The 68069-nt window shown below is 39.7% G+C and overlaps 2 protein-coding genes and 1 long non-coding RNA gene across 7 annotated transcripts; 2 read left to right on the top strand and 1 right to left on the bottom strand.

The window, feature by feature from the left end:
* Positions 1 to 1187: 1187 nt before the first annotated feature.
* cetn3 (centrin 3) lies at positions 1188 to 6249 on the top strand. 2 transcript variants are annotated; one of them, XM_086301820.1, is made up of 5 exons: positions 1188 to 1346; positions 2508 to 2643; positions 2849 to 2963; positions 3084 to 3275; positions 5601 to 6249. In XM_086301820.1, the coding sequence occupies exons 1-5, from the start codon at positions 1330 to 1332 to the stop codon at positions 5642 to 5644; spliced, it is 504 nt and encodes a 167-aa protein (XP_086157946.1). In that variant the 5' UTR covers positions 1188 to 1329; the 3' UTR covers positions 5645 to 6249. The 2 variants fall into 2 exon arrangements, with proteins under 2 accessions (XP_086157946.1, XP_086157945.1); XM_086301819.1 differs by lacking the exon at positions 1188 to 1346 and having other exon boundaries at positions 2470 to 2643.
* Positions 6250 to 7960: 1711 nt separating this feature from the next.
* On the bottom strand, positions 7961 to 9113 carry LOC147326546 (uncharacterized). Its single transcript, XR_015130615.1, has 2 exons — positions 8974 to 9113; positions 7961 to 8372 (listed from the first exon to the last, which is right to left on the bottom strand). It is a non-coding gene; the product is annotated as an uncharacterized LOC147326546 (long non-coding RNA).
* A 14622-nt stretch (positions 9114 to 23735) lies between these two features.
* LOC147326547 (myocyte-specific enhancer factor 2C-like) lies at positions 23736 to 59050 on the top strand. 4 transcript variants are annotated; one of them, XM_086301822.1, is made up of 13 exons: positions 23736 to 23931; positions 27120 to 27230; positions 37268 to 37315; positions 39515 to 39683; positions 41753 to 41956; positions 50954 to 51097; positions 51195 to 51375; positions 52181 to 52225; positions 53250 to 53413; positions 53515 to 53538; positions 53973 to 54102; positions 54186 to 54306; positions 54718 to 59050. In XM_086301822.1, the coding sequence occupies exons 4-13, from the start codon at positions 39630 to 39632 to the stop codon at positions 55055 to 55057; spliced, it is 1407 nt and encodes a 468-aa protein (XP_086157948.1). In that variant the 5' UTR covers positions 23736 to 23931; positions 27120 to 27230; positions 37268 to 37315; positions 39515 to 39629; the 3' UTR covers positions 55058 to 59050. The 4 variants fall into 4 exon arrangements, with proteins under 4 accessions (XP_086157948.1, XP_086157947.1, XP_086157951.1 ...); XM_086301821.1 differs by lacking the exon at positions 37268 to 37315; XM_086301825.1 differs by lacking the exons at positions 37268 to 37315; positions 53515 to 53538.
* The last annotated feature ends 9019 nt before the right edge of the window (positions 59051 to 68069 follow it).

The raw sequence follows: 68069 nt of genomic DNA on the forward strand, positions 1-68069 counted from the left end.
TCACACTATGATATCTGCAGAAAAATAAAGATTCAGATTGAAGATTGTTATTAGTGTATGTATAAAATACATACACCTGACGTGATCTTCTCAAACAATAATCCATACTTTGCATTTCAGAGAGAAACAGATTTTTCATTGCACAGCATTCATCTTATATGAAGGTAATTGTGTACAAAACACCTTAAAATGTGATAATTTAAAAAATTGTTATAGATTTAAAAGACTCCTGCAGGGTTTCTGTTTGAAGTTGAGAGTTCTTGTTAAAAAGTCAATAAAATCTGAAAAGATTACAAAGAGACACAAATGAAAAAAACAACTGATTGCTGAACAAATAAATAAAATGAAAATGTATTTTTTTTATTCAGGTGGAGGAGGTCTAGAGTAGGAAGATGGAGACATAAAATACACATATGTGAACACATATGTTCATTGTTCGACATTTTCTTTTTGCATTGACTGCAAAGGTCCAGCATCATCATGCTTAAAAAAACAATCAATCAACTTACCAAGAAAATATCAGCACAACAATATTAAAAATACTTTATTTATCCTACATAGGATATTCAGCAGTTGAAATACTACTACTACTACTACGACTGCTAAAAAAATAAAAAGAAATAATAATAATAATAATAATAATAATAATAATAATAATAATAATAATAATAATAATAATAATAATAATGCTGATGATGATGATGTCAAGTACATTTTAAACATTAATTTAAATAATAATTAGTCGCAGCCTCGTATAAAATAGCTTTTAAACATAGCTGGCACACAATAAAATGCGGTAAAAACAAAACAAAACAAAACAAAACACTCACAGGATCTTGTTCTATGGTGAATACTGTTCAGAATTATACTTAAATACTTACTACATTTTAGGGACCTTTACGTGTTATAATCGTCGTAGTTTAGATGATATGTATTGATTTGCCATACACATCTGCACGTCTACTGCGTCTACAGTGCAGCACACGTGGAGCTGGCGGCGATACTGCTCCGATCCGCTGCGATTGCACTAGAGGAAATATTAAAATGAATAAGCAGCAGAATAAGCAGCAGCAGAATAAGCAGCAGCAGAATAAGCAGCAGCAGCAGCAGCAGCAGAAGCAGAAGAAGAAGAAGAAGAAGAAGAAGAAGAAGAAGAAGAAGACTCTAAGCCAATCAGAAAGCAATTTGCTGCTGCCTGGTGACCAGCTACCAATAGGAAGCGTGAATGTGAGCGCGGATAAACGGAATTGTTGTGTGTCGGCCTCGGTGATATTGTGTTTGGTGACAGTAATAAGAGTAATTGTTTCAGGGCCGTTAAATCCCCTCACAATGAGCCTGTCTCTGAGGTAAGCCGGTTTGTCGCAGTTATTCCAACATTCCTCAAACCAGCGCACAGAGCTATTCGCTAGCTCTTTCACATAAGAGGCGCTAGCATGTTAACTTTGCAACGCGTTTGCTGTGTTTGTTCGGGAGCGATAGTGCATAGGAATTAGCTGCAGCTACTAATCAGTGTAGAGTCGACGTTAGCTGCTTACTGTTTTTTTGTTTTTCGTTTCTTTGAATGTGACTTGGACGACTACAATGTACTGTACTATAGACCACATTTAGTTGCAAAACTACTGTTCAGATGCCACCCCTGTACGACTGCATAGCCACAGCACAAGGTCATCAGTAACAGTACAAAGGAGCGTTTTTTCTCATTTATTTTTTAAACAAATCAGCATTCTTGACCAACATAGTTGCTGATTCCGTTTTATTCAGTGCACATACACTTTTGTGTACGTGTAGTGGAATTGTAAGGGGAAAATCCTATATTAAATATTATAAATGGATAATCTTGTGTTGAATTGGCACAGAAAGGGGAAAAAGGACCAAAAACTAAGAAAATCTAACCGAGGAAAGTAGCTGTATCAGCGGTCAGCCAAACACTTCCGTGTTATGTGTATCTGACAATTAATGTTATAATGATACTACAGTCAATTTGTTTTGTTATGTTATTTTGTTATGTTGTTGATATTTAGATAAACAGGTGTCAGAGTATTACTCTATCATGTTGTTAAGTTGCTGATAAATCAGATATTATTGAATAAGTATTTGGTCGTAGATACTTCGTTAGATTGCTAACGATATATGCACTGCACTCTGCTTGTGTTGCAAACACAGAGCGTAGATACCTGTAAACTTCAGTCTGTAAATAGTTACAGATTTTAAGTTTGTTTTCTCAGGCTGGGTAAAACTGATCACAAGGCTGTGTACGTTGTCTAAACACTGAGTGCACTGCCTGCATATTTGTCTATTGTGTGTTTTGTCAGCCCTTTGCTTTTTAGCTAACCTTCTTCTGTAAAGCTGTGGTGTTCTGCCATACGCTGTACAACATACTCTGTATTGAAACTTTAATTTGGGGTAAAAGCAGATAAGTGTGTCACTTAAGTTAAAGAAAAATGTTTGCAATATGATGTGATGTGCAATACATTTGTGTATCACATGCTGCATCTGTCTCTCTCCAGAACGGAGCTCATGGCAGACAAAACCAAGCGTAAGAAGAGGAGAGAGCTCACTGAGGATCAGAAACATGAAATCAAAGAAGCATTTGAGTTGTTTGACACAGACAAAGACAAAGAAATTGACTACCACGAGCTGAAGGTGAGCACTGGATGATGAGAGGAAAACAAGTTTGACAGCTAAGAACAGTCCGGTGACGCAGTATTTAATCTGCTGTGTTTAGTATGTTAAAATGTGCAATATGTCTGTCATAATGAACTCAAAAAACAGTTTTTCCTCACATGTTTACATCTGCTGTACTGCTGTTGGAATACAGAAACATCTCACTGTCACAAACTGTCAACAGGTGGCAATGCGTGCACTCGGCTTTGAAGTGAAGAAAGTGGATGTTCTCAAGATCCTTAAGGATTATGACAGAGAGGGAAATGGGAAAATAACATTCGAGGACTTCAGCGAAGTTGGTAAGTTTGCTTTCCCTGTATGTGCCCCTGTGCAGACAGGGGCCGAGGGGAAGAAAATCTCTGACATCTTTAACTGAAGTGTTTCAGTAACTCTGATGCATGTTATGTATGGTTCTGCAGTGACTGATCGCATCCTAGAGCGAGATCCGAAAGAGGAGATCATGAAAGCCTTTAAGCTGTTTGATGATGACGAATCAGGAAAGATCAGTTTGAGGAACCTGAGACGTGTGGCGCGGGAACTTGGGGAGAATATCAGCGATGAAGAGCTCCGCAGCATGATCGAGGAGTTTGATACTGACGGAGATGGTGAAAGTAAGTCAGCACTTGCTCTTTTCTTCGACATTGATAATTATTGCTATACATTTAATCCCTAGAAGGGAAATGCGTTCAGTTTGTTTAAGTGAACAGGAGTGGATGAGCGGGACTTTTGTTTGTTTTGGTGTACGTACAAAAGAGGCGTATGAACACCATTTATAAGGTGCTCGTATGGAGACATATTTATCGTCAAGTAGTTTGGGAAAAATACATATCTTAATAGTTTTTTATCTTTACCGTTTACGACTCTGGCTACTGGCGCTCCTCTGAAAAAGAAAGCCTCAAATCTCAAAAAATTGTTTGTGGTTCTGTTAAGCGCTATTGAGTCTCTAAACTTACTTAATAATGCCTTCATGAGATTTTAACCATTAGAGCAAAATTACTCATAACCATCTCACAGACGTACCATTATGTTCAGCTACTTTCAGGACCATTGATAATTACGTAGACTCTTTTTCTCCTATTAATCTTTGAGTTAAATGATGCAATTACTTCCTCCAAACTGTCAATGTATCCATTTTTTTCTACCCTGATTTTATGTTTTTTTTTCTGATTTTAAATATGAAATATACTCAAATTTTAGAGCCAGTTAGGGGTTACAGTGGGATTCAGCTGGTGGGGGGGAACCCTTAAATTGGTTGTAATGGCTTAATGTGGGGAAAAGACTCATAACTCACAATAATTTCTACTGAGACCTTCAGTAGATTTTCTTATTGTAAAGGCTGTGATCAGCTGATCAGATGTACACAACTGAATTCAACCAGATGTTAGCAGATGTTTTATGAGTTGTCCTAGCTGATTTCCATCTTCTATGCTGATAGTAAACTATTTAAGCTGTCTTTTTCCTATACGGTATGAAGGTAGAATTAAGTCAGTGGATTTCAGCATCATCAGTGAAAATTCATGTGAATTTCTGCTACACTGAATGTAACCTCACACTGACCATGGACCCACAGCCAGTGTGCGCTAGTCACACACTGTTCTTTACTTTAAATCCATCACAGTACAGCAAACTAACTTGTTTACCTGCACTAACCTGCAGAGGATTTTCATGCAGCTTTTAAATAACACAACAGTTAGTCTATCTCAGTTTGATTTGCAGCATGTTTCACAATATGAAAAAACATAATGTCACATGTACAGACCTGATATCTGATTTAAAAACATGAGGACTGACATGTAAGCTTTTAAATATGCATAATCTGCATTTAAATCAAATACCACTGAGCAGTCCTTACCTTTAAATCTAAGCTCTCTTCTTCCTCTCCTGTCCTGTCTTTCTTGGCTTTCTAAACTTTTCCATCTTTCAGTGAAGTTAGCGCTCTTTCTTTTCTCTTCCCTGTGAAACCCAGCAGCTGGACCTGTAGGTAGCAACACACTGTGAGACAAACTGTACACAGTTTGTGTGTTTGTTGACCTGATAGAAACCTTGCATTTGAAATTACCTGACACAAATGGCTTGACCCAAATACATTAAAGCAAAAGTAATGAACCTGTTTTGAGTAAAAGTAAAAAGAAGTTGGAAAGATAAATACTGAAGTAGAGTAAAGATACCTGAAAATTGTACTTAAGCACAGTAACAAAGTATTTTTTACTTTGTTACTACTTCCTACTTTTGGAAGCTAGGTTGCACAGAGAGATGGGGGTGCTGGATTTAAATGCCTGCGTGTCAGGAAAATGTGAAGAAACAAGCGAAAAAGTAAATTAAGCAGCATCTGGCTGCATTTCAGTGATTTTGTAGACTGCAAAGCTTAGTGCAGAATTGATTAAATGGCTGAAGTGATACCCTTTCCATTTTCATTGTAGGGGGACAGAAGGTTTCAAACTGAATGGCAGAGATGTAGAAATGTCTGCATGTACCACTTTTTTTTTTTTTTTTTTTAAACCACTACAGTTTAAAACAAACCAACAAACAAAATACCCTTTGGGCAATTGGCTACCAGAACCTTTTCTGTAGTTTTATTCTTACAATTTAAGTCCAAAGAGTCCTGTTGACAGATTTCTTTCTTTGTCACGGCAGCTTTTTTTTTGTCATGTAAAAGAACAGTAAATTATGTAACATGTTTACACTGACAGAAAAAGGAGTTTCACAGCTCCAGCCCACTTAAGGTCAAAGTGGGCTGAACAGAGAAACTGTAGTCAAAATAAAAGAATTTAAATAAATGAGATAAAAAGATTACAAGAAATTCATATATACACATACATGCAAAAACGAAAGGTTTTTTTGTATTTTAGAGAACTGAAACTGACATTTTTAAAACTTTTTTTCTTTTGTGTTTGGTGCTCTCATTGACTGACTGGACTTGTTTACCCCCTTTCCAGTAAACCAGGAGGAGTTCCTTACAATTATGGGCGGGGAGTCCTGATGAGGGATTTCTCTGTTGCTGAGGACTTCTTGGTTGGATTGGTTGTCCAATTTGTGAGCAGTTAAGCGACTTGACTGTCAACAAGGACGCACAGCTTCCTCTGAAGCATCGCAGGTGGACAGAAGTTGTTTCATTGACCCTGAGGGTTGTACTTGAGTCATTCCATAAAAGCACTGAACTGTGTGACAGATTCAATGTCAGCCAAACTCATTTCTTATTGAAGGTGAAAGTTAAAGTATCAATATCATGCTAGTCTTTAAAATTAGCTAATTGTTGTTGAGTTTTTTTGTTGGGTTTTCCCCCCCATGTTTTAACATCTTTGTTAAATATTTACGGTAATGTGTTTTGCAACCATTTCACACCTTTCTGTAATTAGATCCTGTAAAAAGATCTTTTCACTCTTTTATAAACACATTAATTTACTGTTGGGGAAAATATAGACAAATAGCAGTAAAATGTTGTTGCTTTTATCAGAAGTGTCTGTATATTGTAAAGGACACCTATTTCATACATGGCTATTTTGAATGGTTGTATTTCCAGTTTACATGTGCATGTTCAAGTGTTCTATTTATTTTTGACACAATAAACTGGTTTCCCAGCAAGTCGCACCATTTTTACCATTTTACTTTCTCTGAGTGCTGGTAAGTGTGTCTCTGTTGTGCGACCTAGTTTGTAGTGATGGCCAAATGAAGCCTTGTGAAGTATTGAAGCTTTTATTGAAAAATGGTTCATTACTCGAACCTTTTCAACACAGTCATCTTTAGTGACATCTGGTGGCCTAAAATATGATGAACACCTTAAATCTACAACTTACAATGAACTGTATGGGCAGAAATCTGTGCCATCAGAAACTGAATTTGAATAAGTTCAATTTGAATTTGAATTGCTCAGATTGAATCTGAATTGTAACTTGAATAAATGCTTTTGAAAACTGAATTTGAATTAGTCTAATTTGAAATTGAATTTATGGTTTGAAAATGATCATCACTAAATTGAAATTGCATTTTATATTTTGAAAATGAATTGATTTGCTTTGAAACTGCATTTTATCCTTTAAAAATTCAGCTCTCGAATAATTTCAGTTTCACTTCTCACCATTCAATTTCAGTTCCAAAAGTCAGTTTTTTGGAACTTACATCCGGTTCCGGTTCAAGCGCAGATTAATAGAACTACGTTTTACCAGCGGACCGAAAGTGTTACTGACAGGAATCTACAGCATCTTGAGCTGAATTAAGACTTCAGAAGTCATTCGACATGACGAATGACCAGCGGATAAACTCTCAGGTTGGTAATAAATGAATTACATGTATAAGAACAAGCGTCATGTTAACAAATGATAGCCGTAAGGTAACTTTTATGCTTATTGTAGCTGTTAGCTAAAAACGCTAATTTAGCGTAGTTTGCCCTGAATTCAGCTTTGACAAACAAATATGATCGACTGTTTCTAGTAGAATTCCAAAGTTGTCATCTTGTACCCTCTCAGAGTACCCCCTCTGTATGCTTGCAGAGACCCCTACTGTAGGGAAACATGCAAAACAGTGCCCAAACCTTTGTGTTTTAGCTTTATTTATGTCTTACACAGCATCCCAACTCTTTAGCTAACTTAATAACTTTAGCTAAAGTGAATAGTTAGTCTAATTCATTAGTGCAGCATTACTGGATCATCTCTGTTTGAAGTGATATAATATGATATACAACTATCACTGTGTTTAACTACCATAATAATTCTTAGGGTACTGAGTGCATGCTTAATTAGATTTTTTTTTTTTTTTAAAGCATACTGCTCCATTAATGTGTTTGACAGGCTGAAGTTGTCGGGTCACCTCCTAAATCGACCATCTTTTACAGGTGTTTTGTGCCAGAAATGGAGTGTCCACTGAAGACTGAAGATACTGAATCTCTACGCCTTGCCATTGATCCCTCTTGTGCCTTCATCTAGACAAGAGACATTAACTTAACCACTCTCATATGCTCTGTACCTACATCACCTTCCCTGACAGTTGTAGCTTGGCTCATCTGAGGGTGAAATTATAAGAATGTGTTATTTTGCAAAGTGCTCTCTAGGGTTCCTAAATAAAATATGGCATTGAGGTCATTTCTTTTGAATTAAGCCCTTCTTCTGAAATATAAGAACCTCTCCTGGTTTTAATGGCACTTTGGATTTCCTTACTTTCTGTTCCACTCCCAACCCCAAATAGATGCTGACAAGCTGCCACAGTAACATGGAAGAGGGAAAGAAGTTGGAAAGGACTACTACAAATAAACCTAATGCCTAACAATGTAAAATAATAATAATAATAAAGATGAAGTAACAAGTTTTTAGTATTTTGTTTATTCCAAATGATCATCCAGATGTCTGTGACATGTGATGACAAACACCATAATGGAAGGCCTTAGTCATCACATGCTTAAACTCATATTTTTGCATATGCTGAACAGGCAGTCAGACATGCTGTAACTGTGGGGTAGAAAACAGCATGAACACCATACGGCAGGGGTCTCAAACTCCAGTCCTCGAGGGCATGGAAAAGTTGCATGACACTGGCCCTTGAGGACTGGAGTTTGAGACCCCTGCCGTATGGAATATGACAGGTGTGGTTGAACTGCATGAAGACTCTGAAGTTAATCTTCTCTTCTGGCAGGACAGGAATGTGGCCTTGTCCTGTGAGCCACTGTAAGGATGTACTTAGAGTAGAACTGGACTGTCACCGGCCTCAGGCTCTTCACCCTTTTCAAAGACAAAGCAGTCATTTAGATAAAATATTAGATATTGTTTACCTGTAAATGCACAAAGTAAATTTTGAAATGTAATTATTGTCAAGAGTGAACAAGCACTGATAGTGTAATCTACAGCTGTGGCCAAACGTTTAGAGAATGAGAAGTGTTGTTTGCTTATTTACAAAGTTTGCTGTTTCAGTGATAGTTGTATATCATATTATATCACTTCAAACAGAGGTGACCCAGTAATGCTGCACTAATGAATTAGACTAACTTTAGCTAAAGTTATTAAGTTAGCTAAAGAGTTGGGATGCTGTGTAAGACATAAATAAAGCTAAAATACAAAAGTTTGGGCACTGTTTTGCATGTTTCCCTACTGTAGGGGTCTCTGCAAGCATACAGAGGGGGTACTCTGAGAGGGTACAAGATGACAACTCTGGAATTCTACTAGAAACAGTCGATCATATTTGTTTGTCAAAGCTGAATTCAGGGCAAACTACGCTAAATTAGCGTTTTTAGCTAACAGCTACAATAAGCATAAAAGTTACCTTACGGCTATCATTTGTTAACATGACGCTTGTTCTTATACATGTAATACATTTAATACCAACCTGAGAGTTTATCCGCTGGTCATTCGACATGACGAATGACTTCTGAAGTCTTACTTCAGCTCAAGATGCTGTAGATTCCTGTCAGTAACACTTTCGGTCCGCTGGTAAAACGTAGTTCTATTAATCTGCGCTTGAACCGGAACCGGATGTAAGTTCCAAAAAACTGACTTTTGGAACTGAAATTGAATGGTGAGAAGTGAAACTGAAATTATTCGAGAGCTGAATTTTTAAAGGATAAAATGCAGTTTCAAAGCAAATCAATTCATTTTCAAAATATAAAATGCAATTTCAATTTAGTGATGATCATTTTCAAACCATAAATTCAATTTCAAATTAAACTAATTCAAATTCAGTTTTCAAAAGCATTTATTCAAGTTACAATTCAGATTCAATCTGAGCAATTCAAATTCAAATTGAACTTATTCAAATTCAGTTTCTGATGGCACAGGCTTATATTATAACTTATACTATAACTTCTATAATTATAGCTATAGTATGTGTACTTCTTATGTACATTTTAGACCTGGGAGCAGAACTGCTGATAAACTGTTTTTATTTAGGAATAGGCAGAGCGTCCACTCTTCCTGGCTTTATGTCTGTAATTATGTCACACACTGGTTTGCTGTCACACAAAATCACCACCAAAACAGCATAAATCCCACCAATGATTCAATTCCTTAAAAGCCACTAAATCAAGTACTGAAGCAGTCGCATGGCAATTGAAGCTTTGATCACGTCATTGATCATGTGACTCTTTCAGACAAACAAAGCCTCGACACAGTGTTTCTGAAGCAGTGTGTTGATTTATTTATTTTTGACACATGAGCTTCAGCTTCAAACGCGCCATCACTTCTAGTTTGCGTTCGTATTCTCTGCCATTTCCTCGTTATAAAAACCTTTTCTTCTGTTTTGTGGCCAGGCACAGGCATAGTACTTTTTCTTTGGTCTTAACCTAGAATTTAGTGTGTTCTTCTTTTTCCCGGAGGAGTGGGGTTTTTGTTTCTTGTTTTGGCCTTGGAGACCCTGAAAATTAATATGCTTCCTTTTCCCCTCCTAATTAAGTTAACAGTGTAAAGAATTTGTAAATTGTTTTTTTGGAAATTGTAAAATCTTTGACACTGTTTGTAGTCTGAGCTTATATAGCTCGTGCTGTTGCCCTTGTTGTGTTGCACCCCTCATGAACCCTAGACTTTGCTTCATAGTTGAGTGATGCCTTACTCAATAAGGGGGGACATAAGGGTATCGGCCCTCTGCCGGGGTCTCTCTAAACATGTTTTAGATTATCCTGTGGGCTCGGTTGTTCAGTTCAGGTCATACGGTACAGAAAGTGGACTCCATTTTCTTAATTTTGGTTGTTTTGCAACTATTTTTGATCTTCTCACTGGGTACCAATTTATGGTTGACAAGCCATTAGCCAATGAGCATGCAGTTTCAGTCAGAGCTGACCCTGTTCATCGCATCTGGTTTCGAAACACCAAAATGATGTCCTGCCAGCTATATCCATACTATATACTGTAATGTGACTGTGATGAGCTTTGAACTCTTCTTCACTGATCCAACATGAATGACTGATATGAGGTGTGCATGACTGCACAACCAGTGAGACTGTGGGTCTTGATTAAAAGGAAGCAGTGGATATTTAACGTGTGTGAGCAGGGAGCAGGATGTTACATGCTTCAGCTGTGCCCTCCTCTGGAGGGTGGGTGTTGTTCAGCTGCTTAGGGCTGCCAGTAACAGTGAGGGGATTGGTTGTTCCTAAATTAAGAGTGGAGGCTTGTTGCATCACTCGACTTCCAACCAGGGCCACCTAACTTCATAGTTGAGTGATGCCTTACTCAATTATGTAGAGACTTGCTGTGGGATTTAGGAGGGATTTCACTGTGTTCAACTGAAAAAAAGCATTTTCCCTGCATTTTCTGTGGTTGTTTTAATCACCAGTTATTGCAATACTGTTATTGCTCACGAAAGATGACTAATAAAAACAAATTTCTATGTAGCAAAAATAAAGGGCATGTCTACTTATTTTTTATGTAGTTAAATATGGGCTAAAAAGGCGAGGCTTGTGGAGTGGGTCCTGAAGACTGTTTCACTCTGGAAATTAAGCATGACATTTTGAGCATCGATTGTTAATCTCTTAACAGTTTATTTCTTTTTTAACCTCTCAGCCTTAAAATGCTCAGGGGGCAGGCGTGGACACCCAAATAAGTGGTTTTTAAAATTTAAGTTTTCTGACATTTAGTGGGAAGTCCTCCTTTATTAGCAGCATATGTGATAGCATGGGATATCAAATATCTCCTGTGTCTGTGCTCATGGGAGTGGAGCTGAAAAAGATGGCACAGTCCCTTGTGGAGCTCCTGTATGCACATCAGACATTTACTTGCATACTGTGCAGCTTATCTCTTTAGCAGCGGGATGGTGTGGGGTGTACTTAGGTTTTCACAGGACTCTGTAGTCCTGTGAAAACTTTCCAAATGGCTGCATAGTAATATTCAAGGTCATGTTAGTTACACTAAATTAGGGAACGCCTTTGCCTCGTGTACATTGCCTCGTAGTGGAAAAAAATGACATTCAAAATTAATGGTACACAATATAATTGATACACACTAGTATAGCAAAACCACAAATTACTACAAAAAACAGAGTATTTGATACCAGTTACTTAAAATAATATGTAAATCCAATCGGTCTCCTGGCTCGGCAGTTATGAATAAAGCAAACAAAGTGTTTGCTGTATGTTAATGTCTCCACCTGCGGACAGAATGCACACTTGCATGCAGTAGTTTTGAACCAAGCTTGTACAGCCTTCCTGCTTTACTTCGACTGCCCACAAGATGGAGTGATGTGTGACAGCACATTATGCACCTGATCACTGCATGCACTCTGTGTCCTTCAGGTCTTTGTGAGCACTACTTCTGGTAAAGTTTACATTTTAATTTTATTATTTTATGTTAAAATTGAAATAAAAAAAAGAGGACCGTGGATAAAAGTACAGTAAAATTTTAGTTGAGTGTGATTTACAAACTGCAAATGATGTCACAGCATAAAGCCACTAAGCTCATGTTTAAAACAATAAAGGACACCTTCCATACAGACTATAAAAAATAGATACTGCTAAGAAATCTCATCTCATAATGTGATGTATGTGATGAAATAATAACGCCAGTTAGTCAAGGCCTTTGTCACACACTGCACTTGTGATGCAGAATACTGCCCACAGAGCTTTTCGGCGAATCCTCATGAACTCCGTCACTTGACGCCCCACAGGCTTCTACATATTGGTTTGGATGAAGGCATCTGGATCGCATTGCTTTACACTTCATCTGTCCCAGCCCCCATCAAGTACTCAGATGTTTAAGATGATTGGGGTTGAATAACCCAGTTTGCTTTGGTACTACCCTGTGCCAATGAGTAAATGAGTCTGTGGTTTTTCTCTTGAGCAGTAGAGTTGAATTCTGTAAATGGGATAAATGTTAGTGATGCTGTAAAAGGCTGAGAAACAAAGTATTGTATGTATGTACATGACTAGGCTGAAAGTCATCACTAATGTTGATTATATGAACGTGCATGTGGTTATTACAGTGAGGCCCTGAGCTTAGCCTTCCTCTGGTACATGCTCAGCTGTCACGTCCTGGACTGGAGCAGCACATGCTCTAGAAATAACCCAACCCAGTTCCTTCCTAGTTACAACCTCAAAGTCGCCCCCTGTGGTTTCCACTACATGACTTTCCACACTCACTCTCTTGTATTACTAGTAGTAATCTGTGCTGATGAGAATTCTACAAATGCATCAGATGGCAGACCAAGATCTTATTGCTCTGTGATTGGGGGTAAAAACATAGGTTACCTGTGGTTCCACATGTAGATGGGCTAATTGGCTTGGTTAAAAGGCTTTCTGGTTTCTATGAACAGTCCTTTTGCAGTTGATGGTTTAATCATGTCTTCCTTGAATTCATCTAAATAATCTGTGAAGTGAGAAAACCATCTGCTAAAATGTAATCTTGAAATAATTTGATGGGATCAAATAATTTAGGTCTTTATTCAGGTATTAACTGCATTTGTACAAAGAAAAAAAAGTCTTAGACAATAATGGTGGGCCATACAATATTATTACCAAGGAATAAACAAATGGGCCTCTTGCACAGAATTCTGTGGTTTTATCTTATCTACTTTGTCATAATGGTTAAAAACAGATGATTTGTATGGGACACATCAGTGAGACTAACATGCTAGGATTGTTTTGAGGACTCAAAAAAGGTCCTTCGCCAGATGCTCCTCCATTATTGTCTAGTATTTGGTTGTACGGAAATAAACTGTGTGGCTGTTCAGTTCAGTTGCTTCAGGTGCTCTGCTGGGCTCTTCTTCCCTTGGTTCCATCAAGATCGCCAGAGGTCTCTGTTATACAACAGCCACAGAAATCTGATGTTCATCTGGGTGTCATGAGATACCATCAAAAGAGTAAGCAACTGGACTGAAACACTGGAAAATCAGTGGCTTACTGCAAAAACATGAAACATGTCTGCAATGGATGATATTCTTCTGAGCTAATACTTTATGAATCTTTCTTGTTCCTGTGATGGATTTCAATGGTTGCACGAGTATAGTGTCATAAGATATAATGATAATCTAGTGTAAGTGTCTGCCATCCACAATGTCCTCACCTCTCAGCACAACGGGGTCTGCACATCTCTTCACTGTCGCCCCAGTGCCATCTGGGGCACCCTTGCCATGGGATGTAGGGAATTCCATGTTGCATTCTTGAATCTCAGTTGGAGGAAGGACAGCAAAACTGTTTGCTTTGACCATTATATCTTTCAGGACATGATCCATGTCAGTCCATATGGCTGCTGCATCCTGGTGCTTGGACTGAAGTTGTGAAGAATCCTACCTTTTCATGTTTGGTGTAAAACATGCCCGTGTGAAGTGTTATCTGTAGGTTTTGTCCATAATGGCATAGTTGTATTTCTGAGCTGAATTTGCATTTCCAGGCCTCAGAAGTCAACATGCACAATAACTGTTGTTTCATTGCAACTTCTTATGTTTCTGTACTCCTCATGTTTGATTTTGAAGTAGGTGGACATGGGCGGTTGTTTCACTTCTTAATTTGTCTTGGTTGAGAACCATAAACTCTGACAGAGTACCACTATGTTTCTGAAGTTTGGTGTGAAAGTGAGCTCCATCTTCTATTTGCCTTTGAATGCTTTAATCTCTTTGTAATGCATTTTTTCAAGCTATGTATCTTAATGATTCACCAGCAAGTAGCTGCCTACTACTGCTCGGTTCCTCAAAACTGATGTTTAAAGGAGTCTGTGGGTTTATGTTTACATACTGCTGGACTTGTTGTTTTTTTCCCTTCAGATCACCAATGTTCTTTAATTTTTCCTCTTAAATTCCATTTCTCCATCTTTCTCTTTCCTTTCTGAGCTTTGACTGGCTGTTAATTTTCTTTCTCATTTTTTGATACTCCCTGATCATACTTCCCTTCTTCTACTAAAAAGTTACGTTTTGCCATTCTAGCCTGAAATTGACCATTTTATACTTACTAGAAATTTTTCTGACACGTATTTATCCTTAAGTGTTATTTATATGCATATATACAGATTATGTATTAAGCAACAGATGCTATTACAATGAGACTGTAAAGCTAAATTATACTTTTGTTGTATAAACATTGCCTTGGTTTGCCTTTTAGTTAACTGGGTTAAGACTTTTATGCATGTTTTTAGCCCAATAATAAGGTTTTATCTGGGGGACATGTTTTGTCCATTATTTTGAGAATCGCTCAGCTACATTTGGTTTCAAAACACTTTAAAGACAATGGATTCAGTGAAAAGTCAGAAATGATTGACATTCAATCACTAAAACTAATTTTTCAAGAATGCAAGTAAGTATCTGTTTTCTGGCATCTTAATAAAATGTTTTTAAAAAGCCAAATATTTTTACTTTACTTTTTTCAACTTTTTTTTTAAAACAGCATGGATAACGACTATAATTATATTTTAATATTAAAAATATCCTTTTGATTAAACCAGTCAATTAACCATTACAGATAGATTTTTTTTAATTTTTTTTTTTTAAAAAGGAGTTTGGTAATTATCAATACTTTTAATTTAAGGCAGCTGTGGAATAAGCCTTACTTTCTGTATTTGCAGGAAAATACTGAAAATGTCAAATATTGTTAATTACACAGGTTGACCACCAGAGGGAACAACAAGATTTCTTGTCCTTAACCAAAAATGTCAGTGTTATTATGTATCTTAATTATAATTCACGTCTCACAAAAATGTATCTTTTTTTTTTTTTTTTAAAGAAGCTGGTTGAGTGACTATTTTCAGACAGTCCCTTAGTTGTATGACCTAGACATGCACCTCATGGGGGTTGACTTAAAATGCACTTCATGAAATGTAACAGGAATGCCTCCTTAACTGTGGTGTCTCTAGCTGTTTGTGTCCAAAACAGAGGGTAATCTTAAAGAGGTGCTTGTAATCAAGTCCCAGTCCAAAGATAACTACAGTTTTTCATCACTTCTTGTGAGCTATGTTTACTGTTCACTCAGATTTTGTTGTTATGCAAAGTACATAAAAATATCGTGGTAATTTTTAAAAACTTCAATATCCAAAGTTATTCCTATTCATGAGAAACCATCTAATAAATTCACAAAAATGTATCAGCAAGGATATCTCAACATTTTATATTTTTCAAACATTTTCAAAATAATGATTCTACAATACTTTAATTTTGGTGATAAATGGCAGACAAATATTAACAAATATTTTACTAAATAAAATATTTGTTAATATTTGTTTACTAAATAAAATATTTGTTTGGAATAATTCTTTGTTTAGTTGGGTTTGTGTATATCTGTTTGGACAAAACCAGACCAATATTTAAATTTGTATGTCAAATGCTTCAAAACTGCTTCAAAACTGATGGGAAACAGTGCCAGAGTTCAGATCTGGTGCCCACCTGTCAGTCATTAGGTGAGCTATCCCAAATATGTGACAACAGTTACCCTCTAACCCTGACAGGGGAACATGGGAGGAAAGACCACTGGACTGTTTACTGTTGTGCTTGGTTATATCTGTGTGATGGCTGCACTTACAGCCACACAGTGGTAATATCACCATGTTAGTGTAGAGGCTTATAAGTAACCTTGCATTCACATTTCTTTCTTTAAATATAGGAATTTATTTACAGGACAATAAATAACTGGTTTTGGTTTAGTTAATTCACATATCCACATAACACTGCATTCTAAAATAAGTGCGCACATTTTAGTTTACACTGTTATGTATGATTAATCTTTTGTTTTCTGAGTTACCTTAGTTGCAGCTGTTCCAGTCCCTTGATTAAGGAGCCAAGAGGTGGAAAAGGGGCGGAGCGAGCTTTGAAGGAAGACTACAAATTGGTTCATACCATAATTCAGGACCATGGGGGGGAATTGGAGTTGATTATGTTTGGTTTAGTTAGGTTTTGTGTGTTTTACCCCTTCTCCTGTTTTTGTGGGCTGATCAGCCACTATTTAAGTTTCCCCTTTGTCTCATTAAGTGAGGTCAGGTTGTTTGAGTTATCAGTTGTGTTGTCAACTTTGAGTATAGTTTTGTTAGTTTGACCTCTTTTATGTGCCCAAGATTTTGATTCTTTTTGCATGAGTTAACCAATTATGTTTTTTGGGTTAAATAAAAAAAAAAAATTTTGGACTTTAACCTGTGCCTAAGTTTCCTTCACTGCTCGGTCCATCACAAGTGGTGTCAGGAGGGGGATCAGCAGTTGAAGGCACAGGATTTTTTTTCTCTTTTTTTCCCCTCTTCACTTATCAAGCCATGCACAGAATGGGAAGGAGTGGCAGAGGAGCAAAAGGAGATTGTCAAAACCAGCCAGTTGGAGTTGTAGAGCAAGTAGAAGGAGGAGAGGAAAATGGAGCCTCTGGAGGGGTGGATAGTACTGAGAGCCAAGGTAAGGAGCCGACAATGTCAGAACTGATTTCCATGCTTCGTTCTCATATGGGTCAGCAGGAGGCCCAGGAAGCAAGAAGAAGGGAGGAGTTTACCCGCCAGGAACAGCGCTTTAGAGCACTGCAACATCAGTTTCAGCTGTTGCAGGTAGAAGTGCAAGCTCGTACCTCCCCGGTCCCTGAGCCTCAAGTGGAGGAACCTGAACAACCAGAGGTAGAGTCCTTTGAAGAGGAGAATCCTCCCTGTGCTGGCTCCAGTAATGAGCAAATACATCCTCAATCAGGTCAGTCTCGCTTTTATGAACCCAGGCTGGAAAAATTGACAGAGGAGGATGATATTGAACATTTTTTAACAACATTTGAACGCATGGCTGTAGTTTGCTGGTGGCAAAAAATGGACTGGGTTTTTCATCTGATTCCTTTACTCACTGGCAAAGCAAGAGGTGCGTATGTTCATATGGATATGGATGACTCTCTAGACTATGACAAAGTTAAAGCAGCTATCCTTCAAAAATATGACATTAATCCTGAGACACATAGACTGAGATTCCGTTCACTGGAGGTAAAACCTGATGAGAATCCAAAAGAACTATATGCAAGATTGAAAGAGTTATATGAGAAGTGGGTGAAGCCAAAGGGAAAAACGGTGCATGCGGTTAGTGAAATATTAATTTTAGAACAATACTTGAGAATGCTGTCTCAAGTATTGGGGGTGATCGTGGCTCAGGGGGTTGGGAATCGCATCTGTAACCGGAAGGTCGCCGGTTCGATTCCTGGGCTCTCTGTCCTGGTCGTTGTGTCCTTGGGCAAGACACTTTACCCTACTTGCCTACTGGTGTTGGCCAGAGGGGCCGATGGCGCGATTATGGCAGCCTTGCTTCTGTCAGTCTGCCCCAACTGTACAACTGTAGCTTGCCTCCACCAGTGTATGAATGTGAGAGTGAATGAATAGTGGTATTGTAAAACGCTTTGGGTGCCTTGAAAAGCGCTATATAAATCCAATCCATTATTATTACTACTCTGCATGTAATCATTAGTTCTTATGAATCCTTGGGGCTTTTCCAAAGTGTGTCTTTGTGATTTGGCATTATATAAATAGAATTTGAACTGAAGGTAATTCAACAGAGGGATAAAGCATTTTAATTTCTTATTTCATAGCATAATCTCATCTAAATGTTTTTAAATAAATTGGCGGCACAGAACACCACTGTCCATCCTCGAAGCCAACAGACATGCTGGGTCTCCAACTCCAACACAGCACCCGAAGGACACAAAGGGAGGTACACAAATAAACACATAATTTTGCTGTGTGTTACACGCACAAAAGACCTAGGAGACAGCAGCCATTGGCAACAAGAGGGCTGAAGACCCAAGGCCACACATCTCGTTGACAACCATGCGCTCACCCCAGCAGAAGGAAGAGGGAGGCCATGTTCCTGCATTGTAACAGGAACATAAAGTGATAATATACCACTGAGAGAGCCAAAACCAAGTAATGGCCCCTGAGACAATATTTTTGTTATGTTTTCTGGACGTGTGAAGGCCATGAATTCACAAAATTGTTTGTTTAATGGTCTTAAATACCATATCTGTGTTTCATTTTGGGTGTGGTTTATGGCTCAGCTGGAGGATCAGGATCAGGGGACAGCGCCGAGGAAGGCTGGCTGGCACAGCTGATACCTGTCACGCTAACCACACCTTCCCCATTTCAGTACCTGCTGGGGCCTGGAGGTTCGAGCCCTGTGGTGTGAGCCGAGCTGGAGCAGAGGGCTGAAAAGCTGCACATACTGAGCTAAAAAATAAATACAAATCACTGCCATCCAAACTGCCGAGCACCAACTCCTCCTTTTTACACACACTTGCAAACAGCTTACTGAGAAACCAGAAACAGACTGTTCACCTTCAAATAAAAAGGTGGGCCTTTTCAGTTGCTTTTTATTTATTTGTTTTGTTTCTATGACTTTTCTACCTCAACTCACAAGTCGGGAAAACTCACAAATCTTTTTCATGAACAGTTGGTTGTTCTAGACTATTGGAATAAATGGCATTTATGATTCTCCTGCGATGCGATATAATGCTAATACGGTTCTAGTCCTGGCTGGGACATTTCTGCATGGAGTTTGTATTCTCTTTGTGTGAACTTCCTACAGGCAGTCAGGTTTCTTCCCAGAGATATGCATGCTAGGTAAATGGTACTAAAAAGGAGGACAATTTTGCAACTATTTAATTATATAATTGGCAATAGGCCAGTAGCATAATTGGGTATAAAAAGAGCATCTTGGAGTTTCAGAGAAGTAACGATGGGCAGAAGTTCACCAGCGTGGCTTTGTAGTAGAAGAGTCCGGGTGCTGAGCTAGGCTGCCTGCAGTCCAGACCTTTCATCAACTGACAACATTTGGAGCATCATGAAACCAAAAATGGGACAATGAAAAGCCAGAATTTGATTTTTTTTTCTGTTATTTTGTGAATAAAAGATTGATTTATAAGATTCTAAAATCATTGCTACTCATCTCAACTCTTTTGGAACTGTGATGGAACTGTGGAGAGTTAGACAATATCTGTGCTGTGCATGCTTTATATATTCACCTCCACCACAACCACCTCTTATTTATAAATCAAGTACTGGATTTTAAAACAGTGAGTATGATTCTGAGACTAATGACTTTACATACAGTAGTGTCACAAGTATTATGTTGTTCAGCAATTCTTTGCAATAAAGTATTTCATAAATTGTATTGTATAAGATAAAAGAAATGCTTAATGCTGATGGAGGAGCTGGAGGAAAACACAGACACAGACATGAAGAGGGAATGTCTTGACACACACAGTGGATTGTGGACTATGCTTGGCAGCTGGGTGAAGATGGATTCGTTTTCACACGCTCATGGATTTCACAGTAACTTCATCTCTCGACATCCCAGCTTCACCCAGCCACACTGCTGTGGACCCTCAATGGCACTGAAAGAAAAAAAAAATCCTCCTAACAACATTGTAGTTTCCATACATTTGATCATTTTATTGGAATTTGGCAAAGTGATGGAGTGACTTTTCTATTATAGTGGCACATACTTTGCAATAAAGCACACAGAAAAGTTGTAGTTGGACAAAAATAAAACTTGCCTGTAGTAATAACATTTTTAGGATTAGGGTGTGCCCCCGCTATGTGCCTATTGTGGGGAGGGAGCCTGTGACCACTAGGAGTATTAGGAGGTGGTCAGAGGAGGTCTTAGCAGAACAGCAGAGCTGTTTTGAGGTTGCAGACTGGGAGACACTCTGTGAACCTCACCTTAAGGACATTAATGGGCTTACTGAGTGTATCACTGAGTACATAACCTTCTACATCGACTTCATTTTCCTAGCTTGGACTGTCCATTGTTACCCAAATAACAAGCCGTGGGTGACAGAGGACATCAAATCACTCCTGAATGGCAGGAATGGGGCCTTCAGAGTGAGAAACAAAGAGGAGGTAGCCTTACCTGTAGTCAGCCTGCAATCCACAGCCACACCACTCTCTCTCCACATTGCACCATAGCCTCCTGTGAAAGTCCTGACACTCCTTCGCCACCTTTTACTTTCATTCATTAACAAGTTCAGAGACAAATGAGAAGATTCCACTCAGGCAAGTCTGCTGGAACAAAAGAGGTGAGTCCCCGTGTCCTTAAGGCCTTTGACCCCAGCTTGTGGAGTCTTTCATAAACTGTTCATGATGAATCTGAGTCATTCCTGACACCACGTCCCAGTGGCCCCCAGGATTACAGACCTTTGGTACTGGATGTGGTTGTGGTTGTGGGTTGTGGTTAACTGCTTCATCAAGTGGTGTGAGCGGAATCATCTGCAGCTCGACATGACAAAGATCAAAGAATTGATTGTGGACCCCTTTTTCAATCCAAGAGGTTGATGTGGAGGACTATAAATAGCTTGAGTACACGCTGAGAATAAACTAGGCTACCTCTATTTTAGAATAGAATAGAATAGAATAGCCTTTAGTGTCACTGTACATGTACAACAAAATTGTGTTTTTTTTTTATTTTTTGCTTCTTCTTTTTTTTTTTAGAATAGAATAATTTTTTTGAGATGGTTGAGGTCTTTTAACATCTTTTGGACAATGGTCAGGATTTTCTCTGAGTCTCTTGTGGCCAGTTCCATTCTGTATGCCGCTGCATGCTTGGGCAGCAGGTCGAGGGTCGCAGATGCCAACAGACTCAATAAACTGATCCGCAGGGCCAGTAACGTTGTGGGGATAGAGTTGGACACCGTTAATATGGTCTCAGAGGGGGATGTTGTCCAAGATAAAGACAATGGTGGAGAATACCTCTCACCCACTCCATGACCTGCTGGCCAGTCACAGGAGCATGTTCAGTGATACACTGAGTGGCACCACTGAACGATCTCCACTAGTTTCCCTGTTCAACAGCTCTATCGTACAGTACACACTGCAATAGTTACACCCTTTTGCACGTCCTCTAAAGTGAAAATAACAAGTAGCAAAGTTGTACAGTTTGCAGTAAAATGTCAGTCATATATATTCTGTATTATTGTAATTGAGCTATTTGTATATATTAGAGCTATTTCTTATATTTTGTAACTTATATATGGAACTTATACTCAATTCAGTTAAATTTTATACAGTGTCAACAACAACAGTCGCCTCAAGGCGCTTTATATTGTACCTTTTTCTACTTTTTTATATGTTGTACATATATTGGATATATATTCTATTATTTAATTTACTTCAGTCTGTTACCGTTCTTATTGTCTTAGAGGAACTGTAGTCACATAATTTCCTTAGAGATTAATAAAGTATTGATTCTCATTTAAAGCCGGTCGGAGCGGGCACGCTCCGTTTTGCATAACTATTTTTAAATCCCGGTAGCACTGCAACCACGTAAGCTAGCGCAATAAGTTTTTTTGCATATGAAACCGGAGGAGTTGTACTTACATCTTATGCCATCAGCTTGTCCTGGGTCAAAATTTGCATAAAAATTTGCCGATCCGATCAGCTGTTTGTAACACTTCCTACGTCCATCAGCGCGAACTATCGCATGTCCGCCAGGATCTGCCCGAATCCGGAAGTGACGTCATTTTGCGGAAATGTAGTTTTTTACCATCAGGCCTTATGAGCCTATACTTGTGTTTTTAAAAGTTATGTTTGACTATATGACTTTCTGTGTCATGTCTGGGATGCTGGAAATAGTTTATTTTGATGCATATGCTGTTTTTTTTGCAAATTTGCACTATAATATTTATTTTCGTTTTTCCTGCAGTACATAAAAATTGGTGTATTTCAAAAATAAAACTATTAAGACACTAAAAATAAATTTCCTGTGGTGGGAAACTATTTTATGCAACTTTGTATTTACAGTTTTGAGGGATAAGCCTCTTAAATTTCTCTAACTAGAAATATATGTTTAAAAAAAACAAAAAAACAAACAAAAACCGATTTTCAATGTTTTTGTAGTTTATTGCACTTTTGTGCAATTTATGTAATTAATATGCACTTAATGCATACATATTATTAAAATATGGGCAATAATGGTTGTATTGATGTTTATCAACTTGAAAACTTCCCAAAAATGGCACTAGAGCATGTAAAAATATAATATAAGCTCTGGTGGACTTGGATGAAATTTCCCCGTGTGGGACTAATAAAGGTATCTTATCTTATCTTATCTATGGTAGGTCTTAAAGGGTTAAGGATATCAGAGACAACATAAGCAGCCTGTTGAATTTTCAAGTATATAAGTTAAAACTTTATGCTCACACTCAACAAATGCAGCAAAGTTGACCGGACAGAACTCCAGGCTCATGAGAACATAAGAAAGAGAAACCGCATTGTTTGATGAAATTGCAGTCATTAACTCACTACAAAAGCAATCACAAAGTTATTAATGTTAATGGTAGTACCAAACAATATTATTTAGGCCAGTGTTGTATATGCTAATGTGTAGCTCAAACCCTGAGTTCCTGCCATGATGTTAGTCACCACTATTGTTATCATTCAGCCTGTTTAACATTGTGTGTGTGACATGCTGTTGAAAAATACAAGAGTACATATAATATTTTAATTGATTTTATAGTATTCAAATTCTTATCACCAGTGGTTGTTTTTAAATGTAATGGAACCAACTAGTAAATGTATGATTTTGTGATAGCTCTAATTTCCATCTAAAATTTCAGTTAATCTGCTTTGGAATAGTTGTCTCCAGTCTAGAAACAAGTAGGGCTGTTGTCTTTGGGGTTTTCAGACACTCAGCCTGCACCCTTGTCTGATGGTTTCATAGACTAAGAAATTCAACCGAACACACTTGTCCCCTTTCCTCCCTCTGCTCAGAAGTGACAGGAGTGGACAGCTGACCTAATCCTCTGCTGCAGATGCTTGGAGTGCTGATATCTACGACATGCTCACAGGTTTGATCACTCTCTCTATCTCTGTAATGTGTAGAGCCGATGGTCTATGGGAAGTAATCCAGGGTTCTTACACCACGGCCCATGTAGGCTTCTGAGTGTCAGCAACACATTTCTGTCTCTGTAGCACACACACACACACACACACACACACACACACACACACACACACACACACACACACACACACACACACACTGGTAGCATCTGTGGCAAATCTAAATATACCATGAGTGATAACAACAGGTGAGCCTGCTCCTTCAGATACATACACTCAGCTGGCTCAGACATAGGGGGTCACTGGGTGTGTGTGTGTGTGTGTACAACTGTGTGTGGTGGTGGAATGGAGTGGGCGGTGTTTGAGTGTGTGGGGTATCTGCTGCTCAGTGCAGAGAGAGAGCTCAGATCCAAACACTGCCCAGTTCTGGGTACCCCTTCTTCTAAGCCAGCTGGTCTGGCTTAAAATCTCTTCTCGTGTCTGAGTTCTGTTTTTTCTTTTATAAAAAGAATCCTTTCTTGTTTGATACAAGGGATTGACTGAGCAAACCCACAGCTGGAGCTGCTGGGGAACCTTCCAGGTGAAGACTGAACCAAAAGCACCGGTGAGTTGGCGAGAGAAATATGTCTGTTAGTAATGGACAAATGGAAGGACTGAATTAAACTAGAACACTCTTGTTTAGAAGGTGATAAAGCGTTGTTATTACACGGGAAACAAATATTAACTTTGAAGACAATAAGTAAAGTTGTGGTGGAACTGGTAGACTTTCGACCACTTGGTGGCAGCAGAAACAAGCTGTTAACGTGCTAAATACAAATATCCATGAGATATGAAGCAACACTGACACTAAATATAGATGAGCTCTATTAAACCAAACCAATGATCATTCGCATTGTGTTTGCCATTCAAGTGAGGCTCATTTGATTCAGTGTTAATACAAAAATATTGGTTAGTGCAGCTTTAAATATTGCTCTTTGTTCAGGATGTTTGATGGGCTGGGGTTCGATGCTGGTGTTTAGGGTTAGGAGTGAATTGCACAGTGTGTTTTTGAACTGTATCTGCTTTTGTATGTGCTTGTTATATAGATCAGAAATGTGCAAACTGTATATATTGTTATTTGAATTAACGTGTACGACAAAAGATTCCAAATAAGTGAAAATTGCTGAAATTTAAGTACTGACATACATTTAAAAATTCACTTCATATAAATGAAGGCAAAATAAAGATACTTTAAAGCAAAGTTTTGCAGATAATACTGAACATAAAGGAATAATAGTATAAAAAGTGTAAAGGAGAACTTAAGGATGAGTAATATTATTTCTTTTATTTAATGTACTTATTTATTTATGTGTATAAATAACACCAAATCACAACAACACTCACCTCAAGGCACTTTATATCGCAAGGTAAAGACCCTACAATAATTTGAATCTAACACACGCACGCACACATGCACACACACACTACCAGTCAAAAGTTTTAGAACACCTAAAAACATGTTGCCTAATTGGGCAACATGTGATTTCTTCTTCTATAACGTCCTCCTCTCCCTTCAAATCTCAAATTTATTCACAGTATGAGCTGGCTACATTAATGCATACATGCATAATAAATCATCTGTCAATCAAACTTTATTCATATAGTGCCTTGCACACAAGTTTGAAGGCTCTACAGCTGACTGAAGAACTAATAATAAGAAAATGTAAACAGTATAAGAAATTGGGAGAAATGCACAAGAGAAATAAAGTTTTATAAATGAAAATTGTGGAATGATGTGCTGTGGTTAACAGCTAATATATAGACCAATGACAGGCAGATGAAAGTGTCACCGAAGCTGTTTATGCTGCCTGTCAGATAAAATAGGAAAGCTGATGACAATTAAAGCAGATAAAACCATCACTCTATTATGTATCTGTTTATGGTGAAATCCAACTAAACCAAGTAGAAGAAGCCATGTGTCTTTGGGTTCATTCAAAGAAGTCATGTAGTAGTGTTTGTGACCAGCTGTTTTCATAAAAAAATAAAATAAAATCTTATAATTATATGTGATATTGTACATGCTGCATTTATCCAAGACTTACAACATTTTTAACACTTTTGACTTTTTAAAATTTATACACTGCACAGCAACAGCTACCTAGTGATATGGTACAAAGCAAACATAACCAACATATGCCACATATGTCAGCATATGATGACATTAAATTGTTGCCATCAGGAATAAAGATCTAAAAATATAACAGATAAAATATTTAAAAATATAACGGACACTTCTTCTGTACTTTCATGGAAATAAAATAGACTTAATTTCTGAGAAGTCTTCCACTTACTTTCTCCATATGAAAAGGGGAATACACAAATTTCCACAAAGGGATTTCCCAGTAAAATGTTTTGACTTGTCATCCTGTCAGCATTTGTGAGGGGACCTATTAGATGCAAAGTTACTCCAGTAGTCTCTACTAGAGTAGCTTTGTATCATAGTTCAACAGAATCCTTATTAACCTAATACAGGGTGTTGGTGGAGCTTAGGTTCACGACTGAAGCCAACAGTTTTAGCTTGAGCTTCTGTTTTAAACAACTTTTTTCTGATTGGCTGCACCACATGAACAAAAGACCTGAACAGCATGTGGACCAGGAGTCAGTGCTCTTGAGGAGACCATATTAGAGATCTACACTCTGCATGGCATCATATAGATCCAAGAGTAGAAAAAAATGTGTGTTTAATGCACCCTGAAGTGTTGGCTTTTTACTCAGTGATACTTGTACATACCTTGAGTTCAAGTGTTAAATATAAGCATTCACCAGTGAAACAGGACATAGATGACAGAAGATAAAGTCCCTTTGAAATAAAGACACTTAAATGTTAAGTTCACACTATGAGCAACAAAGGCTACATTCTTACCAACTTGCTGCAACGTCGTCTGTGGACTCGTGTGTTAGTGTGCCAACATGGCATGTTTCATCACAAGTGCAGCACTGAAAAATTATAGTCGAGGTCAGCTTTGTTGCTGTCAAACATTCATTTATAGCTTCCACTGAAAAGGAGTGTGAACACATAAAATACTCTTGAGAAATGAATAAATTATGACAGAAAGTGAAGAAAACAAAACAGGAACTATCACCAAAAAAATGAAGCCTAATCAACAGGTGTAAATTATATTATGTATTTGACAGTTCAAATTCTTAACTTAGTTGTCTTGTTGCATGCTCAATCACCCAGGCAAGGAAACCCCCAAATGTTGATTCTGTTCATCTCGACGTAGCATTTTCAGTGGGAGAAATGCACTCACTGACTTCTTCATTCTCAAATGACTGCAGGTTTCCTCAACATTATAAACAGTCCATTTACATAATGACTGAAACTAGCACCACTGACGAACAATGGACTGTGAGGCCAATTTCCTGATCATTAATATGTAAATTGTCATGACCACTAATCAACAACCACTCATCATGAGTACCATTTGCAGAGAATTGGTGCACTTTTCAGTAGTTTCCACAGAGAGACAGTAGTGAGCCTGAACAAGAGTAAACAGTGTGTTCCCGTGTTTGTAGACCTGTTGAAAGTATGAATTCAAATGGAAATAATCAAGAAACAATCTAGACTATGTCTTTTCAGTCTAGATTGTGTAACTAGAATCTAGTTACACAATTATTTTTATTTAACCAATATATCTCGTTGTTTTCCCTCGCAAGTTTCGTTTATTTCATTTTTGTGTTTCTGCCTCTGTGTGTGTGTGTTTGTGTGTGTTTGTGTGTGCCCGCGTGACGATGCCGCCTCCTGACGTCCAGGTGCTCGTTGATAGTCAGAAGCGCGTGCTCTAGGAGGAGACTCACCGATGGAGTGATCCGCTGGACGGAGGGAAGTCACAAATAATTAGACATGCGGGAGTGAGCGTGGAGGTAAGCTGCTTCACCTCAATGCGCTTTGTGTGTGCGCGCGCGCGCGATGCTGGCTTGACACGGCATTTGACAAATAAACAAGAGGAAGCAAACAGCAGCGGGTTATCCTTCTCTGTCTGCACATCGGATTCAACAGTCAGAGGAGGCTCGCCGGTTTCGGGACAACTTGTATTCCGGGGTCGGCTCCCTGCTAACTTAATTTAATTGTCTTTATTTTTGTTCGGCTTGGTCGTACTATCGCGTAGTTTACATTTCGGATCGGTACTCGACTTGCCCTCCGGTTCAGACTGGTGGAGTCACTCGGGACCTTTCCTGTACCGTCGCCGCTCCGCCTCAGGAATGTTTCCGCTGTGCTGCAGCAGCGCAGGTAAGACAGCTGGAGTGAGTGCTTGGAGAAAGTTTGCAGCTGATGGAAACCACTGTACTTATTCATCCGCCTGTTTATCGAGGTGCTTATCTGGACGGGATGAATTCCTGATGAGGCAGGTTTGTTGTAAGTGACCACTATTAAAGGCTGAAGCTGTGTAACCCAGAAACTGACCAGCTGTAGCCAATATGACAAGAATCTTGATAAATAAATAATAGTTGAAGTTATATGTCTCCGGTACTGTATCTCCTCAGGTGATCTCGTTCACCAGTTCAGGATCTAAAGTTGTTGTGTAAAAAATGACTGTATAATCACTGAAAAAAAAAAAAATAAATAAATAAATAATAATATTTAAATTTGGAAAGCAGGCATTATATATATATATATATATATATATATATATATATATATATATAATTATTTTATTTATTTATTTATTTATTTATTTATTTTTGCTCATAGCAACTTTTAGAATTACATTGGTGAGATTACAGGAGACGAAACTTAAGTTTACATACAGCATGCATCCAGGGGGCATGTACAGAGGTGGTCACAGGGTGTCCCACACCCCCTTGTTACTTAAATTCTACTAGAAACACTGTCAAGCCTAAATGAAGATGTGGTCCCAGCTAATAATATACATTTATAATAGGGCACGCATCCATACACAAGCCTGATGTGTTCCCCGTTATATCTATGTAGTATTCTGAGATTCAGAATCAGAACACCCCATTTTTTTTCAGTTATATATTGCAGTTCAAGTCGTTCAAGTCCAATGAATAGCTTGAAATGGTACCGCCATTGGTCTACTGAAGACTGGAAGAAGGTATTATGGACTGATGAATCAAAATTTCAAATCTTTAGTTCATCACACAGCATCTTTGTATAATGTCCAGTAGGCATTGGTTCTACAGTGTGGCATCAACTGTCAAACATGGAGGAGTAATTGTGATGGTCTCGGGCCAGCAAAACCCCATCAAGCTGGTTTGGGATGAACTGGACATAAGAGTGAAAGCAAAGCAACCTACAAGTGCCACACATTTATGGGACCTTCTGCAACAGATATGGTCCCATAAATATTTGATTTAAGCCACGGGTGTATTCAGCTTTTATACCTGCCAAAATTTGTGTCTTCCAACAACCAAAAGAACTGGGGATCTTTTGCTTGTTAGGTGAATGTTTAAACCACTACACTATAGAGCCACTCAGTGGCCCAAAAGACTAAATAGTACTTTCTTAAATAAAATGTTAGATTTTTGTGTTGTGTGTTTCTGAAACAGACATTTACTTGCACTCCAGTTCATCATAGCTTTGCACAGATAAATGTAAAACCCTTTAAAGATGCTGCAAATGTCTGTATGATGTCATTCGCTTATGCTGAGCATGTGTTTTAGTGTCTGTGCCACACAGTGACTCATCTGCTGCTTATAGAGGGATGTCCCTAACCAAACCACATGTATTAGATCAGGTTACACATGTCTATATCTGAAGCCTTAAAAGGAACTTTAATCAGAAGTTTAGCCTTGCATACTTATTTGTTGGTAAAAGTTTATGAGAGACTTTGAACTTTGCTATCATATTGCTCTGCCTCGTATCAGGCACCCAAACATAACCAATATGCTTTTTGCACTTTTGAAGCATTGCACAGCTCTCCCACACCACACACCAGCTGTTAGCCTGCTGTGTGCAGTACTCATGAGGTTGCTTTCCTCCCAAAGTTTAAATTTGCCAATAGTAAAAGTCTTCCAACATTTTTTTGATGTCCACTTCCACAGTAGGTAGAAAATTGAACAAAGTTTTGTGCAGAGGTATCAAAATGCCCAAGGTCTGAAATGATTTCTTTATGCCACCGCTGGACAGAACAGCCTGGATGTTTAAGTGTACTATAGTAGTTCCCTTATCAGTGTTTCTGTGAGACAGAGCTGGGTGGAGCCAGCTGGTTTACGGAAAGTAGGCTTTCAAAATAAAATGCCCTGGACTTTTCTCAGTGAGTTCTGTTTATTAGCAGTAGGTCCTCTAAGAGTGATGAGACAGCCATTTCTTCTGTAGCTCCATGTGTTTTTGTCAAAGTGCAAACACAAAACAGCTAAACTTGATTGTAGGTTTTTTAAAGTGTGAGCTCAGAAATGCTGTAGAAAACACAAAGGTAACATTTTTATCTTTTGGGGGTTAAACATTCTCTCTGAATTTGCATTTATATCCTGGTTCTTCCAGGATAAATCCCCCAGAGAGGTCATCTCCAAAGAAGATCAGGTTACCAAACCTCAGTGTAAAAGTGCACCCTATAAAGAAAGCGCTGTCAAAGACAAAATGGGTGCTTTATAGAACAAAATACAAAAAAAAATCATCATAATAGTATCCAAGTTATCACGTTTTTATGGTCATTAAAATCCAGAACTTCAATTAAGATTAAAATCCAGCAGGGAGAAATCAAGTGAGAGTTCATTAAATGGGTTCTTTTGCTCCAAAAATGTCTTTTGAGTGCACACCATTAAAAAAAAAACCTACTGTGTGCTGTGTGTTACTGAGATATTTAATGATTATCACATGGCTACACAACCATAAATACTTGTTGATCTTTGCACCACCATTACAATGTGTTATCACTGGGTCTGTCAACTTAGCAACAGTATATTTGTACTAAATCAGTTAAGTTGCCAGTGTTATCTTCTACAATAACTTTCAGGTAATGTCACCTCATATTAAAAATCATAAAAGTTTCTTAACTAGCAGCGTCTCGATAAGCTGAGTAAACTGATGCTCTATTTGGAGTTGTGTTCACTGTCTTTTAGCTCTTTTTTTGGTCATCACCTTCACAGGTAATCAACCTGTTAGGAACAGTTTAGCAGAGGTCTAAACAATTGTTTCTCTCTACCTTGAGGAGTGTTGCTAGCAGGAGTGAGTCCACACATTCAGAACCAGTTCTGGAACTGGAACGCATCAGGTGTGACTTGCTCCTGTTCCTGATGTCTGGTGGTTCTTGTGAACTGGGATGCCTGGGATGGAGTCAGATTTCTGGCATGATTTACTGCTGTCCTATGCCTTACTGTGTCCACCAGCTAGTTGTTAACTCTGCCTGCTGTTTGTTGTGTCTGTGCTGTAGCTTAAATGGAGTTTGTTTGCTGCGAAAATGCTGAGAAAACTGTTTGCAGTCAAGAAATATCAGAGAATTCCCATCTGGACCTGAGATTAAATATTTTCTATGCATACAGCTAATTTCAAGCTTTGTGGCTTGTAGCGGAAAATCACATTTTGTGACTTTTGTTGATACCCATTTAGTAAAACATGGACAAATCCAGAGAACTGCAGTACCTGTTACCAGTGTTGGGCAAGTTACTTTGAAAAAGTAGTAGTTACTAGTTACTTCTTCAAAAACGTAACTGAGTTAGTAACTGAGTTACAAGATTCTAAAAGTAATTAATTACTTGAAAAGTAACTATTGTGTTACTTTAAAAAAATGTTTAATAATGGGGTCCAGGGTATAATTGGCCATTTTTAACTACTTTTGATTTGACCTCTGCATTTCACCTTTAAAAACTATTTACTTTGCCTTGTTTGGTATCATTCTTTTCAGCACAACCTCACATGTCTGAATTTACAGTTGTGTTTTCATTTTGACATACTGTATTAACACAATTGATCTAAAATCAGACAAAAAACATAAAATCTGAGTAGAAAAAGTTATATTTTTTACTGTAACAACCACAAACATGTTTATTGAATCATATTTCATAACTTTCAATTCAAATATAAATATAAATTTTAAAATCATACACGCAAGTTTTGCAAACAACAAAGTTATTTGCACCAATTTACCTTTTACCCTTTTTTTTTAAAATAACCTTCAAACTATTTACATAACCATCAACTGTTCTGCAATCAATAAGATGTCACACAAATTTTTTGTGCCACTCCAAAAAAATAATTTCTGTCCACCATAAAGGAGAACATCACAGATACCTGCAGGTCTGACAGCAGCAGGTGTATCACTACTCCGTTTTTCATTCAGCAGTCGCCTCATTGTTCTGACACACAACACAAAACTATCCACAACACTACACACTAACTACACAAGACAACACATTAACTACACACTCCAAACATGCTAAACGTCACAAATCTCTCACATTTCAAAACTCGGTCTCTCTGTCTCTCGCCGTCACTCCTAAAACTTCCCCCTCTTCCTAAACAACCAAATGTCATTGGCTCAATTGGCTCTTTCAAAGGAAGAGTACCCAGCCACTGGTACAGATATTTAGACGACACCTGGGTCAAAATCAAGACACAAGAAGTGGAATCCTTCACTGCGCACATTAACGCTGTGAATAAAAACATCAAGTTCAGCAGGGAAGACACAAAGGATAACTGTTTGCCTTTCCTGGACTGCGCTGTGCACATTGAAGAGAATGGCAACCTCAGCATCGAAGTTTACCGGAAGCCCACACACACATGGACCAGTACTTCCTCTTTGACTCCCATCACCCTCTGGAACACAAACTTGGAGTAATTAGGACCCTACACCACCGGGCAGAACATGTTCCCTCTAAGCCTGAATGAAAAAAGAAGGAACACACACATGTAAAGGAAGCACTCAAAATGTGCGGCTATCCTAAATGGGCGTTCTTAAAGTCAGCAAAGAGGCACAGAAAAGAAGACCAGACACCAGCGAGGGAGGATAAGAAGGACAGACGCAACAACATTGTCATCCCCTATGTAGCCGGTGTATCAGAAAAACTCAGGAGAGTTTTCTCCAAGCATGACATTCCGGTGCATTTCAGACCCAGCAACACGCTCAGACAAAAACTGGTTCACCCGAAAGACAAAACTCCTAAACACAGACTTAACAATGTGGTGTATGCGGTACAGTGCAGCGAGGAATGCCCAGACCTCTACATTGGAGAGACCAAACAGCCACTTCACAAGCGCATGGCACAACACAGAAGAGCCACCTCTTCTTTACCACAGGACAAGACTCAGCAGTCCATCTGCATCTTAAGGATAAAGGACACTCTTTCGAGGATGCCAATGTTCACATTTTGGACAGAGAGGACAGATGGTTTGAAAGAGGAGTGAAAGAAGCCATCTATGTCCACTGTGAGCGACCATCTTTGAACAGAGGCGGGGGTTTACGACACCAACTCTCTGCCATCTATAATCCAGTTTTGAGATCCCTCCCCAGATGCCTTAACGCCCACTCACATCCTGGGCCATCTAACCTCAGGAATTCGCATGATAAGGTGGGGCCAGGTTTCACAATGAGCTCACCCGAAACCCTGGCTGATTGGGACCCACACCCAGTTTCACACCTTGGCTCAGGCGATTAGAGGATCATCAGGGGGTCATTTTGTCACTCTGTGGGGGTTACTCCCACTAGGTTTAAATCTGGGACTCCCCACCATTTGACCTTAGAACTGAAGAAGCTTCTCGGATGAGAGGTGAAACGTCTTCAAGCAACTTAAAGAAGTCCAGACGCTTTTCTTTGCAAGCTCCTTTGACTACGATGACCTGGATGACTGAGAACCTTCACAGACAAATGTCATGGTGCGATATCATTTTTTGATTGGTCGACATGGTGCATTTTTCCACCAACATGAATGGACTGTTTTTTTGTTTTGTTTGGTTTCTTGTTTTTTGGTCATAAGCAGAGAGTGCTTGCTAGCGCTGTCCTTAGGCAGTAAATGTGACAAAACTATTGAGGAAAAAACGCTGCGTATATATTGTTTATCATGACTCTGGTTTTACGTGGCCTATCAACACAATTTAAAAACTGGTATATGTCACCTTGTTGCTTTGTCATCTTGAAGTGGTCATGCGATTGGCTTACCATGATTACTTTATTCTTACTCAGTCAAACAGTAGCACTCGTGCAATGTTTTGCCCCCTTAGCTCCAGGTGTTGTGCCAAAAGTGACTGCCACCCGCGGGAGCGCACACAGCTGCTTAAAGCTGTAGCGCCCAGATTACTTACAGCTACTTCCGTGCAGCTGATATAAGATGTGATAAGCTGAACACAGCTTCAACCGTCTGTTGCAAAATAGTAACGCGACCGTACCGCATTTTCTTGTTAGTGACGGTAACAGCGTTGTAAAGATACAAATAGTAATTAGTTAGATTACTCGTTACTGAAAAAAGTAACGCTGTTAATAACGCCATTACTTGTAACGCCGCTATACCCATCACGGCCTGTTACTGAGAGAAGACTGATCACAGCAGGTGGTATTAGCAGAAATAACACTCATGCAGTCTTCTCACATGACACATTTGATTCATTGCATGTTGATTCCAGCACCCTTAGTTCTGCTCACTCTGTAGCTGCTGCTTTTCAAATGATTCACTTCCAGGTTGATCTAAAAACACTCAACATTAGACTCACTGAAGGCAGTGATCACATGGGACCATTCAGAATTCACCATCCACATCCTGTATCTGTCAGACCCCTCACACCCGCAGTCTCCACCCACCCCCACCCTCTCTGGCTCTATGTCTCTATATAGAGACATGCGGTGTCCTGCCAAGAAATACAAGGGCATTGCCGCATGTCAGCCATTAGCCGTTCCTATGTAACAAGACACACGCACACAGAAAAAATGTACAGCGCATAGGCAATCACATACACACAGCCACACTCTGTCTGTGAGGTTTGGTGTGTAGGAAAATAATTGCCGAGGGAGCAGCTGAGGGCTGCGTGAGACAGCTGATTTTCATCTTTTCCTTTGTTTAACAGTTGTTCCTCTGTCTGCAAACCAAAAACCAGCCGTATTGTTGTTCAGGGTAAAAAGTTCATTCTTGTATTTTTGGAATCCTGTTTTAAAACGAGTCTAAAAATACCTGGGAGGTTCGTGCATGTGGGCGTGTGGAGTGTGAGCTGGGTGTAGATTTGCCGTCATCCAAGAAAAGATCAAACTCTGCGTTAAATCACTGGCAGACAAGTGCCCACATACTGATTTTTATTGTTTTACGCAATCTTCCTTCACCAGCTTACATCTCCATTTGGCCTAAAATTCCCTACAATATGCTGACTGTGCTCGCCTGTGAGGCCCTAAATTTAAACCATGTTGTTCCTTGTAATGTCCTAAAATGAGGAAGGCTCACAGGCAGGATGACTCACACACGAGATATTCATGTAATGCTCTTTAGTCGGCATGCTGCTACTTGCTGCAGACGATTTTGATACTGTAAAATAACTGCTTAATTTTGGTCATTTGTTGTGGCAATACCAACAACAACTATGGGGCTTCATGTCATGAACAATCATTCTGTACAATACGATAATTATAATTCTACAACTGTTTACAACTGTTTATAACTTGCATATTTCTGTATAGTTTCATATTTATATCCTGTTTATAGCCTGTACATAGCTTGTATACCCACTACAGCCTGTACATACTTTTAGTTATAGCATATTCATAACATATCTTCTTACCTTGTACATTGTAACATACCCATAATAGACCCATTTCTGTAATATAGCTATATACCTATATTATTGCTAATATATATTTTGTAATATATCTATATCATGACTAAAGCACTTCTGGATGGATGCAAACTGCATTTCGTTGCCTTCTACTTGTGACATGTGCAATGACAATAAAGTTGAATTCTATTCTATTATATTCTATGAGCTGTCTCTGTTTGTTTTTGACACAACAACAAAAAAGTAGACAGTAATGGGGACGAGGTAAAGAAAATTACACAGTGTAAGTTTTTTCTCCATTGTATAAGTGAGAACTGAGGCGGAGAAGTTTGTTTCTCTGTCTACAAAGGAAGAAGCCTTTTCTGTGTGGCTGTAGCTCATGAGGTAGAACTGGTCATCTACTAATTGGAAAATTGGTGGCTTGATCCCTGGCTGCTTCAGTCTGCATGCCAGACTTGGGCAAGATACTAACCCCAAGTTGCTCTTAGATGCATGCATTGGAGTGTGAATGTGTGTGAAAGTTAGATAGAAAAAAGTGCTTGTATGAGTGGGTGAATGAGGTATGCTTTGAGTGCTTCTTGAGAGCAGAAAATGTGTACAGTATATAAGAATCAGTCAATTCACCATGAAAAAAGTTACACTTTGGCATCTATTTAAGAGTGAACCCCATGAGATCAGGTGATACCTTATGATCAAACACTGGGTGAGGGCAAAGTCCCTTTTAACAGGAAGACCTCTGGCAGAGTATGGCTGAGGCAGTGGCGGCCATCTGCTGCAAACACAAAACATTGAAAAATGTCTTCTTACTCGTTGTTCTTGCTTTTATAACTCGGGCACACAGTATGAACCACTGAGGGGTTTTGAAGCACATGACGAGTGCAGAAGGGTCGTGATCAACATGAACAAACCACTAAAGCCAGCACTGCAGTTTCAGCTTTAATCATTTAAAGTGATGCTGCCTTTCTCTCCTGTTGCCAACAGCCTTATTTTATACAAAATCTTTTACTGAATTCTCAGTGGTCACATTGAGCGTTTGGTTGTTGTTTTATGGATTATTTATGTGTTATTTGTGACATGGCAGACTGATTCAGCTCACACATTTAGTGTGAACTAACACACTATACAAGAGTGTTTTGGTAGTAATTATTATTTGGATGGATCTTCTCAGAGTGCAGTCAATCTTTGTTCTTTAGATTGTGTAACATGAAAACAAGTAGAGATGTGAACACCAGGGCTGAAATGAGAAGTAGTTTTCATAGGTAATTAAGGTTCAGAACCTTCTGTTTTTATTTTTAGATTGGTTAAGCTGAAAAATAGTCACCAGTACAGTGTCCATTGACGTATACTCACCTCTTGCCCCTGCAGGCGGTCTATCTCTCAAGCTCAGATCCTCTACCAGATACATGGGAGGATCCTGCCCAGCATTTTAGCTGTTCCTAGGACTGTGCTCTTCTGGACAGAGCTCTTGGATGTTGTTCCTAGGATCTGCTGGAGCCACTCACCTAGCTTGGGAGTCACTGCACCTAGTGCTCCGATGACCACTGGGACCACTGTTACCTTCTCCCTCCACATCTTCTTGAGCTCTTCTCTGAGCCCTTGGTACTTCTTCAGCTTCAACTGTTCCTTGTTCAGAAGATGCCATCATTCGGTATCGCTACGTCTATCACTACGGCCATCTTCCTCTGCTTGTCTACCACTACTATATTCAGTTGGTTAGCCACCACCATTTTGTTGGTCTGTTTGTATCTGGAAGTCCCACAGTATCTTAGCTCAGTAATTTTCAACCACCCTAGGCGGGGTGTTCCATTTTGACCTCGTAACTTCCAGATGTTTTTGTATACAATGCTGACGACTTGGTTATGGCGTTTCATGTATGTCCTGCGTGCTAGCATCTTGCACCTTGCTGTTATGTGCTGGATTGTCTCCAGCCTGCACCTGGGGTCTTGCCTGGTGTGATAGACCCCAGCCTCTATGGATCTTGCACTCAGAGCTTGTTCCTGTGCTGCCATGATTTATGTCTGTGTGCTGTCTGTAGCCTTCATACCTTTTAAATAGTGATGATGATGGTTATAAAGAGATGAGGCAAAAAAAGAAGTACACTCTGCAGCAAAGTCATTCTAGCTTTTGTTCAGAGAGCACACACCTTCGTCATCGCTTACATCGGCATAAATCCTTATTTTATTGTTCGTTTCATCCTGTGTGCCCAAAGGCTGACACCACCTTAACAGTCACACCTCTTCTGTCCTTGCAGTGCGGCGATGATGATGACGGCAGAGAAGCTGCCAAGAAAACCTGCCATGTGTGTTTGTTTGTGGGTGTCTGTTCCTGCATGTGTGAACATCCAGTTAATTCAGCGTGCTCTTAAGCGCCACTTCAGGAGTGTGACACAGGTCACATGGCATACGCAGTCTCTCTTACTCACACGCGCGCACACACACACACACACACACACACACACACACACACACACACACACACACACACACACACACACACACACACACACACACACACTGCATTAACTGGTACTCTTGCTTTTATATTAAGCATAAATTTTCTATGTCCCCTGTTTAGCTCACATCCTGCTTCATGCTCTGTGCAACACAAGTTATTAACAAACCCTTTGCTTAGATTCATGCTGCTACTAAGAATTGTCACATTCTGCACCAAGAGGACAGGAGTCTCTTTTCTCTTAAATGTGAGATTTAGTAACACAACGCCACATACTGCTCACTGTGATTCTTCTCACACACTCACTGCATAGTCAAAAGTATTGGATCCCTCTTTGAGTTCATGTGTTTTCAGTCGATTTGCGACAGGTGTCTAAAATCAAGCACCTATCCATGCAGCCTGTCTTTACACATAGTTGTGAAAGAACAGATCATTTTAAAGTCTGTGCCTTTTTCCAGAGAATTAAATCTTTGCATGGGTCATTTAAAACAAAAAATTAGCCCCCTTTCAGCTGCATTAGAGGCACTGGTATGTAACTTGCATTACATTTTGTGAAATTACAGAAATAATCACAAAAAGTCGGAAGATGCTTTTGGAAGAAATGGAAGAAATGACATATGATGATGTCCTGTACCTGATTTTTGTGTTAACTGTTAGTCACAAGATAAACCAGTAAAAATGCATGTGCAGGGAAATGAAAACTGCCTTAGATATTATACCGTTGAGCTTAGAATAAGCAGGAGAGTATGGTTTTGTGTGTGTAGAGTTTGCAATGTCCGCTGTGTGGGTTTTCTCTGATGTCCCACCACTGAAAACCTGCTACATTAATGTTTTATATATCGACGCTGCACACTCTTAACATCACTAGTTTCACTTCCTTATTTCCTTTGTTTTTTCTTACCGGAATAATGGCTAGATTTCTTCTTGCAACTAACTCCTTGTGGTAACAGTGGGTACCCTGAGAGGTTAGCTCCTCATGTTGCCAAAGCAAGTGAAATTCAGTTGTACTGAAATCACTTACCGGATCTGTGACCGCAGTCAGCCTTTGCCTGATCAGTTTATGGTCTTGTTGATAGTTTCAAGTCTTACCAAATACAACATGGTGTTGGTTTTATAAATCATGGTCCTACTTGAAGTTCTTTTTAACTAGTTGCTGCTATTTGAGTGTGGGTTGTTTGTCATTCAGTTCTGTCCTTTGCTCATCAAGATTTTGAAGGCTAGATTAAAGACGGTACAAAAAAACACAATTTACTGAATAACTGTTAGTTATGTAAGTTCTACTTGTGTTATCAAATTGTAATTTTCATCAGTGAATTGTCCTTTTTTAAGCTCTGCTTAGGACTGATTTTCAAAGACACCAGTTTGAGGGTAAAGACTGTAGTTGGAGTTGGGTCGTGGTGTTTCCCGCTCTCTTGTCCGATTCAGCTCCGCCCAAAGAGGAAGTTTTCTGGTGAGCGGTTGAGATGTACCTAATTCCAGTCTGCGACTTTGGTTTTTCAAACGTAGATGTTTTTTTATATACCGTATGACATTGCCAGACTCCTCCGTCTTTATCATTTGCATTTTGACATGCCCAGTTGTTTCACTTCCTCCTGAGTGTACAGTAAACCCCTTGAGGAAGCTGGGTTTATGGGTGTGTCTGGGGGGATACAACAGCGGTGACATGCAAACAGACAATGTGCTGCCTGACCACGCATGCATGTCAGTTAAACTGTGCATTGTAGCATGAGAAGATACCCACTCACAATTAATTTTTTGGTAATTATTTCAATTATGCATGTATGTGTTCATACATGTTGCTGTTGGAGTCTGTTTTGGTTAATTGGGAGTGGGTTGAAATGTAGAAAACCACACAGACACACACATTTCTTTGTGCGTGCGTGTGTGTGTGTGTGTGTGTGTGTGTGTGTGTGTGTGTGTGTAAAATCCCATTTGTAAAACAAAAAACGTTCTGAGTTTTGATCATCAACACGACTTACAGACAGTGAATTTTGTAGTATACATAAGTTTTGTTAATCTCGATTTGTTTATTGCTGTTTTTCTGCAGGAACCACACAACAGTTCGAAAGTGAGAAGTGAAAAAGCGTGAGGACTTGGAAGTAAATCGAAGGAACCTGAAAATACGACAGTTCTGAAAAAGAAAAACAGTCAACGATAAAAAGATGGGGCGAAAGAAGATCCAGATAGCACGGATTATGGATGAACGGAACAGACATGTAAGTGATGTAAGACTCTGACTAGCACTTATTTCACAGTGTGCTTCCAGTTTATTATTTTAATCACTGAGATATGAAAGAACAGAATCTTATGAGGTACACTTTCGCAAGTTTAAATTCAATTCAATTAACCACTCAGCCTCCATGCTGCCTTGTTGCAGGCAAAGGATAAAGTAAGGAGCTGCACTGGGCCAAGTATAAGCTGAAGAAGGATTATTTGAATTGAATTGAGCTGAAAATGAGTATAAAACATCTCCTTTAAAGTACTTAAAGAGTTTTTTTTATATTTACCAAACAGTTTTTCTGGCTCAGCCTCTGAACTTAGGACTCATCTTCTTCCTGTGGTTCCCCCTCAGTCTTTCCCCTGTTTATTCTCACCACAGTGTATTTATAGAACAAGTTCATTAAGGGTACATTTTTAGCTCCACTTGAAAACTTCACAACTCGAACTGAAGTGTTTTCATGTCAGTTTCCAAAGTGCGCATTGTTTAAAATAAAAAATAACCTTAATAATTCACGAAGGAAAAGCTGCTGCATTTAAGTAAAAATAAAAAATTAAAGGATAGGATCAAATCAAACAAAAAGATCATACAGCAGAAAGAGGAATTATACAAATTGATGAGCTCATTAAGAAAGGAGCTTCTGTGACATGCAATGAAACATTTATTCATGATTACTCTGAGCAAGAACCCTGTGCAGAGGGATGTCTGTGTTTAGGTGAACACATGAAACGCTGCTGTATATACATGTTCACGCTCTTTCTTTCGCTTGCTTTCACTCAAGTACAACACAAACCAAGAACACTTAAAACAGACAAGCTAGCAAAACCATGTCATGTGACGCCCACAAACACGACTGTGTGATTGTGTGTGAGAATCATTTCAAAATGTGCCAGCACCATCTAGCTCATGGCAAAATAACAACTGTGTTATAACTACTGATTGTAAATAGGTGCACTGACACACACGGGCGCAAACACACACACATATCTTTTCTGGGGGAGTGGTTCCTTTCTTCCTGTTATGACAGGAAATGCAGGCACATGTGCTTCCTGACCCCCCTGACAGGGCAGAACTGACCTCCCAGTCCTTCCCTGGTCTGTACCAAGGTATACCAGTGCCTCTTTGTGTGCAGGCTTGTGGTGTGAACACAGTAAAAGTATGTGTACTTGGTCATATTGATGACAATTATTCATACTGAAAAAAAATAACATTTCCTTTTTTATGTCAGTGGCTCAGTTTATGATGGCTAACATGTGTGGAAAATAGCAGCAAGCACCAGCGATTGCTGACCTGACACACTTGTACTCTTTGTAGTGCAAATGCAAGCTGATTTGCAACCCACCTCCACCCAAGCTACCAAGTTGTTGAGATAATCTTGTTATCCTGATATTTATTTATTTATTTTTTACTTTTCTATGCTTTATTCCTGTCTTCTCTGCCCCTCTCTGACTCTGATTTTAACCATATTTTCAGCATCAAATCATTGGAACATACATTTATCAGCACAGTGTGAAAGGCAATAATGTTACTTATTATAAACATTTGGCCTTCACTTGCCTATCCCGTTGACCGAGCAAGATTCTTGGTAGTTGTTATGTGTTTTTGAAGACAATATAAAATAATTTGTTGTAATACCTTTGACAGTAACCTAGCCACAGAAACCTGTAATTGTTTAAGCTGGACATTTTATCAGTTTCGTCTTTGACTGCTGACACCAATAGTTAGCATGGAGTTAGGAAGGATAAAAACATTATGGCTTTATCTTATATGCTTTTATTCTATAGCCTATGCTTTCATACTGAGATTCTTCTGGTGGCACACTGTACTTCAGATGTTCTGTTATTTTGTCAGGGCCACATGCAATATCTCAGCAGCAGTTTACACCTGTTCACAACCTTTATGGCTTTCCATAATTGATGAAGATGATTCTGTTGCATACCTAAATCCATATATATGACCATGTAAGTTATATATAATATGTCATAGGGTGACGATTTGCAAAATGGTAGATGGACTCATTAATAACTAGACATTTCACGGTTCTCCTTTTACCTTCCTTTCTTCCAGGTGACTTTCACTAAGCGTAAATTTGGCCTAATGAAGAAAGCTTATGAGCTCAGTGTGTTGTGCGACTGTGAGATTGCACTGATCATCTTCAACAGCACCAACAAGCTGTTTCAGTATGCCAGCACAGACATGGACAAAGTTCTGCTGAAATACACCGAATACAATGAACCACACGAGAGCAGGACCAACTCCGACATTGTGGATGTAAGTAAAACACACACATGTTCAACATGTATAAGCTGTTGACTTTGGTCTTTTCAGTTTCCTGATTGAGCAAAAAGAATTCTGAGAAACCATCCATTAATCTTTTTTATACTATTCTTACTTATTCTATTTGATGTGGACACCCTGTCACATCAAGACTACTTTCTCCCAACTAGCTGCCCCTCATATCAGAATTTCAGGAGCGGGACCACGCCTCCAAACATGCTCCCTCTGGCTCTCATCTATTTATGTTCCCCCAGTTCTACAAGCTGTTCATTCTCGTTTACGTCCCTCCCCTTTTCAGTTCTTTAACTTCTTTACTTTTATTTAGTACGTGGGGCTCTTCCAGGCCCAGGAGCCACCGCCAGTCCCCTTCGAGGCCTTCCCCAAACCGCAGCTCAATTCATGTTTAAGCCATTCGCCTTTATCTACTAAAACACTGTCAAACCTAAAATGAGGACGTGGGCCCAGCAAGTTAAAGAGCAGTTTTGAACAACTGGTGGGTGGAGCTTATGTCCTCACAGTCAGTGTTGTGTAGCTAAAACTCTTTCTGTATAGTTTATTAATCGGAACTATGATGCTTTGAGGATCTGACCTCACTGTGCAAATGTGTGTGTGACCTACTGTATAACATTTCAGCAACACACAGTACTAAAGTTTGTGCTGGACTGAACCTTGTTCTGCCTAATCTTAATAGTCACAGTATTAGGAAAAGAGCACAATAGCAACTGCCTCTGCAGACACATGCAAACACACACTCTGTGGAAACACGCGCCCACGTTTTGGACACTTGCTAAGAACACCATGACACCAAGGTCAAATCTAAGCTGTAAGATGTCAGAATCCAGGCAGTTCTGAATGAAACATGTGACATATTGCTAAACAACAGATTATGTTTAGGAAATGATGAGGAAGATGACTCAGACAATTAAATGTAAACAGCCAAGGTTTGTTCTCATAAGCAGGACTATCCTGTTGAGACGAGAAGGCAGAGGACTGTGTTGATGCCGTTCTCTGCTCTCTGCCTGCACGTGGACACACCGTATGCGTGCATCACCTGAGCTTTTCCCCCACATTGCCGACCACATGACCTTTCGGGCAACCCCATCAGAGCCAGCTTTACGCACTATGTAATCCTCTGTAATCTACTACAATCCTGTTTAGCTCATTACTATAATCTATACCTGCAGTCCCTTCATCTCTGTGCTGTAAAGACACAGTTTGAACAGCAGCGTTATTTACTGCTCACTGCTGTCGCTGCCACTGTAACCTCTGTACAACTTATCCTCCCTCGCTACTGTCCAGCTTTCTTTTCCTGTGTGTGTGCACACTTTTTCTTTTGCCTAGCCATGGCGTTTTTGTTAGTTTCCTAACCTTCGTAAAATTGTAGTGGAAAGGAGTGATGAATGAGTGGATCATTTTGATAAAGCCAGTGGAGTTTTTCTTCTCTGGACTCATTTTAATTCCAGCTCTGTATGTAAGGGTGCCATTGTTAATTTGTTTTGCCAAATGAAATGGACTGAGACTCTAACTTAGCACTCAAGCACTTTTTACTTGAAGCCTCGCCCAGTGACACAAGTGCTTTTCTCAATACCTAAGCATCTTATCTGCACACACACTTCGATGGATGCTGCAAATTCATTCTAGTCTTGAAAAATCCCATGATGAGTGGATGGAAACCTTTGAGCACAACTGTAAATTTGTGCCCCATAATCTATGAAAGACGGACCTTTTTTTTTTTTTTTTTTTTTTTTTACTTTTTTAAATGTATTATGATACAGTGCTATAGTGAATTGCCATACACCCTGAGCTGTGGCTGCATGCTCAGGCATGCAGTCTGAGAAGAAAGCTCTCACTTTAGCTGTCATACAAATAGCCTCACATTTGATTATTTGGTTTATCGAAGAGTTCATGCTCCACTCACTGACTGCAAGCTTTCTCTGATCATTGTATTGTGTGAGCCTGGGGTGAATATCCTTCACTTCTGTGAAGATCGTGATATTGTGTTAGCACACATCTGAATGCTTCAGTGCAGCAAACTGGCAAAAGTTCAGCTTTTCTGGAGGTGCACACATTCACTGATGATCAGTTAATCAAGTGAATTTGATTAGCAGCACCTGGCTGCTAGCTTCTCTCTTAATTCCTGTGGAAGCAGTAAGATTGAGTAAGGAAGCAGTTGAATGTCCTGTGGAGACTATTTTTCATGTAACTCCATGTCATGCTATAAATTATAGATATTAAAGACTAGACTTGACCACCATAACATCATCTATTGCATTTTTGACTGTTCAATATGAAGGCTTGGTATGTTTAGGTCTGTCTCAGGGTTGATTTTTATTATTTATTTACCTTTTTTAGCATAGGACTGATTATTTTTGCCAGGTTCATAAGCTAACATGCCAGGAAGTGTAGAAATGAACTTAACCCAGACTTCTTGGTCAGTCTATACCACACAGTAACCATATCTTTTGTGTCCTAATCCCTTTACAAATGCCCAAAAAGGGACCAACAGCACAAACAAAGGACTAGTATTCAAATGTGTCAGTTATGTAAAAAACATTCACCCACAGCTGTTATTAAGTGCAGAGTATCTTTAAAGACCAAGAGGATTTTTTTAGTTCAATTTTATTTATATAGCACCAAATGACAACAACAGTTACCTCAAGGCTCTTTATATTGTAAGGTCAAGACCCTACAACGATACGAAGAAAACAGAGAAAAACCCAACAATCACATCACTCCCTATGAGCGAAACGCTTATTTATGTACTGGAAAAACTGAGTTGGATGGGGAATGAAGTGTGAGTTCTAGATGATAGTATGTCCACAGAGATGTGAAAAGACTCCGCCAATGAAATATCTGGCAGGCAGGAATTTAGTAGAAGAGAGGCTCCTTTGTTTTGGTTATCTTTTTTTGTTCTCATGTGCTTGTTTGTGTGTGTACAGGCTACTGGCCAGATAACTATCAGCTTATTGTTTTGTGTTCATTTAGACTGGGAACATTGCTGCTATTTATAAGTCTGCATTCCTCACTTTTACTCTGTTAACCTTCTTTTGCTTTAGCCCGCTGTGTGTGTTTGTGCGTGCGTGTGTGTGTTAAACTGTGGATCCGTGCCGTGTTCTGATTAGAAACAGATGAAACCTACACTCACATATGCTTGCGGAGTGAGTCCAGTTCCTTTGTGTTGGCTGAGATCCCTCCCTGCTAAATGGCTGGAAACCGGTAGTGGTCTAAAAATAGCCCAGAACACAGCTAAGAATAGCCATGACGGGCAGTGAGTGTGTGATTGTGGTTTGCTGTGTGTGTGTGTGTGTGTGTGTGTGTGTGTGTGTGTGTGTGTGTGTGTGTGTGTGTGTGTGTGTGTGTGTGTGTGAACCACAGGAGGAAAATAAAGAATAGGAAAAGAAGCAACTTCAGACTGAGTAACCACATTGAAGTTCCCCACAACCTCCTTTTCCCCTCTCTGTCCAGTCCAGCACATACCTAACGAGAGGAAGTCAAGGACTTCATGTAAAAGTGTGTCCGATATTTATATATACACAATGAGATGTCCTTTTTTATTTCTCATTTAGCAGTGGAGGAAAAGATTAGATCCATAACTAAATATAACAGCAGCATTGCAGAAGCACTCTTGTGAGTTAAAACTAATACAGAAATACTGAAAATACCACATTAACAGTAGAGCGAAACTAATGTTACACTACTGTCTCACTTCTTTAGTGTTGTGGATGGAAATCTGTGTGCTGTTAATGTAGTTAAAAAATAATCACACATATAAACATTTAGATGTGTGATTACGGTTTCATGGACAGGTGTGGACTGTTTTTAGTTTTTCGTGGCAAATTAAGGGTCAGAAATTTTTTCCAGGTCCTTAGTTATGTTACATCCTTTAAAGGAAATGATCCCCTGGGCAGCATTGGGGTGTGGTCTGTAGCAAGATGGTTCTGGGTTCGAGTCCACCAGCTGGCTTGGGGCCTTTTTGTGTGGATTTCATGTTCTCCCTGTGCCTGCATGGGTTCTCTCCAGGTATTCTGGCTTCCTCCCCAGTAACGTGGTCAATTAACATGGTCAGTGAATGCTTATATGTCCCTCTTTGTTAAACAAAGTGGGTTGGAGACCTGTTAAGGGTGTTCTCTGCATAGGTGGCAGTAGGATGGACCTCTCAGTGTGTGGTCTAAAAAGGTATTGCTGCATGACTGAGCTGAAAAAAAAGCAGACCTATCAGACAGAGCAGAAACTTTGGAGGTGATGAAAGGGACATTCTTCAAAAGAAAGGTAGTCAGACATACCTTTCATGAGCAACATTACACAACATCTGATTCTACAATTAATATAGAAACCGTCATAAAGGGGACAAAACTGCTTAATGATATATGAACTTTTCCAGTACTACAGAATCATGTTGGAGTTTTTCCCATCCTCTACAAACTGTCATTCACCAACCTCAGTCAGAAGTAATAGGTTTACAGCTGATAGCTACATAGAAGCTATTTCTTAAGGAAATCATGAGGAAATTTTCAGAGAAATGCGTAGAAAGTTTGGGATCCATAACTTGAATGTTTACAGTTGTTTCTTGTGTCTTTGTAAATAATGTTGGTCTAATTTTGGACAAAACTGCAATCTGCTGCCTGCGATGGTGTAAATGTTGCATGTCATGTTCCTTGGCACATGCTCACTTTCAGAGCAACTGCGCACACACACTGACGCTCACATAGATTTAAAGTATCGTCTGATGTTAAAGAGAAGGAGACCGCTCACGAAAAGAGATGCCAATGGAGCAAGTGAAGCCAAAAAGAGAAAACAAAATGGATGGAAAAGCAATGAATGGTGGAGTTGGGTGGGAGACGGGCAGCTGATTTGATATTATGGGATCTCCCTTTCCCTCTTTCCTCGTCAGCTGTCTCCCCCTAAGTTGCAAATGCCAAAGCAGGAATCTGTTCCAGCCACCTGCCGTTACACATATTCAGCCCTGACAAACACACACTCCTCATCAGTGGTTGGAAATAACTAAGACCTCAGAACATGTACTTATGTATTTGCATTATTATGTGAAGACTGTGATATCGCTTACTGTCCAAATATCTGGTTACTTTGGAGCAGTCAGGGATCAAACCACCAACCTTCTGCTCTACCTCGTGAGCTACAGCCACCCCCAAATAATGCTTTTGAATTTCATTAAAACACAACAAGACTAAAGATGTAATTTAATGCTCTTTGTATTCAGACATATTTTGTACAAAGAACCTAAGAACCTTGCACCTGATTTAACAGCACTGTCTGACAACACCAGCTCACACCACTTAATGAATGTGCTGTGATCTTGGCTATATTTACAAATGATCACTGAGCGACAAAGTTAGACACAACAGAGTGACTCTCAAACAGGGCCTAGCTTTGGTGTGGGCACAGCTGCTGCCCAGAGAGAGAGCTGGAGGTCAATGAGGGCAAGAGTTCTGCTATAGAGCAGTACTCTCCATAGATATTTCACTAGGTGCCTTAAAAGAAAGGCACCTAATGCTGTATAAATGAAATAGAATTGAACTCTAATGAATGTTAGCTGAATATTTGCGTGCGATTCTATCAGTCTCACCACTGGCAGCTAAATTTCCCCACTACCTTTTACAAGTAATTGACTGATTGAAAACCACCAGTTAAGTTTCCTCCATTCAGTTTATACAGTAAGAAGCAATGATGTGTATTGCAGTACCTAGAAGTATATGAATCTGTAACACATTAGCTTCGTCTCGGCAAACTACAACACTAGTCCCTTGGAAGAATTTAGTGTATACTGTGTACTTGTATGTTACAACTTGAATTGCTTTTTCTTAAGTATCTTATTAGATGGATGCAGTAGAGATGGACAGGATATATGGGAAACAAATAGGATTCAGTCAGATACGCTATGGAAAGATGAGTTGGATGGAATTTTGTAAGGTAGATCTTACAATAATACAACAGAGAAAACCCCAACAATCATAAGACCCCCTCTATGAGTTAGCGCGTTGGCAACAGCGGGAAGGAAAAACTCTCTTTTAACAGGAAGAAACCTCCAGCAGAACCAGGGTCAGGGAGTGGCGGCCATCTGCCGTGACAGGGGTGGGTGAGGGGAGGAAGACGGGACAAAAGACATGCTGTGGATTGGAGGTGGGTTTCAAAGCAGCTGTTATGTGCAGCAACTGTAGGCAAACCAAAGCAGCTTAAATGATGTGCATAGATTTGTCTGCCGGATGGGTGAAAGTGAGCGGGTGAAGTTGCCTGGCTGCAGTTAAAGCTTGACTGCATGGCTGCTGATGTAGCTGACAAACAGCTACAGATAGGTTTCTGTTAAAGAAAAGAAGCTGCAGACTGAACTACTTGTGAGGCTTGTTAGCAGATTTGGCTGCTTGGTTGTGGAACCTTTTAAAATCCTGGAAAAGTTTTTTGTTTTCTTGTCAGTGATTGTCTCTTAACAACAATCGCCTCATCTTGCACACTCTCCCCATGATCACTTATTCTAATTTTCCGAGAGAGAGAGAGAGAGAGAGCGAAAGAAACTGTGTGTGTTGTCTTTTTCTTGATCTTTGTGAACATTTTATCCACATAACCCTGATGCTGTAACCTCAGAGGCTAATTGTACAGATGATTGTGCAGACTGCCAATTACTCATCAGGTTATCGTCATTATTATAGAGGTAATTTTTCCTGTGATAATTACTGAGATTAATTTATCTCTCAGCCCTAATTACAATTTTGTTTTTCTTCTATCCTCTCAAATGAATCATTTCACAATCGCTTTGGAGTTGGGTCAAACCTAAATTTGAAACCAGCAGACTAAGACTAACTTTAATGCTTAAACACTGTTTACAGATGTAATACCAGTCATTAGGAGACCTCTACTTTACCTTAAATTCACATTTTATTGCATAAACACGTGAAGTATTTTTACAGTTTGCTCCTTTAATAAGTTAATAAGTAAAATGTTTCCACCTGACTTCCTTGCATTCAGTCTTTATTTCCACTAAAAAAGCAAAGTGAGGCGTAATGTAGTAGCACTGTGTGCTCTGTGTGTATTTGATGAGGGAAAAGTAGGCTAGTGGAGTCAGTTTTATGTTTTAATAGAGCAGCCAGATTGACAAATTGCAAGGGAGTGACGAGGAACACTGCGGAGCACAGTGGCAAAAAATAACCTTCTACGGCCATCCTTCCAGTAGCCACACTGGTATTGGTGGAAGCTGCCTCACCCCTCCCCTCACTGCAGACCCTAACCCCCCCTCCCTTTTAAAGCACAACAGGTGTACATGACTGGGATGAGTGGGATAGCTGCTCCAACAGTCATATTTGTATGTCTGTGTTTGAAAGAGGCACTGCCATGCTCATACGGTGACAGACTGGACTAACGGGCTGTGAAGCGCTGAAGCAGGCCACCAAGACCCAAACCACACACATGTACAAACAGACGCACACACACTCACATCACCATCATCATTATCATCCAATATCTGTGTAAGAGAAGAGATTTCCCAATATTCACATGAAGCATCTGACCTTTGAGACACACACACACACACACACAAATTAAATTCTGTTTATTCTTCACACATAACATGAGTATAAAAATTCAGAGACCTTTTTGTGAATGCTGTCACATGCTGGTGAAACGAGTATGTTGGGTTTGATTGTACCACTTGCATTTTACACTGCTGTCTGGCTTATAGAAGTCAGTTTGGAACCTCACTGGTGGGATAGCTGCTCATTTATCGCCCTCTTGTGGTTGGAAATGTTTGTTCTAAGTTCGACCTCTTCATTAGAAGAAGAGTCCTGGTGAAAGATCAAAACTTTCTCAGAGCAGACTAACTAACCACACAACCAGGGCCTTTAATTCATAAAAATCATATTTAGATTGCATGTTTTATAGTTTTATAGAGCTACTAATTGTAGTAGTCACAAGTAGCAGTGCAGTGCCAGTCCGATGCCTGTATAAACGGAGAGGCTACCATCAGGAATGGTAGTCATTGTTAGTTTGAATATGTGGGTCATCAAGAATGAGATTTCCATTCCAGATTCTTCTGGACCGGATAACAATTACTGCCTCTGATGCTGTTGGCCAACATGGTGCTGGTGGAAACTGTACTACTGCTGGCTGAATACATAGCAACAGAAATAGAGGGAGGTGTGTTAGGAGGCAGCGAGAGGGAAAGAAAGGCAGGGGTGTGGAGTTGAGAGTAGGGACTATGGCTGCTAAAGGGAAAGCTGATATGATGGAGAGAAGGATGGTCGATTTTGACTTTGGACATCAAGACGACTAAGGAAGTGAAGGCAGACGTAAGGATTTAAACGATTTAAGTCAAAAAAGGAAGAATTATGCACTTAGTTCAGGGAGGAATTGAGAAAGGCTCTGGGTGGTAGGGCAGACTTACCAAATGACTGGAAAAGTACAGTTGAGGGAAACTGCCAGAAGGTGTTTGGTGTATCAGGACAGAGCAAAGACAATGAGGAATGTTGTTGGAATGAGGAAGTTTTAGCAAAGGAAAAGTGCGATAGCCATAAAGAGAAATAAAGTAGACAGGAGTGCTGGGAGGCTAGATGTACAGCAGAGAGAAGGGAAGCAACAAAAAGGCTTATAGTGAGTATGGAGGAAAGTTAGCAAATGAAGAAGAGTTGGATGAAGATTTGGTCCAGGTGACATACCTGTGCAGTTATGCAGATGTGTGGGAGAGAGGGTAATGGACTTTTAGACCAGACTGTTTAACACAAGAGGGTGGACAAGCTTAGAAATGAGGACATCAGAGGGACAGCTCAGGTTGAGGGATGTGGAGACAACGTTAGAGAGGTGAACCTGAGATGAGGTTTAGGCCATGTGCAGAGGAGAGATAGTGGACACACTTTACAAAAAATGTTGAAGATGGAGCTGCCGGGCAGGAGGAAAAGAGGAAGGTCTCAGAGAAGATCCGTGGATGTAGTACATACAGTAAAGTCACCCTGCTGTGTTTGACTCTTTTGTTTGTCTTCTTTTATCCAGACCCTGCGAAAGAAGGGTTTAAACGGCTGTGAAAGCCCTGACATCGAGGCTGATGACTCTGCTGGCCAGAGCCCAGAGTTGGACGATAAATACCGGAAAATCAATGAAGACATTGACCTGATGATCAACCGACAGAGAATCTGTGTATGTTCACACCTGCTCTTTTTGATGCATAGCGTTGTTTTAAGCAGCTTCGTGTTTCCTTACCAGTGACGACTGGCTTTGTTTGTTCTATGTGCAGGGTCTGCCCTCCAACTATGACATGGGTATATCCATCCCAGGCAGTAATCAGGGTGGGCTGCTCTACTCCCATCAGGGCATAGGGGGCAGTCTAGGTAACCATAGCCTGCTGCCCATCTCTCACTCATCTCTGCAAAGAAACAGCATGTCGCCTCAAAGTCCTTCCAGCACAGGAAATGCAGGTATGTTTGTGGTCAGTAGCTTTTTCTTCAGTCCTCATCAAAGACCTTATTAAATGTTCAGCTGTTTTGGACTGTAACACAGCTAGAGCTCAAAATGGGCCTTTGGGCAAATAAGCAGGCTGGTCCACACCTAGCAAATACTCGGTGTTAACCTACCTAGCACGTGTTTTCCTGTTTTTTGTCTTCTATTTAAAAATCTTTTCACAATCCTGCTGATTTTCCTTTCATAGACAGCCTGACGCGCTGCAGTGTTTCCAGATTTTCTATATGAGAAAAAAAAACAGTATTGGCCAACATTTGGTCCAGCAGTGACAAAAAGGTGTAGCAGTCAGGCATTAATGGCATTTTAGACTTAAGAATACAACTTAAAAAGTGACTCAGCCGTGAGTGTTTTCCTACTTTTTTCTATGATAATGACAATCAATAGATATGCTAAGGCCATAAGAGGATCATTTTCCCAGTAATCTTTCTATTGTGGGTTTGCGTTAACTTTGCATTTCCTAACACGGTTAGTAAAACTACAATTTTGCCAGCTGTGTTAGGTTCTCTTGAATCGTCTTTTTCTTTAGTAGTAATTTATTGGGAGCCCTATATAGTATGTTCATTTGAATAATTATTATTCTTAAGAATGAAGACAATCTCTGCATATCAGGTTTGGAATAACAGCTGAGCTCTACATGATAAATAGTTTGCAAAAGTTCCTGATCAAGAATCTAACACCCAAAGTATTATGGCGTTGTATAATAAAAATGAACAACAAAACCCAGATTGTATACTCATTTGATGTGTGTGTTTCTGTCTGTAGGACTGATGGGTTCAGAGCTGTCGAGCACTGTTTTGTCAAGTGTGGGTAAGAACGCAACTCTGTCTTATTTCTTTATATATATCTCTATCACTCTCTTTGTATAGATAGATCTTCGTCATAACAGAGTAAACTGAGTAAATCAGGGTGATGATAGGTAAATCCTGTGCTGTAAATCTCCTCTCTCTTAAAAGTCCAGCTGAAAACACACCATCCTCTTTCAGGCTCTTCTCACACACTAGGATCTTGACAAGATCAAAACTGGTAGCACGTGGTTGGGTGTGCAACTTTTTTTTTTTAACCTGGAACCCTTTGGTTGCTAAGATATAGAACATCCATTGATGAAATATCTTGCAAGCACCTCAACAGCTTACTGCTGCTAGACCCACAATTAAAAAAGGTGCTTCTCAGAGTGTCATTTTTCATTTCATTTGGTAATTTGAGGACATGCATGAAGAAAACTGTAGCGATAATGTCTCTTCTTGCTATTTAGCACTCGTGTAAGTCTCCTCCCCTGTGATTGGACAGCTAGGTATCTCCCCTGTATCCAGTTCAGATGAGGAATAAAGCAGTACATTGGGAGTCTGTCATTGCTCATTGTTCAGCTGCTTAAACTCTAAAATATAAAATTCATTTCTGAGACAGACAATCTTCCCTCTCTGGTTATTGACTTCAGCTAGAGTTTGCAGTTATAAAACTTTGAGTGGATGGGCACGTTTTCAGACTTTTTCATTGGAGTGATGCACTTTGAACTTTCTCCCCAGATGTTCCGTTAAAGAGTGCTCCAGTAGCATTCAATCAACTATACATCTGCAGATACTGAAGTTAAAGACACTTTTACCAGCCTCACACTAGAAAAAGGGAAGATTCACCTATTTTATGTAAAAATGGTGTCGCACGAAATCTTAGAACATCCTGCTGAAGTGGTTGGTCAGAATCAGAAGTTTGAAAACAGCAATGATAAATATACTTCCATGAAATATAGGCACAAATAAAAATGGGTTTGGGGTACAGTAGTGATTTTGTAGTCATTTGTAATGAGAGATACCTTTTTAAAACTTTGCCCGACCAGGAAACGACAGCTACAGCAACCACTGCACCTCCCCTGGACTGCTGTCTCCAGGAGGCGCCCCCAAGAACATGCAGGATAAAAGTCCTTCAATGAACATGAGCCGTAAACCTGACCTGCGAACACTGATGCCCCCTTCCAACAAGTGCAACAACATACCAGCTGTTGTAAGTGCTTCCTTCTGCTTAGTCTTTTGATTTGTTTGATTTCATAAGTTGATTTTTATGTGCGGACTCATTTGAGTTTGTGCTTTATTGCTGCCCTGCAGTGTGAGGACTTTGACCTGATGTTGGTAAGTAGCTCTGAAAAAAATCTGATCAGCAGAGAGAACCATACTTTTCATGTATGCCTCCTTCTGCTAGTTTATAGATGATATACAAGCTACAAATATGTGAAATTAGTGCCAATGTCATTTACATTATTACCTTAAGTAAGGGAACTATTTGTACTTTAGAGATATTTGAAAAATTCTGCCGCTGAAGTGATTTTAAGGAACCATGAAGAAAGGCTCCTGAAGATGAGCTTGAAAATTTAGGATCTCTAAAGGAGTTATTGGCATGACCAGGTCACCGTGAATACCAGCAAACGCTAGAAGTACCACTTGAGATTACTGATTTTCTAAAATGAGCAAATCATGATTACCAGGCATGGCAGATAACCATAAAATGCTGGCCCTGAATCAGCTGTCACTGTTTAGCTTGGTGACATCTTACCTTTTCTTTGCAGAACCAGAGAATAAATCACTCCCAGACAGCTCAGACCTTGTCAACCCCTGCTGTCACTCTCTCTGCCACCACTATCCCCAGTCAGGGGATGGGTGGGTACCAATCTACACTTTCCTCATCTTATGGCACAGGTGATTACAACAAAAGCACACTGCTGCTGGACTCCACAGGTTTCCTCATCTTTGCTCAAGTTTCTCTTTTTGTCCATCTTCAGATTTCTCCCTCAGCAGTGACCTGCCATCGCTGTCCGGTTTTGGAGGTTCTGTTCTGGGATCAGTGAACTGGCAGCAACAGCAGATACAGAATCTACAACACTCAGCACTGGGACACATGGGGTAAGCAGCTGTGTATATTACCTTCAGGCCACAGGCCAAGCCTTAGAAAGAATTGTCCAGAATCAATGCAATAATTTCAGCTGTTAGTGTCCTGGTTTATCCAGCATACACTGGAAAAAATGAAAATTAAAAAAATAGTTTAATTAATAGTAATTGTTACTTAATTATTCAGAAATCCCCTTAAAAAACAGACATTTCCACGGAGCCCAAGTGCAACATGATCACATTTCTGTAAATCAATGTTTCCATCCACTTGTATGTTCAATTGGAAACAGCAGCCAAAAACAAGAATCTTCATATTCTCACCAAAGAATTAAAACAAGCGTTTAATCGACATTTCCTCTAAAGACGTTCTTAAAATTTGCTTTGCTCTGAGTTTAAGATGCTGTTTCTCTTGCTTTGATCTTACAGGAATTTGTGCCAGAACTCAAACCTAAACCTCTCCTCTGGCCATCAAAACGTCCACATCAAGTCTGAGCCAGCCTCCCCTCCCAGAGACCGGATGGTTGGAACAGGACTTGAAGGAGGCATGACCACAGTTGGATACTCCACCACAGGCCGGGGGTCCCATGAACAAGGGCGTTCCCCTGGTGACAGCGTGTCCAGCTGTGGGAGCTCATATGAAGGCAGCGATGAGCGAGAGGATCACCATGGGAACGACAGCTTCCTCCTCCACCCCCTGTCCAGTCATGAGGAGCACCACAACCCATCAGTTAAACGGATGAGGCTATCAGAAGGGTGGACGGCATGATCAGAGCCTCTCTACAGCCGGGGGAGGAGTATTAGTAAAGTTACCGCATAGTGTTATTATTATTATTATTATTAACATCATATTCTTCTTGTACTGAGTGGGTGTGCTATATGTGTAACATGTACATGGGGGTGGGGCTGCTATGTGTGGATACAGTGATTGCTCAGCTGTATTTCCAGCATATACTCTTGGTAGACTTCACACTAATGACTGCTTGAAGTTCAGAACCAGTTTTCAGACATCGAGAAAGAAAAGGAAGAAAACTGTTTGACTTAAATCCAACTTTTTACAGTTTTCAGAGCTTCATATTGTCCAAGGAAGTTTTTATTCATTTATTCATTTGATAGTAAAAGTGAACCAGGCCAATCCCAACCAGAGCCAGATTCTAAAACATCCAAAAGCTTTAAATGAAAGAGTTCAGTCAAATTAAAGAAGTGCTCAGTGAGTTAGATGAGACTTTTGTCTGGGCCTAAAAGTATTCATAATCACTTCTTCTTACTGTTCCAAAGGCAGGTGTTCATATCATTCATTTCCCAATGTTGAGGTCAGTGAATATATGAATAATCCCAAAGAGTCAAGAAAAATGGATGTATTAGAGGAATGTAGGAGTGTAAAAAGAACAATATAAAAATTCTCCTGAAAAGGAAATACTTCAGTAAATCACAAATATGTGAAAAAATTAAAAACAACTAGTTTAAACTTCAACTAGTACAAAGAAAAAAGTAAGAAGGAAATATCCAACTGTTTTCATTCAGAAGTAAAAGCTTGAAATTGTTAAGAGTTTCTTTTCCCCCCCACCTTTTCTACAAACACTGTTGGTCCATGATATCATTCAGGAGCCAAACATATTGAAGCTGTCAGAGGGGCTGTTGGTGTACATGTATTGCTTGTTTTATGTGTGTGTGTTCATGTGTGTGGGTATAAGCAAATAACATATGTACATATGTGCTACTTATGAGCATATGTATGCAAAGCAACAAAAAGATCAAGGTGAGAAAATCTGGTACTCTGAATAGTGACTCTAATGGTGAATTTAATGTCAGGTGGCTAAATGGAGCATCAGTTCACTGCTGCAGGTACAACATATTTATGCACATAATCAATCACTCATGTAACCAGAACATATGGAAAGTAAAGTGTGGCGAAGAAAATGGGTTGAAAAAATGGGAGTATGAGTAAGTGCAGGAAGAGAAAGTGATGTCAAATCGTGAGAGGTTTCATTGTGAGGGAGAAGAAAGTGATCTGGAACAAGTTGGATAGAAAACAAGTTTCATTTATTGTGAAGACAATTTCAGAGCAAAAGGGGGGACTACAGTTAATTCAGACATGATACCAAAAACATCAGAAAACACTGAAGCAAAAAAAGCTGTGATTGGAAGTAACTAAGTAAGTAATTCTGACAATGACCCACCTCAAAGTATTTTAGTTAAAATGTCAGTCACACAGGCTACATATACACAAAATGATGTATATTAGCAGAAGGAAGCTAAAAGCTGTAGGAATTTTATTATTAATTAGAATTGTATCATTAATTATTATTATATAAATAATAAAACCAAAAGAAATGAGGAAATTACACCCAAATTCTGGTTCTAAATGTAGTTTGTAAAATTAAACAATAGATTTACTTACTTTCTTTTTAAAATGTTCAAATGTAAGTAATCTGAAGTGAAGTATAGTTCACAATTTGGTATCCAGTTTATAAAAAGACAATCTAAAAGTTGTTATTCCTAGGAAAACAAACGAGGTCGTGTGTGGAACCAGACAGCAGAGGGCGCTCGCGTGAGGCGACTGCAGCAATGAAACTGTTATTTGTGTCTTTGTAATTGATGCATGAAAGTTAGCATGTGCTGATAGCTTTGCAGGATTTAGCAGTCAGGGTGAGGATCCTAAAAGCCATATTGACTGGGACAAGTGATGCTTTGCTGCACAGAGTTTGTAGTGTAGTGTTTTTCAAACTAAACTTTGCTTGTTAGATCAGATTGATATTTTTGGATGTCTGCAGTCCCGTGTAATAACAACGATATAAAAAGCAGCAGCAGAATGCACACATGCACACCGTTTCCCATCAGATGTTCAGGGAGACGTTTGCTCTAAGGTAGAAAAAAGTTTGTTTAGCTGGTGTCAGACCCAACGTGATCTCACAGCGACAATCCGTCAGAGCACAAAGGACAAAGCTCCTGTTTTCCACTTACCACTTTCATCATTTTTAAATACTAGCAGTGGTGGAAGAAGTCCTCAGGACGGTTAAGTTCAAGCGAAGTACCAGCCAAAAATGTTACCCGTTAGACTGTCCACCATGGTTTAGTCTAGTCAAGGGCGTAGATTTGGCATGGACGGATGGGACAGTAAAGAAAGACATTGAGTTGTTGTGTGGGACACCAGTAGTCCATGTCTGTTGCTGTAACAGTAGTTCATGTTTAGAATAAGAAATCCCAGCTCACTGATTTGATAGAGGCAATAGTGCCTAAAATGTTGCATAATTTTGGTGAGAGATCTTTTACTTAGAGTAGTTTTATGGACAAAAACCACCAGGTCATTCAGTGTTCCCGTAGTGCTAATGTATCAGAGATGTTGGTGTACTATAACTGAAGTAATGTTAAGTCTTTAAAGTCATATTCTTTTATTGTCATGACTGTATTTGAAGCTATTTTTATTTTTGTATGATACCTGATTTATATGGAATATGGCTGAAGTAAACTAAAGCCTAAAATACTTAGTCATTTGTTTAATAATAATTTAACATTATGTAATTCACATATAAAACTATGAATTGTAATTTTAAACGGTTTAAAAGCATGTAGAATAGCATATGTAGGCAAGTATATTTCTCCTTTTTTTTTTATCACGAAGCAAAGACAAAAAGGAAAAAAATAAGAAACAGGGCAGCGTTCAGTGGTTGAATCATCCGTCCCCACCAATGCCAAAACCAAATCTACGCCCTTGAGTCTAGTGCTTCCCATGGTCATTTTACAAGATTGTTCATGATTTTACCTTTTTATGTAACAGCAATAATAGAAGCACATGTGAATACATTTTAGGATTTGCCACCATATGTAGTAAAAAATGTACTAAGAACAAGAATTTTGTCCACCATACACTAAGTTTATCTTTGGATATAAAATCTTGCAAAATAAAGAACAAAACATACAGTTATGAAAAGTTAAAGTACTTGGCTACTTTCCAGTACCGCGTGTTTGTGTTTGTGTAACTCTACAAGTGTACATAAGTGACTGAGTTGTGCCTTGCATGTCAGCTGGGTCTGACGCCAGCCACAGACAGGCTGAAGGACTGCAGAGTGAAATCCACTTATTTTTAGTTTTTAATACTGAAGAGATGCTGGTGGCTGAGGCTTGTTCACATTTGAATATTTTGGTTTTAAAACTGTATATTTGGAGCTCAAACCCTCAGCCATCATCTCTACTGTAAATCCAGCGAATAAATTCTCTCACTGAAAATCCCTGTAGCTGTGATGGGATGAAGTGATGTCTGTTAACCAGGGCAGAGCCCAGATGTGTTCACTTCTGCACCCTTTTCCTTTTCATCAAGCTGGTCTTACTGTACCACAATGAAGTGAGAGCCAGGAGCTCATCCTTGGGCTTCAAGTGGAGTGGCTTGTGTACGGGTGGAGGTGAAGCTCACAAAACAGGGAGATGCAGTGTTGACATTGTGAAAGCCCCTCTGTATCTGTTTTCAGTTTGATTACTGCCTGTACCTGAAGCGCCCCAATGAAATAGTTTCATTTCCTCTTTTTGGTGACATCAGTGAATGTCCTCTGTACACTGGGGGAAATGTACACTTTTGGCTCTGTTATGCCATTGTTTCATGCACTAATGTTTCTAATAACTATTAAGTTAGATATTCAAAGAGATTGTTAGCGGCATAAGCTGGCCTTTGTCGCCAATTTGGAGACAATGAAAAACAAATTAAACACACTGTTGTTGCAGATGTACAGCAATTCCCTCACTCAGAAATGTGGTAGTATTTGTATTTTGCAAAAAAAAATAAATAAATATATATATATATATATATATATATATATATATATATTAAAATATATTGGTCTCTGTCTGATTTGTTATCATTGCCTCGTTTTAACAGGATTGTGTGAAGACAGATATACTGCAGTTTCAGTCAAAATGATGAACCCTACTGAGTATGTACAGTGGGGCAAAAAAGTATTTAGTCAGCCACCGATTGTGCAAGTTCCCCCACTTAAAATGATGACAGAGGTCAGTAATTTGCACCAGAGGTACACTTCAACTGTGAGAGACAGAATGTGAAAAAAAAAATCCATGAATTCACATGGTAGGATTTGTAAAGAATTTATTCGTAAATTAGGGTGGAAAATAAGTATTTGGTCACCTCAAACAAGGAAAATCTCTGGCTCTCACAGACCTGTAACGTCTTCTGTAAGAAGCTTTTCTGTCCCCCACTCGTTACCTGTATGAATGGCACCTGTTTGAACTCATCATCTGTATGAAAGACACCTGTCCACAGCCTCAAACAGTCAGACTCCAAACTCCGCCATGGCCAAGACCAAAGAGCTTTCGAAGGACACCAGGAAAAGTATTGTAGACCTGCACCAGACTGGGAAGAGTGAATCTACAATAGGCAAGCAGCTTGGTGTGAAAAAAATCAACTGTGGGAGCAATCATCAGAAAATGGAAGACATACAAGACCACTGATAATCTCCCTCGATCTGGGGCTCCACGCAAGATCTCATCCCGTGGGGTCAAAATGATCATGAGAACGGTGAGCAAAGATCCCAGAACCACACGGGGGGACCTGGTGAATGACCTGCAGAGAGCTGGGACCAAAGTAACAAAGGTCACCATCAGTAACACACTACAACGGCAGGGAATCAAATCCCGCAGTGCCAGACGTGTTCCGCTGCTGAAGCCAGTGCATGTCCAGGCCCGTCTGAAGTTTGCCAGAGAGCACATGGATGATACAGCAGAGGATTGGGAGAATGTCATGTGGTCAGATGAAACCAAAGTAGAACTTTTTGGTATAAACTCAACTCGTCGTGTTTGGAGGAAGAAGAATACTGAGTTGCATCCCAAGAACACCATACCTACTGTGAAGCATGGGGGTGGAAACATCATGCTATGGGGCTGTTTTTCTGCCAAGGGGACAGGACGACTGATCCGTGTTAAGGACAGAATGAATGGGGCCATGTATCGTGAGATTTTGAGCCAAAACCTCCTTCCATCAGTGAGAACTTTGAAGATGAAACGAGGCTGGGTCTTCCAACATGACAATGATCCAAAACGCACCGCCCGGGCAACAAAGGAGTGGCTCCGTAAGAAGCATTTGAAAGTCCTGGAGTGGCCTAGCCAGTCTCCAGACCTCAACCCCATAGAAAATCTGTGGCGGGAGTTGAAAGTCCGTGTTGCTCGGCGACAGCCCCAAAACATCACTGCTCTCGAGAAGATCTGCATGGAGGAATGGGCCAAAATACCAGCTACTGTGTGTGCAAACCTGGTAAAGACCTATAGTAAACGTTTGACCTCTGTTATTGCCAACAAAGGTTATGTTACAAAGTATTGAGTTGTATTTTTGTTATTGACCAAATACTTATTTTCCACCCTGATTTACGAATAAATTCGTTACAAATCCTACCATGTGGATTCATGGATTATTTTTTCACATTCTGTCTCTCACAGTTGAAGTGTACCTCTGGTGCAAATTACTGACCTCTGTCATCATTTTAGGTGGGGGAACTTGCACAATCGGTGGCTGACTAAATACTTTTTTGCCCCACTGTATAGGTGTACACATCAATAATTTTTAAACTTTCACATACGCTCACATATAATAATATCAAAATGCATTAAAATGGTTTAGTGATGGCATAGTCTGACATTATTTTATTTATTAAATTTCAGTTCAATTTTATTTATATAACACCAAATCACAAGAGCAGTCACCTCAAGATGCTTTATGAGTAAGCACTGGGCGACAGTGGGAAAGATGGCTCCCTTTTAACAGGGTAACTCCACCATTCCTCACTGTGTTACTGGAGGCCAAGCTAAGTACGCATCTGGTTATGAGATCCAGATCCCACAAACAACAGAAAATAAATTTTGATTTGAGCTCTCGATTTTTGCTGCATTGCCCAAAATAAGCAAGAAGACTTTAGCTGATAAATAAGTTTTAGGGGGGGGGGGGGGGGGGGGGGTTTCAAGGATACAGCGAACACCTCCAGACTTGGAGATTAAGACTCTTCTCTTGTGATTCTCAAAGACTGGATTGAACTCATTTTACACTAGAAGCACAATCTGTGCTGTAGCCTGCTCTGCTCCAGTATCTTAAGACATTACCACATGTCAGTCACCGTACAAAGTTGTTCTTACTGACCACCTTTATCCTACTGTAACAGATTCTTGTTCTAATGGCAGTAATCTTTTTCTGGATGATGATTCCCATGAACAAATCCATGCTCATCAGATCACAGCAGAGTTTAACAGCTATTGGAGCAAGGTGTTAGACATCCTCTCACCAACAACTGGTTGCAGGTGATGGCTGGCCCTCCCTGAGCCTGGTCCTGCCAGAGGTTTCTTACTGCTATTCCTTCCTTTATTATTGCAGGCTCTTTACCTTACAGCATAAAGTGCTTTGAGGTGAGTGTTTTTATAATTTGGTGCTTTATAAATAAAATTTGAATTGAATTGACGGTGCTGAGAATGAAGAATGTTGTTCAACCCTCACGCAGAGAAATGGAGAATTGCTGTGTAGGAGCTGGTCTCACAGCTGTAGCTCAGGAGGTAAGCAGTAAATGTACTCATCATAAGGTTGTTAGTCTTCCCTTTGTTTTTTCACTCACTAGTATTTATCTTCTTTATCTTTCTTCTTCTTCTTTATTCTTTATTTGTCACGTGCATAGTTATACAAGTATAACACACAGTGAAATGTAGCCTGACACGCTCCTCGACATGTGCAAAAATTGGTGGGGGGGGGGTGTAGAGGATATCTGGATAAATATATGATAATTGCAAGTAATCCATACAGCACAAAGAAATCTTCATGTTTGTTTCAGCAGACTAACCACCAGAGGGCAGAAAAGACCGACAGCACTATAAACATTGGTTCTCATTTGTTAGGAATTACACCCTTTATTAGTCCAGTTTCAGTGGATATTTCTTGGTTTAAAAGCCAGTTTTACTAATTGTGTTTTTCATTTGTTACTAATCAAGTGTTTAAAGTCTTTGAATCCTTAAAAAGTATACATTTGATCTCTCCATGTACTCTGAGGCCTTATACACCTGAACTTAATATGACAGCGTGTGTGTGCAAATTAGAAAAGCCTGCGTACCTTCACCACTTCTCCCAGATCTCTAATGCAATCATAGATTGCTTTAACTCTGCATTTATTCACTTACCTGTAAATATACCTGTTTAATCTTTCCCAGTACTTAGCAAGTGGGTTTATGATTCTGCCGATCCATGACAGAAGACTCTGCCTAAAATTCTGCTTTGAAATACCCTAGGCACCACAAGTAAGCCAGCAGTCCTCTATTGTGGTGATACAATACTACAAGGTCATTAATGTCTGTCTATGAGGTCTGTCTGCAAACTGTTTGTTACCCTCAAGCTATAGCTGTCTGTGAACTTTGCCTGCTGACATACTCACTTTTACAAGCTGATATGCAGTGACCAAAGTGGGAACTTATCATGGGATTTTCATATGTGGCTAACACAAGAGAAGCACCTACCGTCTCTACACATCTCCTGCTGTGGAAACATTGACAGCCGCCCCTCCACTTAGTGCTCGGTCGCAGCTCACTGTAACACCACACTCTGGTCCGGTTTGGCCACCTCTGGAGGACATCCAGTCATCTCAGATATCTCCTGGCTCTGGCCGATGACATATGCCAAAGTCCCAATTGTGCTCTGCACCCTGCAACCCAGAGCCTGGTCCTGGTAAAGGACAGTAAGGAGCATACTAGGGAAACAAATCAACAAATTTGACCCACTGTAAAATGTTGATGTACCCTGCTTTCCAGTGCACAACCACCCAAATAACCAGTTAAGTTCTGGTCAGGTGTCTGCTCTAAAGCGGTTGATGCATCTGCCTCAGGGGTTACAGTTTGAGTACTGAAGAGGGGATGGCTGCCTGACAAGCCACTCCAACATCTCTCTTCATCCTGCCACTTCTTGTGATAGCCTGGTTGCCACTGGATTGGCTACTGCAGCTGTGTACCCTCTGCGTTCTCTCATCACTACACCTCTTCTCTGCCCTTTGTGGAGATAATTTCGCATAATTTCTCAACTGCACTGAACTTTTTAAACAAGATCGCCTTCAACAAATCCACTGGGGTTCAAGTATTCTGTCTGTAAACACTAAACCGGTTTATGCTTGACAATATTTTCACAGACCGGCCTTTAGGGTGTTGCGGATAAATACAACAAAATAAAACTAGTAACGGTACCGAAAAAAAGAAGATTTATTCATAATACACGTGAAAAGACCCAGGAAAATTGGGTTAACGATAAAAACGATAACAACGCTGAAAACCCTGAAAACCATACATTTCACACCTGAGCCTCAACTCTCGCCGCCCGGTACCAAACGACTCACGGACCGATAGATAGTAGAATAATACTTTTCTTCTCTCCAGCCATTTCTTTGGATGTTTGGCCTGTTTCAACTTTCTGAGGAAGAAGAGTTTCTGTTGTGCCTTCTTGTCTAGCTGGGGAATGTTAGTGTCAGCTGCACAGAGAGAGTGACTCCCCAACAACTTCTAAGCTTCTCCCCATCAACCTCCTCCAGCTGATCCAGCAGAACACCAATCACTTTGCTTTTATGGGAAGTAGGGGTGCAACGATACTCGTATCGATATTGAACCGTTCATACAGTGCTTTCGGTTTGGTACGCATATGTATCAAACAATACAAATTTTTACATTTATTTTATCAACTTTTCTTCTGACGATGCTGTCTGTGTTGAGAGCTCAGTGGATCTGCGTTCGACTACTCCGCCTAGGCTGCACTGTCGAGCGCATATCCACTGAGCGCAGCAAGCTAGCAAGACAGAAGCGAACCTCGTTGCAACATGGCAAATTGAACCTCCCTCATTTAGATTTGGCGTTTGGAACTATTTTGGTCTTCATGTGAAGTATGACCCTGAAGGTAAGCGCGTCATGGACAAAAGTAAAACAGTATGTCGGATGTGCCACACAATGCCCAATTACATGGTGGGAACTACTGCGTTAGCGCAGTTAGCTTGTTAACGTGTTGTTGACACCGTCCAGTCCCACGCACGGGGCGATCCGCGGTAGCACGTTATTGGAGATTTGCTGTGTTGTGGCGTTAACGTCATTTCAAGTTAACGCTGACAGCACTAGTGGGAACACAATGAATATGACTGCACATTTACGCCGACATCATCCTAACCTTGTTGGAGGTACCGAACCCCACCAGTTTCATATGCACATTCACTGAACCCCTCTTTAGTGAAAAATAAAATATGATTTTTTTCAAATTCAATACATAGATACGTTTTTTATTCGTGCACAAAATGAGCCGTGCATGTCACGGTGGAGGCTCTGCCGAACCTCTGAGACCGACTCACCGAACCCCTAGGGTTCGATCGAACCCAGGTTAAGAACCACTAAACTAACCCTTCACTCATATTGCACTCGTACAGCATGACCTCTGAAAAGTTATGTTATCTGCAACTCTATTACAGGTACTGATATTTTCTTATCATCACTACTAGATCAGCGGTCTCCAACCTTTTTTGCGCCACGGACCGGTTTATGCCCGACAATATTTTCACGGACCGGCCTTTAATGTGTCGTGGATAAATACAACAAAATAAAACTAGTACCGCTACTGAAAAAAAGAAGATTTATTCATAACACACGTGAAAAGACCCAGGAAAACCGAGTTAACGATAAAAACGATAACAAAATAACGCTGTAAACCGATAAAAACCCTGAAAACCATACATTTCACACCTGAGCCTCAACTCTCGCGGCCTGGTACCAAACGACTCACGGACCGGCACCGGTCCGAGGCCCGGGGGTTGGGGACCGCTGTACTAGACAATACTTTAGTTGACAAATTGCATAACCACTTTTATACCACTAGCACATGTTTTTCAAGTCTCAAGGTCATCTTTACCAATTCCAGTGATTATAAGAAATATTGTTTATATTTTCCCTACAAGAGACAGTATTGCGCTCGATTGGGTCTACACAAATTTAATGAGAGTTTATGAGCCACATCTATCAGATAGTCATTTGTAATGAAAGATAAGAACATTTAAAATACAATAAGTTGAAGTAATGGTTAATGGGACATTTTTAAATTGGTGAATTGGGGCTGTGCCCCAGTTTGTTGTTGTGAAGAGAGCTTTCCATTAGGGATGCAACGATACACAAAATTCACGGTTCGGTTCGATACTTTGGTGTCACGGTTCGATATTTTTTCGATACAAAAAAATGTTCATGCTTTTGTAATTTGTCATTTATTAAAATTATAAATAGATATTTTAACTCAAAAGTACAGTTTTTAAATTAAATGTTGCTGAAACAACAAAGTAATAAAAAAATAAATCTATCTGATTGAGCAATCACTCATCTTTGGAAAAGAGAGTTTATTACAGCGAAATGGCTCTTTCCAAAATAAAAGCTATACTATACGCTTCTTCTGGGCTATATTCTCAGCAGCATATTAAACATATCAGGTCCCCATAAGGAGAATCATGTGCTAACGGCTGTCTAAATGACTCGGCTAAAGTTTGTAGCATGCGTGCTTGTTGTTTTTGTCTGCTTCCACTTGTCTTTGCACTAGGATGATGTCGGCGTAAATGTGCAGTCATATTCATTGTGTTCCCACTAGTGCTGTCAGCGTTAACTTGAAATGACGTTAACGCCACACACGGCAAATCTCCGTTAACGAGCTACCGCGGATCGCCCCGTGCGTGGGACTGGACGGTGTCAACACGTTAACGAGCAAACTGCGCTAACGCAGTAGTTCCCACCCATGTAATTGAGCATTGCATGGCACATCCGACATACATGAAGACCAAAATAGTTCCAAACGCCAGATCTGAATGAGGGTGGGGAGGTTCAATTTGCCATGTTGCAACAAGCTTCGCTTCTGTCTTGCTAGCTTGCTGTGCTCAGTGGATATGCGCTCGACAGTGCAGCCTAGGCGGAGTAGTCTAACGCAGATCCACTGAGCTCTCAACACAGACAGCATCGTCAGAAGAAAAGTTGATAAAATAAATGTAAAAATTTGTATTGTTTGATGCATATGCGTACCAAACCGAAAGCACTGTATGAACGGTTCAATATCGATACGAGTATCATTGCACCCCTACTTCCCATAAAAGCAAAGTGATTGGTGTTCTGCTGGATCAGCTGGAGGAGGTTGATGGGGAGAAGCTTAGAAGTTGTTGGGGAGTCACTCTCTCTGTGCAGCTGACACTAACATTCCCCAGCTAGACAAGAAGGCACAACAGAAACTCTTCTTCCTCAGAAAGTTGAAACAGGCCAAACATCCAAAGAAATGGCTGGAGAGAAGAAAAGTATTATTCTACTATCTATCGGTCCGTGAGTCGTTTGGTACTGGGTGGCGAGAGTTGAGGCTCAGGTGTGAAATGTATGGTTTTCAGGGTTTTCAGCGTTATTTTGTTATCGTTTTTATCGTTAACTCGATTTTCCTTGGTCTTTTCACGTGTGTTACGAATAAATCTTCTTTTTTTCGGTACCGGTACTAGTTTTATTTTGTTGTATTTATCCGCAACACCCTAAAGGCCGGTCCATGAAAATATTGTCAAGCATAAACCGGTCCGTGGCGCAAAAAAGGTTGGGGACTGCTGATCTAGCGTTGGGATGGACTCCATCTATGCCATCAGAATGAAGAAGAAGACACACAGTATCAACAACAATGTCTCCCAAATGGTCCAGGACAACAGGAACAACCTGGGCCGGGTCATGGGGGCAGCAGCCTAAGAGGAGAAGCCCAGACCTCCCTCTCCCTGGCCACCTCCTCAGCTTGTCCAAGGCATTCTCAGGCCAGTCATGATATATCTCTCCAGCATGTCCTGGGTCTGCCCCAGGGCCTCATCCCAGTGGGACATGCCCAGAACACCTCAACTGTTTCCATCTTTGAAAAGCAGAGATGAGATTCTGAGACAACTCAGAGAAGTGGTGGCTTCCACCAACCCAAATTTCCACATGGCAAAGAAACCTCAATACACACAATGCACATTATGGAACTGAGGACACTTTATCTATTTTTTATTTTATTTTTCTTTACATTTAAATTTATGTTTATTTTGTGTTTAATTAATTGCCTATTTTATTCAGTCTTTTTATTTTGTAATTTCTTTTAAATTTATTGTTATCATTACTTTTATCCTAAGATAAAGCGATTGTACTAGTATAATGACAAATGATCATTCATTCAAATTTACTGTCCACTTTTGCGTAGTCAATTATTGTAAATTTAGGGAAATTGGAAGAAATAAACACTAAAACAATATAATAATACCCTAAGCCCAAAGATCAAACAGCCCACTTTGAGCAAGGACAGGCATCTGTTGCAATTGGTTAGTGGTGAGGGGAGGAAGACAGGACAAGACAGACTCAGACTGCACATCCTCCTCACGGTCACTTGGGAGGGCCTGCTGAGGGACAGCTAACCAGTGCTAAGCTACTTTGGCCAACACTGACCACCAAGATCTAGTTAGTTATAGGATTATTTTCAACAGTGTGGAGCCAGGACTCCAGTTTACAGAGCTTGGTTTTCAAAGCAATGAACAAGCTACAATTATTACAAGTACCATTAGCTCTAACATAGGGCAAAAAAAAAAAACCTAAACAGACGACACCTGAGTAAATCATTTAACATACCCATACACTGCATATAAAAAGCAGAGGCAGACACATCATCCACTGGTTTGTAAAGTCCTGTTATGGAGCCTTGAGTTTCACCACAGCCTTGTTGGCGTGGATCTGACTGAGAAACCAGGGGGCAATGCAAATCATAAGTT

Source organism: Aulonocara sp. 'chitande type north' Nkhata Bay, linkage group LG7, assembly GCF_057382095.1.
Source record: "Aulonocara sp. 'chitande type north' Nkhata Bay isolate Kocher_YH1m ecotype deep benthic linkage group LG7, A_spYH_male_GT1.1, whole genome shotgun sequence".
Taxonomy (NCBI): Eukaryota; Metazoa; Chordata; class Actinopteri; order Cichliformes; family Cichlidae; genus Aulonocara; species Aulonocara sp. 'chitande type north' Nkhata Bay.

Bases quoted from the DNA above. Each gene is read 5' to 3' on its own strand.
- cetn3 (XM_086301819.1), top strand. From the start codon at position 2,485: ATGCTGCATCTGTCTCTCTCCAGAACGGAGCTCATGGCAGACAAAACC. The intron at 2,644-2,848 runs GTGAGCACTGGA...AACTGTCAACAG, and splicing joins TTGACTACCACGAGCTGAAG to GTGGCAATGCGTGCACTCGG. The intron at 3,276-5,600 runs GTAAGTCAGCAC...CCCCCTTTCCAG, and splicing joins TACTGACGGAGATGGTGAAA to TAAACCAGGAGGAGTTCCTT.
- LOC147326547 (XM_086301822.1), top strand. From the start codon at position 39,630: ATGGGGCGAAAGAAGATCCAGATAGCACGGATTATGGATGAACGGAAC. The intron at 53,414-53,514 runs GTAAGTGCTTCC...GCTGCCCTGCAG, and splicing joins GCAACAACATACCAGCTGTT to TGTGAGGACTTTGACCTGAT. The intron at 54,307-54,717 runs GTAAGCAGCTGT...TTGATCTTACAG, and splicing joins TCAGCACTGGGACACATGGG to GAATTTGTGCCAGAACTCAA.